Consider the following 72,089-nt stretch of genomic DNA (forward strand, 5'->3'; position numbering starts at 1 on the left):
TGAAGTTTAGCTCCACATAGACATGGTAGCCAAACAACAAATCATACAAAGAAACATAAAAATTACTAAGTTTAGTGAGAGAAAGATGGAACTTGATGAATTCCGGTCTCCACGGCGGCTTTGTGCTTGTGTTTTCCTCTCAAAAACGTCCTCCCTTTCAAAAATAGGTTTAGGTTGGCTTTTATATGAGTTGGGGGCGTCTAGGGGTCGAAATAACCGAGTCCTAGTCGAAAAAGGACACTTTCCCGTCTTGAGCGTCCAGGTGAGCGTGGGGCGCTGGCCCTGGCGCTCAAATATTTTGGCTGCTGTAAATTGCGCCACAGCGCTGGCTGTGGCCCTCAAATCTCACTTTTTGCGTTTTTGTCTCAATTTCGCTCCAATTCGCGCCCTTTCATACCATATTGCATCCGAATGATCCCTACATATAGAAATACCAAAATTTAGCATAAATAATTATATTAAACATCTCAAATCGTCGAGACATGAGCAAAATGTGAGGCGATATATATCAAAATATGCATACATTAAGCCGATTATGAGGAGCTTCTCCTAATCTTCCGTCAGGGTCTGAGCCAATTACATTGAAATACCTGATTATTTTCATTTGAGACCATAAGGTACTTGTTTCGAATATGCAGTCAAAACTTCAGATCACCAAACTTAACAACTTTATCAAGCTTAAAATTTTGGAAATTAATGGATTTTTTTCCTTAAGATACCGACACTCCTGGAAAATTATCAGCAATCATTAGCAAGTATAGTAGGCAGTGGCGGAGCCACCTTATCCAAAGCGGTGCCAATTGATACCCCTTCGTCCGGAAAATTACACTGTGTAGTTCGGTAATTTTTATTTTATATGTATATATTACTATATGTTGACTTTCTTTGATTCCTTCTTATGTTTACTTCTTTATATTTTGATATCCCTTAGTGAAAATTCTGGCTCCGCCACTTATAGTAGGTGCGTATATATCTTCTCTATAGGGGCAAAAAATATACTACTACGATTCAGCAGTGGAAAGTATTCAGCCTTCTTATGCAAGGGTAATTCCTTTACTAAGAATCAGGTGATCATTCCTCTTCAAAGTATTGAAGTAAAGCACAAACCTTAATATCATGATAGCTACATCAGAAGTTTTTGAGAAGTCCAGTATGATATCTTCGGCCATTTTCTTTGCTTTGCCGTATAAATTTATCGGTGCCTGATTGTTCAAAGTTGCATTAGTGCTCTCGAAAAACTAGAATCATCAACTATAATTACGATAGCCGAACAAGTATTCCACGCATCAACACCAGCAAAATTGTCAAATGACATAAACTGCTGGTTCCAATTTAACATAAGGGAACTTTATAACTTCTCTCCCTGCACCAAGAGAGAGAAGGTAAATCAATCTCTATGCAAGGATAAATATGGAGAATTATACATATAATTGAGTAATTTTACAAAAACTATATATTCATACTAAACTCGAACTCCCTCTTACGAATTACTAACTCGTTGATTTGAAATTCTGAATCTGCATATAAGAATGAATATATGACAAAATAATGTGACAAATTAGACCAACTAGTTTGAGATCGAGATTAGTTGATTGTTACGGTCAGACCTCTATCTCTATATAACAGTCATTCACTATAAAAATTAATTTTTTTTTGGAACCGGCTTTTATGTTATGTTATGATATATGTCCACTAAACAGCACCTCAATATAGCAGCAAAAATATATCGGAACAAACGAGATTGTTATAAAGAGGTTTGACTGTAATAGGTTAAATATTAAATTTATATCCCCAGAAATAATACCAAAACAAAGTATGACCTTTGTAGAAATGCCATGCAAAAAGAGAAGTTGACAATCAACGAAAACTATGTTGGGCACATGCCCATGTTGTCCGGCCAAAGGCCCAATGGCCTAATCCTACTCTCTTTTGATTTTCATTCCTATTTGGAATTGGATTCGGTTTTTATTCTTATTTAGAGTTAGTTTTGCTTTAAGAGAAAGCACCACTCATTATCTATAAATAGGACAACCTTGGAGAATTATTCCATGCTCATTGGTACAAGCCTTTGAAAGACTTAAGCACATAAAAGTGGTTTTTGAGAGTCTTCATAAAGAGAGAAGAGAAAAGAAAAGTATTTGTTTTGCTGCAGATTTTAATTCTGACCAGCAAATTTCAAATCACGTTTTCCAATTCGTTAACCGTTGGATCGGGCTGAAATTTTGATTGAGTGTTCTTAACATCTTGATCTTTGATTAGAACGGTGAAGATCGAATTTGGAGGCCCGTAACATCTGATTTTGAGCCTCGAACAACGTTTCATTTTTGTGGATTCTCCTCTTTTTTCAATTGATTTGTTGTTGCTCTTGTTACTATTGTTGCTCCGTGTTTGACACTTGTTATGTAGCCAATTTGAAGAATTTTTGTAACCCTTTTATTATTATAGTAGAGCTTTTTGGATCTTTGTGACCCCATGGTTTTTCCCTTCGATTTGAAGGGTTTTTCACGTTAAAATTTGGTGTTCTTTATTTTCGGGTTTGCCTCTTCCTCGACGTAACAAACTATTACATAATCAACCAAAACAATACAAAAAATGAAAGAATGCTAAATGATCAATAATAAAGAGAACAAAGAACTATTTTTTTTTTACCTAAGTAGGAGATGAAAGGAAGAATCTTTGGTCTGTAAAGCAAACTGAAATGCAAAGAGAGCAAGAAAAACGAGGGGATAATAATTATTTTAGAGGGGATAAAAATGGAGAAAAAAGATAAACAAGAAAAGAAAAACGAAAAGGGGTGATTTAATAAAATTATAAGTATAAAGAGAGCAAGAAAAGATAAAGTAAGAGTAAAAGAAATTAGTTAAATAAAAGAGAAAGATTCCGAAATATGAGTATATAGTGCAAAAGCAGATCTAAGCTTCAAAATGAGGGGATAATAATTATTTTAGAACCTAATTAAACTGCCTAAACGAAGTCCTGGTCTTCTGGGGAAATGTCATGTTACCTTCCTTTTGGACTTGTGTAACTAACTTTTTATCTTTGTTACAGTTATCAGAAAAACAATGGAATTTATTGTAAAAATCTTGGCTACTTAACTTATTGGGGATGTTTTTTATTTATTGTTCACTTCTATATTTATTCATTTATTTATTATTAATATTTCGGGTCAATTTGTGTGCACCACGCCTATTTCTTCCATTATCGGTTAACTTTCACCGTTCAGAAAACAGTGTTAGGCTTGAAATCGCTCCAATGCTCAAATCAATATGGAATGAAGTGAGTTCAAGTTGAGCGAATTAGAAGATGAGAATTCACATAGCAGATCACAACTACAATTAAATCTCTCTATAACAACCTCGTTTATTCCGAATATTTTTGGATGTTATAACGAAGTGCTGTTATAAAGAACATATATTATAACATAACATGAAAATTAGTTCCGGAAAAAGCTTGACTTTTATAGTGAAATATTGTTATAGAGAGGTCTGACTGTAGTTTGAAATGAGAGTATAGGTACTGGCTAAGATTAAGTATGTGAGGAGTCGTAGCAACTGATGCAGACAATACTTCAGCTAAAATAAATTCAGAAAAAAGCTCCTCAATTAAGAAGCAAGGGAACTTGCAAGCTAATTCAGTAAAACTCTTTTAGCCATCATATGCTGTTTGCTCATCTGAACTTTGCTCACCCGTACAGTGTTGTTGATATTCAAAGCAACCCCCCGCCCCCGGTTCCACCGACTTTTTACAAGAGTAGAAATTAAGTGCTGTAAAGCAAGCATTAAGAGCTTAGCATAGTGCTTTTATCAATCTACAGAAACTATGCTGTAAAATAACTACTTTGATTGCCTGAACAAAATTCAGCACTTTCATCAAGGAAACATGCTGCTATATCCCAGCCTTGCCACTGAACTAGCACTGGTATTGAAATCCAGTCGCTTACAGTGGGAGGCGATTATAACAAATAATCCACAGCCCTTTTCATACTGCGACAAATTGAAGACGATATAGCATCTACAGTACATCCAGTGTGCCAACACTGGTAAAAAGCTATAATGCCATTGGCGTACCTGAACCATCGACGGGACAGCAAAATATCAAATCAACTTTGTAAACAATACGGGGGAACATTATTCAGTAGAATAATAGTCAATGAACAAGAGCATGTAATTATTACACTTTTCATCCATAAAAGTTTCAAGTCTATAACAAATATCTCCTACTGAAACTGCAGAGTTGAGCCATCATGTCCTATGAGCCAGCAACGTCAACGCCTCTTCTTCCTGAAAAAAAAGAGAGAAGATGGCCAAGTGGAAGAGCTCCTAAAACTCCCCATAAATCATCTTTACATCCTACCTTTCCAGCTTTTATCCAAGTTTACAGAAAGAGCATTAGAAAAACAAGCTCTTTGGATGAAAAACACTAAAAGGGACCAATAAGCCCCTCACTTTCTGACATTATACACAGCTACGAAAAATGAGACTTGTCACAAAAGAGAAAGAACCAAACCTTTCCTTCAAAAAAAGGATGACGAAAAGTTGAAAAGAGGGCAAAGAAACATGGAAAGATAAGGTTGGCAGAAAGGAAAAAGTTGGAAAAAAATAGAAAAAGACAGTTGGAGGAGGAAGAGGAGCTTTAGGCATTAAAACGGCGTCCAACATATATGCATACCCCTGATTCTAGCCTTCGACATTTTTTCTGGCATGGAGGCATAGCAGAAGATTATGTTCTGAAAAGGCCAGCCAGATGATGATCTCGAGAACTATTTGCAATTATGACATCTTAGCATCTCCACTAGCAGCTTACAGATTCAGGACTTATTTGTCCAGTGCTTCCACCGTGAGCATTGGATCCAGTCACAGGCATGGACCTCTGAGCAAAATTCAACAACAGCTTCCTCTGCTGCTCATTTGTGTGCGGGAGACTAGCACGTAAAAGTTCGACCGGCATCTCTCTGCTTACAGCTCTTGCAGCTTCTGCATCAAACGTTTCTGTGTTTGACAGAGTCTGTGGAAGGATCGATTGCATTATTGAGTCGTACTTACTCAAGCAGTACTTAGTAAGTAAACCAAAAAAGGCATCAAATGATGCCTGCCAAAGAGCAGGATTAGGCATGCTGAAGCTGTTAACAGCCTGAGGATCAGTCAAGAGATGAGTTGCCTTTTCAAGAACAGATTTAAGAATAATAGAGGCTCCATCTCCAGCAGGGCTTCCAAGAGGACGAAGAGGCGGCTGCTCTGAGGAACAAACAACAGCAGCTAGACAAGCACTAAGCAAATTAAGGTCCATGCCACGGGTACATGCAGAGACTGTTTTTGCAAAATTAGTAATCGTCTCAGTGGCTCCTGGATTAGGTGGATGACCGCCAAACAAAAACCTTAAATGCCGAAAAATTGCCATGCAAACTATTCTTGCAAGCTCGCCACCGGGTGCCAGAAGTTGAAGATACCTTGAAATGAGTTTCCGGCCTTTTGGAAGAGACACCAGCCATAAGAACACAATGTCATCTTTAGGGGTAAGCCCAACTGAACTCCCACTTTTTCCAAGCGGGTCAACAAGCTGAAGTGAGGCAGCCATGCCTTCCAACAGGATCTGCCGCTTCCGCCTCAGCTGAGCACCTCCATCTTGCGGCTGACTAAACTGAAGTAGCCTGTCGATGTCATCAACCTCAAGGAGAAGATAGAAACCATCCTCTATTGTAATTCTAGCTGCAAGCATTGGTTCCTGCTCTAAAGGTTTCTCAGACATGTCATGTTCACCACTGCCATTACATACAAATCCGGGTGGATCATATTCAAGAAGAGGACGAGGCCTGCGAATGGAGGAAAATGAAATCTGCCCCTTAGCATCAACATGGAGATGAGGTTGTGACTCTGTGCTATTACGTGACCGTGAAGGTTGCTCCTTGTTTGGACAAAAACGATATTTTGACCTCGACTCAGCTGCTTTCTTTGCAAGCCGAGCTTGGTGATAATAATCGTCCACATATGGATCATTGCCATGTGTTGCGGGATGCTGCATTTTCAGGATGCTCTCTATTTCATCACCAGTCATGTACTTAGATCTGAACTTGGAAACATTACTCTCACTTTTTTGGCTACCAGCTTCAGAGGCTTGTTGAGAAAAGCGCACATTCTGTCTACCTTTATTTGATGACTTAGATCTTGAATCTCTCGAATCAGCCGATCCATACTTACCCAGATGGGAAGGTGAAGGAAAGGAATTAAATTGGGAACGCAGTGCAGAAAAATGAGCTAAAGATGGTTGAGCTGAAGGATGCAATCTCTGCTGCTGTAGCTGCCGGGGGGACATTAACTGAGGGGACAATAACCCATTCTGAGGAAATTGATGTGGAGATATACTATTTAAGAGGCTAGAATGATCCCCATGGATGAGACCGGCATGACTAATCCAGTGGTTTTGCAGCCGGGTATTGAGAGAAAGACCCGTAGGGGTCCACTGTGGCATGTTTCCACCGTAATGGAGCCCATGAGACAAGCCTGCTAAATGGATATTAGGATTTGACAAAGTGGGGAGATTGGCAGTTGACTAGGGAGACTGAGGTCCGGCAGCAAGAGATGGCATACTTTGATGATGCAATAGGCTGTGTGGTGAGGCTTGTTGAGATCTGCCACCAGGAGGAGGGAGAGAAGTGTAAGATGCCTTTGGCACTAAAATGGGTTCGCTTGAGAAGCGTTGAAGTTGTTGGGGTTGCTCAGGGTAGGAGGATGTTCTATACAACGGTTTTGACTCTGCATGATGCACAGGAGAGAAATGTGTCTGTGAAGACCATCTTTTGCTATCCTGGTAACATTCAGTGTCAGACAAATGCTGATCAAACCAATCAGTAAAATCAGTTTCCTTTGCCCATTCAGCTGCCGACGAACCTGCAAACAACTTCTGTCAATCAAAGAGACCTACATGGCAAGGTCATCATAAGAATGGCAATAATGAATTATAGATCTAATATGGCATATATTACAATGGCAAATCAAATTTTCCTTAGATACAAGAGTCTCCTACAGATTTCCTGTAATAGTTGAACATGCAAAATTGAAAAGATGCTTGCCTGACCCCAAAAAGAAGAAGAAAGATGGTAGGGAAATAGTGAAGGATTTAAAGGACTTTAGATTTACAGTTAGCACCAAAAAGACTAAAACTGAAAAGAAAGGGCGAACTCTCTGCCATGTGCAGTGCAACCAATTTTAGTTTCCAAAGGTATGAGTCAAGCGCCTATGTATGATATCTCAGAATTTACAGAACTTGGACTATGACCAAATTTACAGGGGCAGATAGAGCGATTAGGGGAATAAAATTTCTTTTACAGAGTACAACAGATATATTAACAAGGAAAATCGTAGTGAATATCACTCAGCCAATAGTCGAAGAGATCTCTTTAAAATAAAACAGCAACATCAGATGCTGACACAAAGATGAATCAACATGTGCACTTACTTTCCCTAGAAAAAGATCCTGATCCACGATCTCCAATAACTCCAGGATGCCTAGGTCCTGTGACGTTTCTGTTCAACTGGAGAAAGAAAGACAATCATGTAAACCTCAAGAAAGATTATGTAAGGACACACCATCAAGATCATTATTCATTATAACATATTTAACTGTGCAATGTGCAAGAAAGATCGGAAGGTAAATCCCAAAAACTAAGTGAAGCAAAATTTTAAAGTATTACGCATCAAACTTAAGTATTATTTCAGGAATAGCATATCACACTAATGCCAATCAGAGACATGAAAACTAAGTAGAGAAGGAAAAGAAAATTATTAGCTGCAACTCCTATTAATGTGTGAAAGGCTCTGTTTCCTTCACCTCTCTCTTAAGTTCAACTGGTTGCAACATTACATCAATTCATTAGCCCCTATAAAGTCACGAAACTAATCAGATTCATCAGGCAGAAGATCTTCACTGCTCTACAGAGCAGATGCTGATAAAAAATTCACAAGCCTCCTTTAATAAATCACATGACCATACACTTGAGAAGGTTACCCACTTGATCTGTAGTGAGGATTTGGGCCATAATAATATTACAAAATCTTTGGGCCCAGATATTTTAGCCCAATGCATCTCAGAATCTATTAATGAGATCTCTGCAGAGTCCAAGATAGATATTTTAAATGAGTAGATTAAGGCTAATGAATCTCTTCCACCACAGGAGACCCAAACACCGATACTTCTTAAAGCAATAACACCGAAAGAAACAGAGAGAGAAGCAGAAGAGAGAGACAATGGGGAATTTCAAAGTGATTTATCAAATGATGAAGAGCCTATGTCCATTATTTCAGCGGATTGTTTTACAGCAACAGAGAATCAAGAAGAGGGCAACATGCAGATGAGAGAGATGGGCGAAGTGAATGGCCTGACAATTGAAGAGGCAGTACCATTGAGCACACATGTTCATGTAGAAGAAACAGACCCTGATTTTGACACTCCAATTTGGGTACATCAAAATATCATCAGATTAAGCAAGTGGATTTCAAAGGATGTGAGAAGGAAGCACTTGAATTATTTATGAAAATTGATAAGAGAAAGGCAAATAAACGGAGAGGGATCTAGCTCATTGTTACCAGACACGCCTAAGAAGAAAATTTCAAAAGAATTGAAGAGTCTGGACATTGGTAGCAATTTTAAAAGCAATGGCACACGAAGCAAGGGAGGTATCACACTTATCCAGAATTGATGAAGGTAAACATTGTCTCATGGACCGTGAGGGGGTTGAACCGTAAGAAAAAGAGAAATATGTTCAAGAGCTTGATTCAAAGTTGGAGAGCAGACGTTTTTTGCTTTCAAGAATCCAAATCAGAAGGGGACGTAAGGAATGTAGTTAAAGAGCTATGGGCAAACAGACGGGTGAAGTTTGCACAGTTAGAAGCTAGTGGGACTAGGGGCATAATCATGTTGTGGGACAACAGAATTTGGGAGGGGGAGATCAGTAGCTTGGGATCTCATTGTATTACTTGCAAATTCACCGGTAAAAAACAGGATTTTACATGGCACTTATCTAGTGTCTATGCTCCAAATGATAGGAAGGATATGGAAGAAGTTTGCTGGGAATTTGGGGCAGCCAAGGATCTTTTTACTGGGCCATGGGTGTTATGTGGGGATTTCAACACTGTGAGATTCCCTTCTGAGAAGAATTGTAACAGATTCACCAGAGGAATGTCTGATTTCTCTGAGCTTATTGAGGATATGGAATTGGAAGATCTTCAACTTTCAGGAGGAAGGTTCACATGGAAGAAGGGGGAAAGACATGATATAGCAGCTAGAATTGACAAATTTCTTATCTCTGAAGAGTGGGTAGCAACTTTCAAGAACATAAAACAATTTATTCTCCATAGAGTCACTTCTGATCGCTCACCATTGTTACTAGAGTGTGGGAACTGGGAGCCAGCGAAGTCTTATTTTAAGTTTGAAAATTGGTGGTTGCAAACAGAGGGTTTCAAAGAAAGGGTTAAAGATTGGTGGGACTCTTTTTCTTGTGAAGGACGACCCGATTATATCCTTGCTTTTAAATTGAAAGCCATGAAGGAGAAACTTAAAGAGTGGAGCAGATCTTTGCAGGGTAATTTGGAACTACAGAGACAACATCCTTACACAACTAGCTGAATTGGAAGAGATACAAGAGCAAAGAATATTGAATGATGAAGAAGTACACCTAAGGGTTGTCCTATCTGTGGAGTTTGAGGAAAATGCTAAACATGAGGAGGTGGATTGGAGGCAAAGATCCAGGGCACTATGGCTCAAGGAAGGAGATAGCAATACTAAGTTCTTTCATAGAACTGCAAATGCTCATAAAAGATACAACCATATTGATCAAATTGCAGCAGAAGGGGTTACTTTAAAAGATCCAGCTGACATTAAAAGGGATATAGTTTCCTTTTATCAAAAACTTTATGCAGAATCAGAGGAATGGAGACCACAGGCTAGTTTTAGAGAATGTCCTATGATTAGTGCAGAGGAAAATCAGATGATGCAAAATTCTTTTGAAGAACAGGAAATATAGAAAGTGTGAAGGCTTGTGCAGGGGATAAGGCCCCTGGTCCAGATGGATATTCTATGGCTTTCTTTATACATTGTTGGGAGGTGGTGAGGGTGGAAGTGGTTGCTACCATCCAGAATTTCCATGAACAAGGTTTCTTTGAAAAAAGTTTTAATACTACTTTCATAGCATTAATTCCAAAGAAGATGGGTGCCAAGGAGTTGAAGGATTTTAGACCTATTAGCCTGATAGGTAGTGTTTACAAAATCATTTCAAAACTTTTAACAGAGAGACTTTAAAAAGTGGTACATAAGGTGGTGGATGCCCAACAAATGGCCTTCATAAAAGGAAGACAGATAATGGATGCCATTCTTGTAGCAAATGAATGTGTAGATGCAAGGATAAAGAGTAAGAAACCTGGCATATTATGCAAATTAGACATTGAAAAGGCTTACGACCATCTCAACTGAAAATTCCTTTGGGGGATAAAGAGTAAGAAACCTGGTATATTATGCAAATTAGACATTGAAAAGGCTTACGACCATCTCAACTGGAAATTCCTTTGGGGGTGCTTGAGAAAGTGGGGTTTGGTGGCAGATGGATTAATTGGATCAGGTTTTGTACTAGCACAGTTAAATTTTCAATCTTGATAAATGGCTCACCGACTGGATTCCTTGCATCTGAGAGAGGTCTTAGACAGGGGGATCCCCTATCACCTTTCCTATTCATCCTAGCCATGGAGGGTTTAAATGATTTGATAAAAACAACACAGACCAACGTTGGATTAGGGGTTTATTGTGAATCCCCGGGTTGCCTACAATTTGGAGATCTCTCATTTACAATATGCTGAAGATACTTTAGTTTTTTGCGATGCTGATAGAGATAACCTGAAAGTACTGAGAGTAACTTTCATTCTCTTTGAAGCCACTTCAGGATTACACATTAATTGGAGTAAAAGTTACATTTATCCGGTTAATAAAGTTATTGAGATCCACCATCTGGCTGCAATTTTAAGGGGTAAAGTAGGAGTATTGCCAACAATCTACTTGGGTATGCCACTGGGGGCGAGGAGTAAATCAAATGGGATTTGGAATGGAGTGATTAACAAGTGTGAAAAAAAGCTAGTCAATTAGAAGAACCAATATCTCTCTCTAGGTGGAAGATTGATTTTGATAAATAGTATTCTTGATGCTTTGCCTACCTATATGATGTCTATTTCCGATTCCTGTCGGTGTTGTGAAGAAGTTGGATGCTATAAGAAGAAATTTCCTTTGGCAAAGGAATAGTGACACAAAGAAAATGCACTTGGCAAAATGGAGTACTCTTACAACCAGTAAGAAGGAAGGTGCTCTGGGAATCAAGAATTTGAGAATCCAAAACCAAAGCCTGATGATGAAATGGCTATGGAGATTTACGTCTGAAGAACAGTCTTTGTGGAGGGATACTATCAAGATAAAATATGGGATGGATGGTAAATGGACTACTAAAGCTGTGAATAGCACCTATGGAGTCAGTTTGTGGAAATCCATAAGAAACTTATGGCCCATGCTCATCAACAAGTCCAGTTTCAAAGTAGGAGATGGTATGAAAACATCCTTTTGGGATGACAAATGGCTAGGTCAAAGGCCATTGAAGCAACTTTTTCCAGATATTTACAATCTGAATCAGCAACAGAGAGCATGCGTGAGAGAAGTATGGGGCAATCCAGGATGGAATCTTAGCTTCCGAAGACTATTGATGACTGGGAGGTGGACAGGGTAACAGAGTTCTATAATACCCTAGAACAATTCAGGGGGCTTTCAACCATAGTGGATAGATGTCTTAGAATAGGAACGCACAAGGAAAATTTTTTGTGAACTTAGCATATAAGGAGTTTAACCTTTCAAACAATCAGATTGATTGTTGGCCTTGGAAGATGATATGGAAAGTTAAAATCTCATCCAAGGTAACATGCTTCACATGGTTATTGGCAAAAGAGGCAGTTTTGACTCAAGACAATCTCATTAAAAGGGGTTTTCAGTTATGTTCCGGATGTTATTTATGTGGTGAAGAGGCCGAGACAATCAATCATCTCTTTTTACACTGTAGAATGACATATCAATTATGGAAGATATTCATTAATTTGAGGGGAATCAAGTGGACCATGCCAAGGAGAATCCAGGAAGTCCTAGCTTGTTGGAACAGAGATTGTAACCTTTCAGGACACAAAGACAGATGGAAGATTGTCCCAGCTTGCATTTGGTGGACAATCTAGAAAGAGAGAAACCAGAGATGTTTTGAAGATAACAGAAGTTCCATTGAGAAGCTGAAGATGAATTGTTTAGTCCTATTTTATTTTTGATGTAAACAGGAGTACTTACAAGAAGCTGAATTTATTTATGAGATTTTAGATTACTTATGATAGGTTAAGACTTAGGAACTCAGGCTTCAACTCTCCTTGTAACTATATAGTACTACACTGCTTTGTAATCTAAATTTAATATATATACTAATATGTTACCTTCTCAAAAAAAATTGATAATGGCAAAGCTCCCGTATACGAGGGGTACACCAAAAAATAGAGAACCACCATGCATGACACCTATCTTCTTTACAAGCTATGTTGCGCGGGCTCTCTAAAATGTTGCCGCACCCGTGTCGGATCCTCCAAAAATACACTACTTTTGGAGGATCCGACACGCATCCGGCCACATTTTGCGGAGAGTCCGAGCAACATAGTTTACAAGTAGGAACCTCATGTATGCACCAAAAAGACATTAAAAACAGGGGTTATTATTCTCCAGATGTACAAAATTAAGCTTTGTCCTTCAAAAGCTCTCCTATTTCTTTTTTTCCATACTATCCACATAAGTGCTAATGAGCAACAACCCACACCTGGTGTATTCTCTTCTTTCCTTTAAAGGCCTAACTAGATAATGCATCCTTCACAATACCCGGCATGGTCCATTGAGTCTGAACCATCTAAAGCTCCCACCACAGACATGATGCTACCGACCAATTTAGTACGAGATGATCCATGTCCTCTCCTGAGTGTCTACACATGAATGAAGCACTAACTAGCATATGTGATCCTCCTCTTCCTCAAATTTTTGGCTATTAGAACCGCTCCACTAGCATGCAGCCAAATGAAAAAACATACCTTTATTGGCACCATAGAATCCAAACCAGTGGATAGGAAAACCTGACTTCTCTCTAACTCACAGTAGTAACTCTATATGTCCACTACTTCCTAGCACCCATCTTTAAGAATTATGACTCTATACCAGTAATGTTTGTATATGGCCATGGCCATGCCCTGCCACGCCCTGCGTCGGGCCATGTCCACGGCCTGCCATGCCCTGCGTCGTTTCAAGCAAAATCCGTATCCTGATTCCTCCTTAAGTATGAGATCCCGAATTACACCCCCACTCATGTAATCTCCCAACTTGTTGGACAGTTATCTCTTTTTCAAGAAATACTTAGATATTTGTGAAAGTAATCCTCAACATGTTGTTCCCCCAAAAACTAACCTTGTACGTTCCATAACCTGAATGAGATACAACCACTACACTCTTCTCCATCTCTTTATAATATCTCACCAGAGCCTCCTTATCAAAATATCTCTCTCCAGAGGCTCCTTATCAAGAAGTATCTCTCCAGAGGCTGCACCAAAAAGGAACATTGGTGTTTTTGGTCATCCACCCCCTTCCATGGTGCCACATTTTTCCGCTATCACATCTCCTCTGTTCCAAATTTCCACAACCACTTCCCTAACATGGCCATGTTAATGACGCAAGAGTTTTTACCCCTAGTGCTCCCCCACCTTTTGGAGGTCGTACCAACTTCCCAACTAAGTGAAATTCTCTTGCCCCGTAGACGGAGTCCCGCAGGATGTTCCTCTGTAGTCTTTCAGTTTCTCTGTCACGCTAGCAAGTACTAGTGGGGACACGAAATAAGTAGGAATGTTCGATATAGTGCTTTTAGTTAATACTTCCTGTCCCTTTTGAGAATATCTTTTCTCCATCCTGCAAGTCTTTTCTCTACCTTTTTACTACCAGATTCCACATTGTTGTGTCTTTGTTTAATGAACTAAAAGACAGACCAAGATAAGTGGTTAGGAGGGCTCCAATCCTACAGTTGATCACCTGTTATAGACTATCAGAATTATCCACTTCACCAACTAGATGATGATTTCTCAAGGCTTCCGGTGGTTCTTGTTGGCATCGCAAAATATTAGTCTCATCTGCAAATAAGCAGTGTGTAACTCTGACAATGCCTTGACCCCCGCTGTTGAGAAACCCCTCAATTATCCACTTAGCACAACTCTATCCATCATTTTACTCAACGGTTTCATAACCATTATAAATAGTATGGGCAATAATACATCTCCCTATCTCAGGCCTATCGAGCTACCAAAAATCCCACATAGGCAACCATTCACCAGGACCGAGTATCTGACCATAGCTATGCAGCATCTAATCCACTTCCTCCGCATGTCATCGAATCTCTTTCTCAATATAAAGAAATCAAGAAATCCCAATTGATATAATCGTACGGGATACGCTTTCTTAAGGTCCAGCTAGCAAAATATACCAAGTTCTTCCAGCTTCCCTATGGATCTACTACTTCATTTGCCACCTACGTAGCGTCTAAAATCTGTCTTCCTTCCACAAAAGCATTCCGCGAGGTAGACGCTGTCTCATCCAGCACATTGTTTAGTCCATCAGAGAGTACCCCGGGGATTATCTTATAGATGTTTCCCACTAGACTAATAGGTCTTTAGTTTTGATGCACGTGGTTATCTCCTTCGGATATTAATCGATTACATTAGACCAAAGTAACTCGCATTTCTATCCGGAATCAAGAAGAGATAATGTTAAAATAGCATGACCAGGTATTATAATGAAAACCACCAATTAGGGCTGACCTTTGAAAATGTAGTTGCCAGATCATCTATGTCGGATAAAGACCCCAAAGCTGATCCCTGAAGATAAAGCAGTAAATTATTAGTTTAATAAAGCAGACTACTCTACAGTATATCAGCAACTCATCAAAGTAATAAATAAATACAGCATACACACACCACCAAGGACACAAATACACAAGGGATGGTACCAACATTATCTAGAGATCACACAAACTGAATGCAAGAAAAATGAGAGTTAGAAGAAAATATCAAATTCCTGAGCCAGAAGAACAAAAAGTGGGGAAAACATATATTCTAACAGTTAATTGACAATGACATCACCTAACTCTCCAGGCAAGCACACACTGATAAAATTCACAAACCAAATCAATAAAAGGGAAACATGCAGTTATTTTCCTCAAGTTAGAGCTAAACACCAATCTTAAAACATCTACTATCGCACTCAGCATATTTAGCCTACATTTTTAATAAAACGAAAATTTAGTTCCGTAAGGGTAGTGTCCACAAACCTAATCAGAATGAAGCTAAAAGACCCACATGCCTTCTACCACCCTTTGCCACTTTCCTAGCTACCACTTCCCTAAACGAGCAGCCTTAATTGCAGCTCGGAAGCTTGGACAAACACCTGCAAACCACCAACCTAACCCTCCCATTGACCTCTTAGATCAATGGTGAAAGGACGGACTGCAGTACACTCGTGATTGTAGAGTACTAGGGGAGGGTCTTAGGACCCTTAGGTGAGAAAGCAAAGAAAAGAAGGCAATATCTGTTGCCTATTTGGCCAATTCCATAAGCTACATATCTAGGACAAGCAAAAGCAAACAATATGAATGTGTCGCTACCATATATGATATGACGCACTTTCATGATCTAACAAGCATGAGAACCTGTAGTTAATAACAAAACACTAAAGAAGAAAAAAAGAGTATCTTTAGTATTTTCCTTAATAGAAGGAGCAGATGCCCAGTTCATTTATTTCCTCTTTTTCTCTTCATTCTAGATAAAGATACAGAACAAATGTCCCCAAGCAAGAAACAATTAATACATCATGTTTCCTTCAAAAAATGTAAAGCTTAAAAATAAAAATCATGTACGTCCTCATTTTTTTCAAACAAAGAATGTAAAGCTTAAAAATAAAAATAATGTACCTCATCTTTTTCAAACAAATGGTACTCCTGTACATCCTCGTCACCAAATCCACCATCCACCGAGGGAACACAACTGTTTCCTTCTTCGTCTAGGCCCCCCAATTCGACTTCCTCTCCTATATCTCGTCCAAAGAATGCATATTGTGATGCATCGAAAAGCGCACTATCTGCATCAAAACACAACAAGAAACGTCAGAATTTATACACCCTTTTCACATTAAAAAATAAACAAGTTTTTTCTTCTACCAAACTAATCACTCCCACTCTCCTCTTTAGTAGTATATCACATAAAGAATGATACATTTCTATATTTAATAATTTAACTTTAAACATTCCAGTTTACCCTTACGAGATTAGTTCATAGCCACACAATATCTATAACTTGTTTTAGACCATAAGTTTTACCAACCTTTCTTTCTTTCTTAAACTCCGTGCAAAGACGGATCCAGAATTTGAAGCTTATTAATTCCTAAAGTGACTTCAAGTTAATACTACCATAATAACTGGATTCACGGTTAAATATTTATAATTATTTAGTAAGATTTTTTAATACATACACAGGGTGGGGGCAAAAGCTTACTGGGTTCACGCAAACACATCTATTACATGCTCAGTCAAACACCATCAGATAAAACAGGACGGAAGGAGTACAAAAGTAAAACAGGGAAACCCAAATAGAATCAAACAGTAATTTCAATGAAAATCACACAATTTAAAAATAAATAAATAAATAAATAAATAAATAAAAAGCCTATTTCAGAAGAAAAAAGAATGCAGTGAGCTGACCTGAGATGGAGCTAGAGGAGTGGGACAAGTTGTTAAAATCTTTGCCATCAGATCTCTCCATAATTTACGAAATTACCACAAAAGAAATAGAAACCCTAACAAAACTAAACATATGGAAACCCTAACAAAACTAAACATGTAATTCGACTGAATTAAAAAGTTCAGCTGGTTATACAAAAGCTTGAGGTTTTTTTAGGGCTTTTGAAGGAATAGAAGAGATTGAGAGAGGAAAAGATGAGGAGAAGAAGAGAGACACATAGCGTGAAATATGAATACTACGTGTTTGGTTTAATGTGTGTGTGTGTGTAAGGTGAAGAAATAGACGGGAGACTTCTTCTTTTGTTTCCCCGAAGGTGAGAAGTGAATGCAAAGAGAGTGAGAGAGCGAGGACCGAGGGAGGACTTATGGGAAGCTAAAATTATGTTTTTTAAACTACGAATATACTTTTTTTTTTAAACAAAGGAACTCGTTTATGCTTCCGCCGAACTCAACAAACTTTCACTAAATCACACCGATACTTACCTTTTGCTTTTGAAAACAATGCAGAAATGTAATAAAGTTAGTGGAGAGTATGCTGATTTTCGGTGGCTGAAAAGTAAGGCAAAAATTCTGAATTTATAGTCAAACAGTTTGGGTTGAATAAGTGTGAAGGTACATATTCACATGAGGTACCATTTCGGCAGAAAACATTTCTGTTTGATCGCGAATTTTAAATTCAAACCGATGGTCCAAAAAATTATCAATCAATCAATTGAAGCTGACCGAGCAACGACGACGACGGCGCGAGGCACCACTTCTTCTCAACGCTTTAAGAGCTAGAAGATGTGCTTTTCTATATAAGCACAAAGATTTTTTCTTTTCATTTTTCGATGAAGTTGAAACGCAACTAAACAAAAAGATCAAAATGATAAGAAGTGATAGGGGTGGCAAATATGAATATCCTTTTGAAGAAATATGTTTGGAATAAGGCATTATTCACCAAACAATTGTCCTTTACTCACCAATCTAATGGAATTGCGGAAAAAATTGCGAAAAGAAGTAATAGAATATTAAAGGAGATAATGAATGCCTTGTTGATAAGGGGCAGTTGTTTTCAACCATGTTTGCTTAACTCTTCTTCTTGTCCCTCTTCGGTGCACGACAGTCCACAACCTTATGTCCAACCTTTCCACAATTGTGGCAGTTACCGTTGAACTTCTTCTTGCTCAAATAATTCTTTGGTTTAGACTGCTTCTTTCTCTTTTTATTGCTCGTAGACGCTTCCTCAATAATACTTGCTTCCATTATTGTTGAGTTTCCACGGGACTTCTTTATAGCAGCTTTGGTGTCCTCTTCAATCCGTAGACAAACAATAAGGTCTTCAAGTGTCATCTCCTTGCGCTTATGCTTTCAAGTAATTCTTAAAGTCCTTCCACAATGGAGGCAACTTTTCAATGAATGCCTCAACTTAAAACGTTTCATTTATGACCATACCTTCAATCATATGTTTATAATTAGTAAAATAATTAATATTTTGAATAAAAATATTGACTCAATTTATACCTTCTGCAAGGAGGTCATGAACAATAACTTGCAGTTCTTGAACTTGCGTTATGACAAATTTGCAGTCAACCATTTTCTGTCGGTGCAAGCGTTGTGCGACTTGAAGATGCAGTAGCCATTGCAGCAGCAGTAGTCCCAACATAACCATTATGTTATTCTGTATATGTTGTCATTTTTCTATAAAAGAAATTGACACAACCAAAAATTAGTAAACCGGTGAAGTTTTTATATCTTCAAACCAAATATAAAAATGAAGTAGATAATCCGAAGATTTTAATCTCCAAACAATGGAAGTAGAAAATCACTAGGATTTTAATCTTCCAAAACAAAATATAAAATGAACACAAAATAAAAATAAATTCATTAAGCTTGTAATTAAATGTGTTCGAAAAATAATTTCTGCAAAATAAAACGAAACTAGAAACAAAACAGAAATAAAATCAAAAGAATAAAAGTTCCGGGCCCAATAGAAAACTGTGTTTCCTTAAGAAATTTAACCCACTCATTGTTACTCAAGGCTATAGGATTAATTCCTCCAAGGATAGAGCGGAACAACTATTCTGTAATACATGCAATGGAAATTACAGAATTTCGTCGAACTCAACAAACGACAGTAAACCACACTGATGCTTATGTTTTGCGTTGGAAAACAATACAGAAATGCAGAAGAGAGGGGGGAGAGTATGCAAATTGTTGGTGGTCGAAAAGGAGGCAAAACTTCTGAATTTATAGCCAAACAGTCTGGGTTGAATATGTGCAAAGGTACATGTTCACATGAGGTACTAATTCGGCAGAAAATATTTTGTTTGGTCGTGAATTTTAAATTCAAACTGATGGTCCAAAACATTATCATTCAATCAATTGAAGTCGAGTGAGCGACGATGACGATGGCACGAGGCACCACTTCTTCTCAACTCTTTAAGAGCTAGAATATGTGCTTCTCTATATAAGCATAAAGATTTTCTTTTCATTTTTTGACGAGGGACAAAATATTTTAGTAAAAAGAACACTTCAAATTTTTTCGTTTCCCTCCATTTCCTATTTACACCTCTTTAATTAATAAAAAAAACCCAACAGGAATAACATATGAAGAGATTAATAATAAAATGCCATTTCAAATGAGATTTTACTAATCGAAGATGATATATTACTGAAATATTTGTGATTCATAAAAATAACAAAAACGTGTATTGTGTTTCACAAATTTAAAGCTTCAAGTTCAAGTTGCTTTTAAAATTTTCAATCTATTAGCTCATAACAATTGCTGATGGCGAAAGGTGCTTAATGAAAGTCGGTCCACAATAATGAAAGTACAACTTGAAGCAAAAAAAGAAAGTACAACTGATCATTGTTTATGGATCAAAAATCACTTCTTGTTTTTTAAATTCTTTGGCTATATGCAATTCAAGATTTTTACAATCTTTCACTTGAAGACTATTCTAATAAACATATCAAATTAACAAAGGCGGTTCGTGTAGGTCAGAATTTATAAAAAAATTATTATACCTGCTATAGTTATTTATCGTATTATATATATATATATATATATATATATATATATATATATATATATATATATATATACACATTATGTAGGTTATGTACAAATATTATACAAAATTTATACACTTTCGACTACCGGATATAAATAATTTCTGGCGCAGGCTAAAAGTGATAATACCCCAACTCTAAAAATGATAAACCTTTTTATAGAAACTGTTTCCTTGTACAATCAAACATCTCTATAATATCCTCATTTGTTCCGATAGTTTATGGCTGCTATAGTGAAGTGTTGCTATAGAAGAAAAAGTATCAATTATTAATGATAATTCTGCAACTGTTCGTGCACGTTGTGTGTAGTCCTTACAGTTACAGTAAGCAAGGTAAATAATTTCATAAATTAGTAATAAAACGTTGTTTAATAACTTCAAATTGCTAATAAAACGTTGTTTAAGTTGGAGGTTCATATTGAAGTGCAAAGCCTATATATCATTGAAACTCGAGGAAAAAATATGAAGGTGAATCAAAATAATAACAACAAATTCAGTATATCAAATTCGGTAAAATTGGAGTGAAGAAACATATATTGTGAGATCCAAGGAAAAGATTTAACGAGTGTATAACAATTATAAACCTAAAATGATAAGTGATAAACTAATTAGATGGTTTATCAACTAGTAGTAAAAACGAGTAAGAAACATATTCAAGGTTAGTTTATATATACTTTATAGGCATATGATTATGTAATTTACTATAATTTGGTTCCCGACAGGGGCGGATGTACAACATGAGCTACGAGTTTGGCTGATCAAGAAGCAGGATATAATACTACAAAGAACTTTAAATTAAAATATATATATATATATATATATATATATATATATATATATATATATATATATATATATATATATATATATATATATATATATATATATATTTCAAACGTAGTAACTCAAAGGGGTCATAGCGGTTAGTCGTTAGACTCAGATTAACGCCGAGTTCCCGGTATATATACTTTGTGTAATCAGTATTTTGAATCAGTTAATGTATAAAATTGGAGTGCGGAAACATATATAGTGAGATCGAAGCAAAAGATTTACGAGTGTATCACAATTATAAACCTGAAAATTGTTAGGATCGAAATAATCACGTGTCATACAGAATCTAGTAAAGTAAAATTTGAACGACGATAAATCAAACAACAAAAGAGCAATATACTAAAGAGACACAAACATTTAACGTGATTCAGTCAATTGATCTACGTCAACAGGCAGAGATGAGCAATCCATTATATATAAGAGAGTACAAAATATCGAGAGCAGAACATCACAAAGAGACAAACACAAGTGGCAGCCTAACACTTGTCCCGAAATTTTCCCCCTAAACAAGACTCTAAACCTCCATATGGCTAAATTGCAGGTGCTGCTGAATGGGAAGAGATGATCCTTAATTTATAAAAGTCAAAACTTTTTCCTCCAAGAAAAGGACTAGCCAAATATGAAAGAAATATTTTTCTTTTTATAAAAGGTAAAATCAATTATGGCAAATATGTTGTCCTTACTTCAAGGAATAGGAAAACCAAGTATAATAAAAAAAATCAGAACAAACACCTAACAAAAATGATACATGATAAAACTAATTAGTGGTTTTATCAACTAATAGTAAAAATGAGTAAGAAACATATTCAATGTTAGTTTATATATACTTTATAGGCATAGGATTATGTAATTTACTATAATTTGGTTCCCAACTGAAGCGGATGTATAATATGAACTACGAGTTTGATCAAATTTATTAACTTTAGTTCAAACTCTATATTACTATGCATTAAAATTTTTACAAAATATATATAAATATTAAATTTCAAACTCAATAATTCAAACGGGTCATAGCGTTACCACTACACATAATTCCTTTGCTCCGCACATCACGGACAAAATCACAGAGCAATATTCGGTGGCAGATGGGAAGCACATGATGCATTAATTTTGAGAGCAAATAGTTAGGGGTACTATATATTATCAAACATCACAGGAACCTTTGCTGTGTTTCTATTAATGGACAAATTAAATTATGCATTTGAGGGAATACATTAATATACTATAGTTATCTTAGCTAGTTGACTAACTTAGTTCATCCTATTACATTGTTGTTGTTATTATTTGTTGCTTTATTTTTGCTGTTTCTTGAACCGAAAACCTATCAGAAACAACATCTTTACCGTCACAAGATAGAGATAAAGTTTACGTACACATTATCCTCCACAAACTCCACACGTGAAATTGCACTGAATTTGCTATCGTTATTGTTGTAGTTGACTGACTTCGCTCAGTTTTGTTGCTTTGTTTGAGCTCAAAGCTCAATGGAACAACGCAATGTAAACATTGGTGTCCACATACTTTTAATATTTTATATATTTATCGGTCTATTATCATAACTAAACTTGCAAATGAGTCTAAATATTGATTTGTAAAGGTTTTAACATTTTATTACTTTCTATCTATAAATTAAAACTTGATGGGTCCATCCCATGTGTAAGGAAGACATCTTCCTTTTGGCTTTGAATTGCCAAGCCAACTAAAAGAATAGTAAGAAAGATTTTGTGGCAAATATTTCTTTGTTTTCAAATTGAATATTTAATTCTTGCCAAACTCATGAGATCATTGATGACATCAATGAAGCAATGCTAAACACTATAAATAGGTGTCTTGCTCTCATTGTAATACATACCAACAAAGAGAGAAAGAAAGAGTGAGGTTTCACAGACAAGGTATAAGAAAATAGTCTGTGAGAAAAATAGAGGGCGAGCAATATTGTAGTGAGGCGAAAATATCAAAAGAGAGTTATTTCTTTTGAGTGTTGTAGTGGTCTTTGGAGTATTTTACTCGGACCTACAAAGTATAAAATTCCTTGCTATAGTGATAGCAGTTGCTCGTCTCGGGGTCGTGATTTTTTTCCTTATTCAAAGGGTTTTTCACGTAAAAATCTTGATGTCATTATCACTCTTTTTCTTGCTAATTACCGTATCTCGGTGCTACGTGATTATTCCGCTTTTATTACTGTGAATATTATTTCTGTAGAGGATTTATTCTCAACAACTGGTATCAGAGCACAAGTTCTGCTCGTTCACAGAAATACTATTCACTGTCGGTAGTACTATACTCGGTGAAAAATAAAAATGTCCGGAGTAAAGTACGAGGTAGCAAAATTTAATGGAGATAGTGGTTTCTCAACATGGCAAAGAAGGATGAGAGATCTGCTCATCCAACATGGATTACATAAGGTACTAGATGTTGATGCCAAAATGCCTGATACCATGAAAGCTGAGGATTGGGCTGACTTGGATGAAAGGGCTGCTAGTGCAATCAGGTTGCACTTATCAGAAGATATGGTAAATAATATCATTGATGAAGACACTACACGTGGCATTTGGGCAAGGTTGGAAAGCCTATACATGTCCAAAAAGCTAACAAATAAATTGTACCTGAAGAAGCAGCAATACGCCTTACACATGGGTGAAGGTACGAATTTTTTGTCACATTTAAATGTGTTTAACGGACTAATCACACAGCTTGCCAATCTCGGAGTGAAAATCGAGGAAGAAGATAAAGCCATCTTGTTGTTGAACTCGTTGCCATTTTCGTACGATAATCTGGCAACAACCATCCTGCACGGTATGACTACCATTGAGATGAAAGATATCACATCAGCTCTTTTACTCAATGAGAAGATGAGAAAGAAGCCTGAAAATCAAGGACATGCTCTCATCACAGAAGGTAGAGGCATGAATTATCAAAGGAGTTCGAGCAACTATGGTAGATCCGGAGCTCGTGGGAAGTCTAAGAACCGATCCAAATCAAGAGCTAGAAATTGCTATAATTGTGATCAACCAGGTCACTTCAAAAGAGATTGTCCAAATCCAAGGAAGGGCAAAGGTGAAACTAATGGCCAGAAGAATAACGACAACGCAGCCGCCATGGTGCAAAACAATGATAATGTTGTCCTCTGTATAAACGAGGAAGAGGAATGCATGTACTTATCAAGTCCAGAGTCGGAATGGATGGTTGATACAGTAGCATCTTACCATGCCACACCGGTAAGATATCTTTTTTGCAGATATGTAGCAGGTGATTTCGGCCTTGTGAGAATGAGTAACACAAGTTACTCAAAGATTGCGGGGATTAGTGACATTTGTATCAAGACAAATGTCGGATGCACATTGGTTATGAAGGACGTGCGACATGTACCTGATTTGCGGATGAACTTGATCTCTGGAATTGCTTTAGACCGAGATGGATACGAGAACTATTTTGCAAATCAAAAGTGGAGACTCACCAAGGGATCATTGGTGATTGCAAAGGGAGTTGCTTGTGGCACGTTGTACAAGACAAATGCAGAAATATGCCAAGGTGAATTGAACGCGGTACAAGATGAGATTTCTACAGATTTGTGGCACAAAAGGATGGGTCATATGAGCGAGAAGGGATTGCAGATTCTTGCCAAGAAATCACTCATTTCTTATGCCAAAGGTACAACGGTAAAACCATATGACTACTGTTTATTTGGTAAGCAGCATAGAGTCTCATTTCAGACATAGTATGAAAGAAAATTGAATATACTTGATTTGGTATATTCTGATATTTGTGGTCCAATGAAATTGAATCAATGGGCTGTAATAAATATTTTGTTACTTTTATCGATGATGCTTCACGAAAATTATGGGTTTATATTTTGAAAACCAAAGATCAGGTGTTTCAAGTTTTCCAAAAGTTTCATGCTATGGTGGAAAGGGAGACAAGCCAAAAGCTAAAGTGTCTCCGAAGTGACAATGGAAGTGAGTACAATTCAAGGGAATTTGAAGAGTATTGTTCGAACCATGGGATCAGACATGAAAATACAGTTCCTGGAACCCCACAACATAATGGCGTAGCCGAAAGGATGAACCGCACCATTGTGGAGAAAGTGAGAAGCATGCTCAGAATGGCTAAACTGCCTTAGTCATTATGGGGTGAAGTAGTTCAGACAGCATGTTACCTAATCAATAGGAGTCCATCAGTTCTGTTGGCGTTTGACATCCCAGAGAGAGTTTGGACCAACAAGGAGGTGTCCTACTCGCATGTGAAGGTGTTCGGTTGCAAAGCTTTTGCACATATACCAAAGGAGCATAGAACAAAGCTGGATGATAAATATGTTCCTTGCATATTCATCGGATATGGAGATGAAGAATTCGAATACAGATTATGGGATCCCGTAAAGAAGAAGGTCATCATAAGCAGAGATGTAGTCTTTCGAGAAAATGAAGTTGGAACTGCTGATGATATGTCAGAGAAGGCCAATAATGATATTATTCCTAACCTTGTTATTATTCCTTCTACTTCTAACAATCCCACAAATACAGAAAGTACGACCGACGAGGTTGCCGAGCAGGGGGAGCAACCTGGTGAGGTTATTGACTAGGGGGAGCAACTTGATGATGATGTCGATCAAGTGGATCACCCTACTCTGGGAGAAGAACAACCTCAACCTCTGAGGAGATTAGAAAGGCCAAGGGTAGAGTCATGCAGGTACCCTTCCACGGAGTATGTCCTCATCAGTGATGAGGGGGAGCTAGAAAGTCTTAAGGAGATGATGTCCCATCCAGAAAAGAACCAGTGGATAAAAGTCATGCAAGAGGAGATAGAATCTCTACAGAAAAATGGCACGTACAAGCTGGTTGAACTTCCAAAGGGAAAAAGACCACTCAAATGCAAATGGGTCTTTAAACTCAAGAAAGATGGAAATGACAAGCTTGTCAGATACAAAGCTCGATTGGTGGTAAAAGGCTTCGAACAGAAGAAAGGTATTGATTTTGATGAAAGTTTCTCACATATTGTCAAAATGACTTCTATTCGAACAATTTTGAGCGTAGCAGCTAGCCTAGATCTTGAAGTGGAGCAGTTGGATGTGAAAACTGCATTTCTTCATGGAGATTTGGAAGAGGAGATCTATGTGGAGCAGCCAGAAGGATTTGAAGTAGCTGAAAGGAAACACATGGTGTGCAAACTGATTAAGAATCTTCATGGGTTGAAGCAGGCACCAAGGCAGTGGTACAAGAAGTTTGACTCATTCATGAAAAGTCAAACTTACACAAAGACATATTATGATCCATGTGTATACTTCAAAAGGTTTTCTGACAACAACTTTATTATTTTGTTGTTATATGTGGATGACATGTTAATTGTAGGAAAAAATAAGGAGTTGATCGCAAAGTTGAAGGGAGATCTGTCCAAGTCATTTGATATGAAGGATTTGGGCCCAACACAACAAATTTTAGGCATGAGGATAGTTCGAGAGCGAACAAGCAGAAAGTTATGGTTGTCTCAGGAGAAGTACATTGAACGTATACTGGAACGCTTCAACATGAAGAATGCTAAGCCAGTCAGTACACCTCTTGCTAGTCATCTAAAGTTTAGCAAGAAGATGTGTCCTACAACATTTGAGGATAAAGGGAACATGGCTAGAGTTCCTTATTTTTCTGCGGTCGGAAGCTTGATGTATGCAACGGTATGCACTAGACATGATATTGCTCACGCAGTTGGTGTTGTCCGCAGGTTTCTTGAAAATCCTAGAAAAGAACACTGGGAGGCAGTCAAGTGGATACTCAGGTACCTGAGAGGTACCATGGGAGATTGTTTGAGCTTTGGAAGATCTGATCCAATCTTGAAGGGCTATACAAATGCTGATATGGCATGTGACATTGATAACAGAAAATTCACTACTGGATATTTGTTCATATTTTCAGGGGGAGTTATATCATGGCAGTCGAAGTTGTAGAAGTGTATCGCACTCTCTACAACTGAAGCGGAGTATATTGCCGCTACTGAAGCTGGCAAGGAGATGATATGGTTGAAACGGTTCCTTCAAGAGCTTGGCTTGCATCAAAAGGAGTATGTCATCTATTGTGACTGTCAAAGTGCAATAAACCTTAGCAAGAACTCCATGTACCATGCAAGGACCAAACGCATCAATGTGAGATATCACTGGATTCGAAAAATAGTAGAGAATGAATCTTTAAAAGTCTTGAAGATTTCTACAAGTGAGAATCCCGCAGATATGCTAACCAAGATGGTACCAAGAGACAAGTTCGAATTGTGCAAGGAACTTGTCGGTATGAACTCTATATGAAAAACTGGAGTTACCTCCTTCAGGTGCATGAGACTGGAGGGGGAGATTTGATGGGTCCATCCCATGTGTAAGGAAGACATCTTCCTTTTGGCTTTGAATTGCCAAGCCAACTAAAGGAATAGTAAGGAAGATTTTATGATAAATATTTCTTTGTTTTCAAATTGAATATTTGACTCTTGCCAAACTCATGAGATCATTGGTGACATCAATGAAGCAATGCCAAATACTACAAATAGATGTCTTGCTCTCATTGTAATACACACCAACAAAGAGAGAAAGAAAGAGTAAAGTTTCACAGACAAGGTATAAGAAAATAGTCTGTGAGAAAAATAGAGGGTGAGCGATATTATAGTGAGGCGAAAATATCAAAAGAGGGTTAATTCTTTTGAGTGTTGTAGTGGTCTTTGGAGTATTTTACTCGGACATACAAAGTGTAAAATTCTTTGCTATAGTGATATCAATTGCTCGTCTCGGGGCCGTATTTTTTTCCCTTATTCAAAGAGTTTTCCACGTAAAAATCTTGGTGTCATTGTCACTTCTTTTCTTGCTAATTACCGTATCTCGATGCTACGTGATTATTCCGCTTTTATTACCGTAAATATTATTTCTGTAGGGGGTTTATTCCCAACACTATTATCATAACTAAACTTGCAAGTGAGTCTAAATATTGATTTGTAATGGTTTTAACATTTTATTACTTTCTATCTACAAATTAAAATTTATTTTGTCTTATTTTCAATTCGTAACATATCATTTACACACACAAGGAAAACTTTTGCAAAAGGTAATTCAACTTTTTGTATAAATTTGGTATTGGGTTCATTCTAGACAGTTGCTTTAATGTGTTATCTTGACTTGGAGAATTTCATTGTAAACTTTTGCCTTTTCTTTTCTTCCCCCTCATTATACTGTATCAATTTGATCTCATCTCCAATCTATTCAAAGTCTCATGAAATCAACACGTACATTTGTTCTTTACAAGGTTATTCAAAAACTAAGCCAACAAGCTGAATATTTTGATCAAGTTTCGACAAGTATGAATGATGTCGGAGCAATATCGGATTCAGGATTTCAAGAAGATGAATTCATCACTACCTTAATGATAAACGTCAGTATGATAATACAAAATTATACGGCAACAATAACTTAGCGAGCAAATAATAATTAATATCATTATCACAAAAAATATTATTTAATTTACAATTATACTTAACGAGTTTTTATACTTTGAAAACGATCCATAATAGTTTCATTATATACGCGTTTTCATGTGGTTGGAACTCTACCAAATTAAAATTCAAGTACTCAAGCACATGTATATCCACCCAGGGACGGAGCTAGCATAGATCGTGCGGGTTCGGTTGAACCAAGTAACTTTTGTCCAAACCCTATATTTGCCTTAAGATATCTACTGAATATGTATAAATTATTAATTTAGAACCCAATAACATAAACGGGCTAAAATCCTGAACCCATAAAATTCAAATCATGACTTCGCATGTGTATCAACCATGAAGCATATATGTTCATATCGTAACATCAGAAATGAATGTTGTCAAGTTAGCCATTGCTTTAGATCTAGCCACCTTGCCCATTGCCATATCATTTAATTTAGCAATTCTTTCACTCATTTCGTCATCCTCCATGACCTTTTCCAATCCTTCTCTTAAATCTTTCACTCCAAAACCATCAATCCTGTCCCCGATTTTCCATTTTTTAACAATATAAGCACAATTAACAAATTGATCACCTGCAATTGGATAGCACAAAAGGCGTTTCTTGGATTGTGTCGCTTCTATTGTAGAGTTCCAACCACAATGGGTAAGAAAATATCCCACAGCTTCATGTTGTAGAACATCAATTTGTGGTGCCCATGGTACAATTTTCCCTTTTTTGAAATTTTTTCCAAATATCCCTTTTCTAAACCTTGTCTCCACAAAGGGCCTAACACCCAAATAAAAGGTTTTTCTAAGGCTTCAAGTGCCAATGCCAAACTATTCACTTTTGCTTCTCCAATTGGACTGACCCAACTCCCAAAAGAAATGTACATAATTGAATTAGCAGTTTGCATATCTAGCCAATCCAAGCAACTTGAATCTTTCTCCCAGAAGCTAGCATTCTTGATTGTTACATGAGTCCCAATTGGGATAATTTGGGGATGATCTTGGGAATCATCAATGTGGGTGTTCAAAATAGTAGTATTTCGCACCTCGTGACATGCACCTGGAGATGTGTTTACAAGGAGCCACTTAAGGGTTCTTGTTCTTTCCATTGTCCTAGTCCAAAACTTGAATCTTGAAATTCTTGCAGTTGAATTTCCAATAAGCCATGGCAAATCTTCTGAGCTAAATGTAGGATGAGCATGTGAAAGGCATATAGGCCCATTGTGCAATGGACAGCCTGCAAATTATCAATCATAAATGTATCATTGTAGGGAAGTAATTACGCGTTTGTGCATAAAGTTAGTGAGAAATAAAATGATTTTCGAACATGTTTTAACTCCTTACCTTGTTTTCTCATAAAAAATTATTGTTTATAAACAAAAAGTAATAAAAACAAGTGGAATAATGGTTGTTATTGTGCGCGGACAGGCGCCTTTTGGGTAAAAGTCGAAGGAGCAAAATTGTAAGGCTTTGAGCCTTGAGGTGGCTCAAAAGGGCGGGCCAAATCAAATAATACTTTGACAGTTGGGCCTAGTCGTGACAAGTGGTATAACCTATACTTGCCCTAATATGATAGTGAGGCGAACCTTAGCGAGAATACTAGGTCCTTAGGAGAGGGCTAGTGTAATAGCCACGAATATTAGTGGTTGTACTAAAAGCGAATTCGATGTGAATCTTGCCTTTGACAAACGCCACATCACAACGAAAATTAAAAGTTAGTAGGCCATATAACGGTGAGTTCATGATTTAATTGTTAAGACGCCTTTTGGGTTAAACCCCAAGGAGACAAACCGTGAAGGGCAAGAGTCTTGAGATGACTCTATATTGTCGGACTCAAAGCTGAGAATACCTTGACAATTGAACATGACTGTGATAGAGCACATGGAATCATAACGACTTGTCATTTACTCATGCCAATTATCAAGTTAAATAAATTAAAGTACTTAAAAATATTTTGGAAAGAAAGCTTTGTAAATTAAGTTAATCTCCGATAGGATCATTTGATCATGTGCTTATAGCTTACATTTTCATTAAAAAAATGAACCTCGTATAGTTGACTTTAATATGACATCATGTTAGAGCTGTACATTTAACTAATTGCACGCTAAGCAGATGATTTTTTTTCTTAATTCCCTTTATACAAAGAAAGAATCATAAAGGAGCATGCCTACTTGAACATTTTTTAGAAGGTGTTTGGATTAGCTTTTAAGCTGGTTAAATCAGTTTTTAAGATTTTTTAGCGGAATGATTTGGTACCGTTAATTGTGAGTGCATGTTTCAAAGAATCCGAGCAAACCCCCACGTTGAAATGCACAACAGTACAAGCTAATTCTTTTGAGTCTATAATAAACCAATTTGTGAGTGCATGCCTGATTGTTGTTGCTAATGAATTTATATAGACATGTATGGGTAATACAAAAGGTATCAGAAAGTTACACATTAAATAATATTTGGGAGTTATGAACATAACTAATAGAGGATTTGTAAGGGGAGGGGAAAAGTTTGAAAGAGACAATAATTAGCTATTAAGATATGTAATAAGGAAACGGTTATATATAGTCTTATAGAGGTTTTTGGGCTACTAAAAATAAGATACATGCAAAAATGGGGGAAACAAATCAAAAAAATGAGAAAAAGATAAGTGAGTTTCTTGGCCAAACAGAGTTGCCACATCACACTTTTATTTCCCACAATTAAATATATAGATAGATTCTAAAGCCGGAAAAGAAATACATAAAAATGTAAACTGGACTATCTATTTTACCGGTACTCTGCAAATTTAAATAATAGGTAATAAAGTTTTTTTTATCTGAAGTAATAAAGTTACATTTGACGGAACTTAATGCTTCTTTTTTTTTCTTTTCTTTAAATGACCCGTATATATTATTCCATTGGGTAACTGTTATCTTTCACCAATATAAGTATCAAATAACTCTACATATCAATTAATTAGAACATATATTATTCCATTGGATATCTGCTATCCGCACAAAGTATCATATTCTAATATCACAAATGAATGTTGTCAAGTTAGCCATTGCTCTTGAACTAACCACCTTGCCCATTGTCATCTCATTTAGTCTACCAATTCTTTCACTCATTTCATCATCCTCCATGATCCTTTTCAATCCTTCTTCCAAATCTTTTAACCCAAAACCATCCATTCTAACGCCGATTCGCCACTTTTGAACAATATAAGCACAATTAACAAATTGATCACCCGCAATTGGATAACACAAAAGGCGTTTCTTGGATTGTATCGCTTCCACTGTAGAGTTCCAACCACAATGTGTAAGATAACACCCTACTGTTTCATGTTGTAGAACATCAATTTGTGGTGCCCATGACACAATTTTTCCTTGTTTTGAAATTCTCTCCAAATAGCCCTTTGGTAAACCTTCTCTCCATGTAGGACCTAACACCCAAATAAATGGTCTTTTTAACAATTCAAGAGCAAATGCTAAGTCATTTACTTTTGCTTCTCCAATTGGACTAACCCAACTCCCAAAAGAAATGTACAAAACTGAATTAACAACTTGTTTGTCTAGCCAATCCAAGCAACTTGAGTCTTCCTCCCACAAGCTAACATTCTTGATTGTTACATGAGTATTCAAAGGTCCAATTGGGAGAATTTGTGGACAATCTTGGGACTGATCAATTTTTGTATTCAAAATAGTAGTATTTCTCACCTTGTGACATTCGTCTGGAAATGTATTTACGAGGAGCCACTTTAGGGTTCTTGATCTTTCCATCGTCTTAGTCCAGAACTTGAATCTTGAAATTCTTGCAGTTGTATTTCCAATAAGCCATGGTAAATCATCTGACCTAAGTGTAGGTTGGCCAAGTGAAATGGATATAGGACCATTGTGCAATGGACAACCTGCGAGATCATTATTGTTAAACATAGGTTTCTCAATTGGAAGAGATTCTAAGCATATTGTATGTTTAAATTGACAATATTTGACTAGGAAAAAGATTCAAATTTGCTCATTTACTATCTAAATCACTCAATTTTGTCATTGGTTAAACTTTTGGATAGTTCATATCCTTGCCGTGAGCAAATAGTCTTCACCCTTCCTGTTAACAAAGCTTCAACGTAAAATGAGTGTATTGCGTGTGTCCAAATTCTCCGAGGAGGGGAATGTGAACATAACGACTTGCTATTTACTCATGTCAATTAACTTCAAAATTAGATTCGGAATGGAAGCTTTATGGTTAAATAATCTTCAACAATAACAACAAATCCAGTAAATTTCCATAAGTGGGATCTGTGGATAATAAGATATACGCATAGAGTTAAGTAATCTTCAAAAGGAAAAAAATAACTAATCTTCCGAAAGCTTCATTTGATCATGTTCTTATCCCATACATCTTCATTTTAAAATAATAAAACCTCTTATGGTCAACTTTAATATGACATAATAATATTAGAATGTGAGAAGTTGACTATGACCATTAATTAGTGCTAGTATTTAACTAACTAATTGCGCGCGCTAAGCAAACGGCCTTTCTTAGTCCCTTTAAACCAGTAAACAAACGTTACGTACCTCGCAGTTTACTCGATCCATACCAAATTTCTGATTAGACATTTGTGTTTTCTCAACTCAAAACACAAATTAAATGATAAAAATAAAGATAGAATCATGCAAATAAATAAAGTCTAGTTTAAGAACACTTACCCAATCGATTTGCTTGAAAAACCCATAAGGAAGCTCCCAAAACCGAAGTCTAAAACTCAAAATATGAAGAAAATGGCCAAACCCTCGACTTAATGTTTCTGCCAGGATTTCCGCATCTGCGGACTAGGAGACGCACCTGCGCACTCGCATTTGCGAGAAAGAGTCCGCATTTGCAAACTCAGCTGGCCAGGCCTGGAACTGCATCTGCGAATTTACAGCCGCACCGCAAAAGCGAAAGGGGGGAACGCAGAAGCGAGCTTCTTCGCAGATGCGATCGAGGGACCGCAGAAGCGGCCTTCGCACCTGCGTGCAAGCTTCTGCATAAGCGAGCAAGCTCCTAGGCCTCAAGGATCGCAGAAGCGACCAGGCTTACGCAGAAGCGGAGCCGCACCTGTGCTGCAAGCGTCGCAGGTGCGAAAATACCAGAACCAAACCTGTTCAAAACCATGAAAAGCATCTGAAACTCGTCCGAAATACACCCGAGGCCCCCGGGACCTCGTCCAAGCATACCGACAAGTTCCATACCCTAATACGGACTCGCTCGAGGTCTCAAATCACATCAAACAATGTCGAAACTATGAATCGCACCATGAATCGAACTTATAAATTTTCAAATCTTCCCACTTCTAAAACCTGTGCCGAAACCTATCAAATCAACCCGGAATGATGTCAAATTTTGTAGGCAAGTCCCAAATAACATAACGGAGCTGTTCCAACTCTCGGAATCGCATTCCGACCCCAATATCAAAAAGTCCACTTTCGGTCCAAATCTCCAAAAATTCGACTTTCGCCATTTTAAGCCTAAATCAGCTACAGACCTCGGATTTACAGTCCGGACACGCTTCTCAGTCCAAAATACCCAACGATGCTAATGGAACAAATAGAACTCCATTTCGGAGTCGTCTTCACATAGTTCCGACTACAGTCTAGGGGTGGCAAGTGGGCCGGGCCCGGTCCTAAGTGGGCTTCGCGGGCCCGGTCCTAAGTGGGCCGGTCCTATGCGGTCCGGTCCTAAACGGTCCTGGGCCTCACGGGCTTATTGCTGGAATCGGCTCGGGACCGGGACCACGAACTAACGGGCCCGGGTTTAGTGGGCCGGTCTCGGTCCGGTCCCGGGCCCAAACGGGCCTAAACGGGCCCAACAGAAATAGAAGTTAGAGAAAAAAATAGTAATAAAGATATATAAGCTATATTCGATTTATATACTATATATACATCTTAAAATATATATATACTATATTATATATACATAGTATACATCTTAAAATATACTATATATACATCTTAAGATATACTATATATATATAGTATAGTATATAAGTCATATTCGATAGTATACATCTTAAGATATATATAATATATATAGTAAGATGTATATATATTATAGTATAGTATAGTATATACTATATATACAACTTAAGATATATAAGCTATATTCGATATATTCGATATACATATATATATATATATATATATTTATGAGATGTATATATAGTATAGACTATAGTATAGTATATATATAAGCTTATATGTATACTAAACTATACTATAATATATATACATCTTACTATATATAAGCTATATTCGATTTATATACTATATATACATCTTAAGATATACTATATATACATGTATATCTACTATATATATCTAGTATATCTAGTATACTATGTATATATAGTATATCTTAAGATGTATATGTAGTATAGTATATATAGTATATCTTAAGATGTATATATAGTATAGTATATATAGTATATCTTAAGATGTATATATAGTATATCGAATATAGTTTATATATCTTATGAGATGTATATATAGTATAGACTATAGTATAGTATATATATAAGCTTATATGTATACTAAACTATACTATAATATATATACATCTTACTATATATAAGCTATATTCGATTTATATACTATATATACATCTTAAGATATACTATATATAGTATATCTTAATATATATCTACTATATATATCTAGTATACTATGTATATATAGTATATCTTAAGATGTATATGTAGTATAGTATATATAGTATATCTTAAGATGTATATATAGTATAGTATATATAATATATCTTAAGATGTATATATAGTATAGTATATATAGTATATCTTAAGATGTATATATAGTATATCGAATATAGTTTATATATCTTATGAGATGTATATATAGTATAGACTATAGTATAGTATAAATATAAGCTTATATGTATACTATACTATACTATAATATATATACATCTTACTATATATAAGCTATATTCGATTTATATACTATATATACATCTTAAGATATACTATATATACATGTATATCTACTATATATATCTAGTATATCTAGTATACTATGTATATATAGTATATCTTAAGATGTATATATAGTATAGTATATATAGTATATCTTAAGATGTATATATAGTATATCGAATATAGTTTATATATCTTATGAGATGTATATATAGTATAGACTATAGTATAGTATAAATATAAGCTTATATGTATACTATACTATACTATAATATATATACATCTTACTATATATAAGCTATATTCGATTTATATACTATATATACATCTTAAGATATACTATATATACATGTATATCTACTATATATATCTAGTATATCTAGTATACTATGTATATATAGTATATCTTAAGATGTATATATAGTATAGTATATAAAAAAAAAATTTTAAAAAAATAGCCGTTGGGCCCGCTAGGCCCGTTAAGGGATCCGGTCCGGTTCCGGTCCCGTCCCGGGCCCTGGCGGGACAAACGGTCCCGGGTCTGGCGGGCCCAATCATAGGACCGGCCCACGAGACCAGACCAGGCCCGCTAAAACCGGACCAAACGGTCCTGGCCCGTTTAGCCGTTTGGCCCGTCTGGCCCGCGGTCCTGGGCCGGTCCCGGGCCTGGACCGGCCCACTTGCCAGGCCTACTACGGTCAAAATCCTAAGACTTAAGCTTCCGTTTTAGGGGCTAAGTGTCCCAAATCACCCTGAAACATCAGGTAATCGAATTGAACCACGCATGCAAGTCAATATACATAATATGAAGCTGCTCAGGGTCTTATGCCGCCGGACGGGACTTAAATTCTCAAAACGACCGGCCGGATCGTTACATCCTTCCCCTCTTAAACAAACGTTCGTCCTCGAACGTGCTAAGAATCGCCTCAAAGTCTTCGAATCACTGAAAGTACATATCCAACATACACCCGCGGGCAACTCCACGTCACCCCAATCCACATAAGCCTGACGACACCATCCCAATTGTTATTCATCCTTTCTGCCAACACCGATAAGCTTTAGAGTAAAAAATTCTCACCTTACATTTATCTTCAAAAGACCCAATTCTAAATCCATAACCGGTATCAGTCTCAACTAGCTGTAACAACTCATGCCTATACCCACAAGGTACGACCACACAACAAGACACACCACACATAGGCCCATAATAACATTTCTGATCACAATAGCTGCCCGTAATCAAAACCATCACCGGCAATTAGTCTCATATCCATTAGAACCCTGTTCAAACCTCCACCACACTGACAACGATGCAAGAAACACGAAGACGTCTTAACTATACACCTGAATCAACAAGTCACAACTAACACCACCGGGCACACACCCCACAAGCTAAAACTCAAGAAGCACATAACGAGAATGGCTGACTACGTAAAGAGAAACACATAAGAGAAATATCAAACAAGCCCGACATGCACAACTCTCTAACAATACCATACTATGAATCAATTTAAATAGGAAAAATTAAAGTATATGAACAAATCACAAGAATCTTATCCTAATATAACTTCCACCGCGGCACGCAGTCCGACTCAAACATATCAAATCATATGGAATCGCGAGGGTCTCACCCTCAACTCTGAATCACAAGTCGCATACACATCATACCAATGGAAATCTTCCACTAATTCAATTCTGCCAATAAAATCACAACACTTACTAAACCCTCACCCCGGTAGAGTATCAAATTACAAAATTGTAACCAATTTACTCAGGAATCACATCAAACCTGCCATAATGGACAACATGAATTCACTTCTAGTCTCGTAACTTTCAAAAATGAATAGAAACAAACGATAGACACGGGCTACCACTCATAGAGTCTCCCAACAGGGGTAAACACCTAAACATAATACTAAGTCATGAACTCACCCATAGGCGGGACAACAAAAAGGGAACCCGCCCCGATAAGCAGAACCGAATCAAAATACGAATGGTGCCCCTCTGTAACAAATAAAAAGCATACCTGTATGACATCATTTGGCACAGTGGCCTCAAGCCTACTATATGAAACACATCAACGGGTCGGGCCTTCCCCGGTTGGGTGCCCTCTACTCGCCTGAATACTCCGATGCGACACACCTGTCCGAAGTCTAGGACAATCTCTTACCTTATGGCTGGTATCTCCACACTCGAAGCAACCTCTCTGCTGACATGGCTGGGAGAACTGTGTGGTACGGGTACTCTGAGACCCATGAGCACCTGAAACACTATGCAAAGCGTGAAGTGCAAACTGAACTGGCTGACCCATAAAACCTCTACCATGTCGTACCCTGCCTCCAAAATAGGACCAGTAGATCTCTCTGGTCTATGAGGCCTCCTCACCTCTCTATCCCCTCTCTCCTGATCTCGCCTGTACTCTCTCTTATGGCCTCGCCTGTCTTCTCTCTCCTGGTTCCATATGCCCTCTACTCGGCGAGCGATCCCTACCACCTGCTGAAACAAAACATCTGACTCTAACTCTCGAGCCATGCTGAACCGAATATCATGCCTGATTCCCTCAATAAATCTACAGACACACTCTCTAACTGTGGCGACCAAAGCAGGTATATGCCTGGCCAAATCACTGAATCTCACGGCATACTCTGACACTGACATAGTGCCCTGGCGCAGCTGCTCAAACTCCACACGCCATACATCTCGAAGGGACTGAGGTACAAACTCTCTCAGGAACATCTCTAAAAACTGAACCCATGTAAGTGAAGCTAACTCGGCTGGGCTACCCAACTCATATGCCCGCCACCACTGGTAAGCCGCTCCCCTGAGCTGGAACGTAGTAAAAGCAACCCCGCTCGTCTCCACAATACCCATAGTACGGAGAATGCGGTGACACTCTTCTAGAAAACCCTGTGCACTCTCTGAAGCCAAACCACTGAATGTAGGAGGGTCTTATTTCTTGAACCTTGCAAGTCTAAGCTACTCTTCCTCAGATGCTGCTGCCCTGACCACGAGCTGAACTTGAACCATAGGCTATGTCGCCATGACACCTGGAACCTGACCAACATGAACTCGCTACACTGGAGTGTGGGCGGTGGGAGTCTGGCTTTCTCCCCCTATTTGTGAAGTAGCTGGTGCAACCAGAATCAACCCCGCCTGAGCCAATGTACGAAACATGCTCAGGAACTATGCTAAGGTCTCCTGAAGTCCGGGGGATAATAACAGGCGCCTCCGGTACCTGCTCCCTAACTGGAACTACTGGCAGCTCCTCAACTGCTGCTCTGGTAGATGCTCTGGCTGCGACACTTACTCCTCGTCAGCCTCTGCCTCTAGCGATACTTGTTCTGGGAGCAGCGTCGTCTATAACTATAGCTCGTGTCCTCGCCATCTATGAGAGAATGGAATGATAAAAGTTCAACCTCCAAGATCAATAAGCTTGCACGATAAGAATGAAAGAAGTGAGATTGTCCTAATAGTTCTGTAGCCTCTGGAAGATAAGTATAGACATCTCCGTACCAATCCGCAAGACTCTACTAAACTCGCTTATGACTCGTAGCACCTATGAACCTAGAGCTCTGATACCAACTTGTCACGACCCAATTTTCTCTCCGTTTGGTATCGTGATGGCACCTAGTCTTAGGGACTAGGTAAGCCTAACATTAATTGAAGCAACATTATTTAAATAACATCTAACAGGTTAAATAGAAATCTCTTATAATTTCCAAAATCGGTAGTACAAGTCATAAGCTCTACAGAGTATTTGCTAGAAAACTTCTAAATACAACTGTCCAGAAATAAGAATAACAGTGCAAAACGAAAAGTTGAAGGTGACTCCAAAGCCTGCGAACGCAGCGGCAGGCTTACCTTGAGTCTCCGCAGCAAAAGTCCACACAGCTAGCTAACGAACACTTTCTTGGATCTGCACAAAAATATGTGCAGAAGAGTAGCATGAGCACACCACAGCGATGCCCAGTAAGTATCAAGACTAACCTCGGTGGAGTAGTGACGAGGAACAGTCAAGACACTCACTGGTCTAATAAACTAAACAGGTACAAGTATATGAGCAGCAGAAGTATGATGTCTACATAAAGACTATGCAATATGGCTCACAGTACAGTAATGGCAATAAGTAAGGAACAACCAGCGTCAACGAAATATCATGAAAATGACACAGAAAAATGAATGGAACCCAACCTAAATTCGAAATCACAAATACAGCAAGGACAAGTAATAACTCAGCAACAAAAACCGCTTTTACATCAAGATTTAGTCAACAACTCCGCAAGGTACCAAACCTCAGACAATTCACAACTCACGGGTCTCAATACCTGAACCCTAACACTTGGCATCCTGTGCTCTCATAACACCTCATAACCGCACTGACGACTCACGTGCCAATTGAGCCATTCTCACATAGAAGGCAAGTAAACAAGGGTGAGCATCTATGCTCAACAATATCAAGAACACCTCTTATCCGATAAGAGTGCTTAACTACGTGTATGCTTGTGCAAGTGTCCTACCATAGTCCATATCAGCAAATAAGCATAAGGAAAAAGAACGGACAGCACGTAGAATATTTTCTCACAACTTTCACAAGATAATGCTCACACAGGTATGTATACCACTTCACAAATATCAACAACAAGAATGCCCCCAGGCCACAAATCATCACAAATATATTCCTCACACAACCCACCTTGTCTCGCCACGTGTGCAATAGTAACATAAATGCCCGCCTTGTCTCGCCACACGTGCATAATAATGTTTCCACCTTGTCTTGCCACATGCGCAACCCACACACACACACACACACACACACACACACACACACACACACACACACACACACACACACATATATATATATATATATATATATATATATATATATATATATATATATATATATATATATATATATATATATATATATATATATATATACACATACATATCTCGCCTTGTCACGCCGCATGTGCAAATATCAATGGTAACAATAGCACGACAGAAACCTCGTGCAACCCCATAGTAACAACCGCACGACAGAAACCTCGTGCATCACAATAATAACAACCGCACGGTTGAGATCTCGTGCATCACCATAACAAGTACAATAGCAACAATGATAATAATACAAAGTACGACAAGTAAATCAACTCAAGAACTTTAATTCACAAAGAAACAGTAGAACCATTTCACAAGGAATAACCACAGTAAAGAATGCTGGGCGTAAAGAGAACAACTCAACAAAGGGAAAACAAATGTGTAACAACAATCCCACAATATATACTTCAACAACAGGGAAGCTAACACGAATCAAATAATGCCAAATAAAACAAGTCGACTAAGATATAGGATATCTAAACTTCTTTTAAGGATATTCAACAATTCAATTAAGGATAAGCAGCGAAAAAATAATCATAACCTCAATTAAGACTGAACAATTATAAGATGAAATAATATAAATTCCAAATAAAGATAAGCAATTATGAAAAGATAGCATGGCTACAAAAGAGATAACAGTTTCAATTAAGGCACATATGAATCAAGTAACAATAATAGTAGATCATGAAGCAATTGATTCTAATTAAGCAAGTAGATGTGAATTTAGTAATTAAGATATATAATCATATCAAGAACAACTGCATATTCAATGAATACAAGGACCTAAGAACCCTAAAAGGCCAACTTTCCATAAATAAGTCCGTGCACACACTCGTCACCTCATGTACACGGACTACAATCAACATAGAAGACTCAAATCCTAAGGGAAAGTCCACCACACAAGGTTAGGCAAGATACTTACCTCGAACCAAGCTCAATCAGTCCGTAAGAATGCCATTTTCTCGATTATCAGACTCCGAATGACCCAAATCTAGCCAAACGCAAATTGCATATCATGAATACAACCATAATAGACTCATCTAATTAGTGAAATCAATATTTTAACAAAAATTTCGAAATTCGCCCTAAAAAGTCGATCCGGGCCCACGTCTCGAAATCGGGTAAAAATTACAAAATATGAACAGCCATTCACTCACGAGTATAACCATACTAAAATCATCAAATTCCGATACCATTTCGTCCCTCAAATCGTGATTTTTTTTATTTTGAAAAATTTCTTCAAAAACCACCCTTTTCCTCAACTCAAAACACAAATTGAATGATAAAAATAAAGATAGAATCATGAAAATAAATAAATTATAGTTTAAGAACACTTACCCAATCAATTTGCTTGAAAAACCCATAAGGAAGCTCCCAAAACCGAAGTCTAAAACTCAAAATATGAAGAAAATGGCCAAACCCTCGACTTAATGTTTCTGCCAGGATTTTCGCATCTGCGGACTAGGAGACGCACCTGCGCACTCGCATTTGCGAGAAAGAGTCCGCATATGCGAACTCAGCTGGCCAGGCCTGGAACCACATCTGCGGATTTACAGCCGCACCGGCGGCACCGCAGAAGCGAAAGGGGGGAACGCAGAAGCGAGCTTCTTCGCAAATGCGATCGAGGGACCGCATAAGCGGCTTTCGCACCTGCGTGCAAGCTTCCGCAGAAGCGAGCAAGCTCCCAGGCCTCAAGGATCGCAGAAGCGACCAGGCTCATGCAGAAGCGGAGCCGCACCTGCGCTCCAAGCATCGTAGATGCGAAAACACAAGAAACAGACATGTTCAAAACCATGAGAAACATTCGAAACTCGTCCGAAACACCCCCGAGGCCCCCGGGACCTCGTCCAAGCATACCAACAAGTTTCATACTCTAATACGGACTCACTCGAGATCTCAAATCACATCAAACAATGTCAAAACTATGAATCGCACCATGAATCGAACTTATAAATTTTTAAATCTTCCCACTTCTAAAACCCGTGCCAAAACCTATCAAATCAACCCGGAATGACGTCAAATTTTACAGGCAAGTCCCAAATAACATAACAGAGCTGTTCCAACTCTCAGATTCGCATTCCGACCCCGATATCAAAAAGTTAACGTCCGGTCCAAATCTCCAAAAATTCGACTTTCGCCATTTTAAGCCTAAATTAGCTACAGATCTCGGATTTACAGTCCGGACACGCTCCTAAGTCCAAAATCACCCAACGGAGTTAATGGAACTGACATAACTCCATTCCGGAGTCGTCTTCACATAGTTCCGACTACGGTCAAAATCCTAAGACTTAAGCTTCCATTTTAGGGACTAAGTGTCCCAAATCACTTTGAAACATCCGGTAACCGAATTTAACCACGCACGCAAGTCAATACATATAATATGAAGTTGCTCAAGGTCTTATACTATCGGACGAGACTTAAAGGAGACAAACCGTGAAGGGCAAGAGTCTTGAGATGACTCTATATTGTCGGACTCAAAGCTGAGAATACCTTGACAATTGAACATGACTGTGATAGAGCACATGGAATCATAACGACTTGTCATTTACTCATGCCAATTATCAAGTTAAATAAATTAAAGTACTTCAAAATATTTTGGAAAGAAAGTTTTGTAAATTAAGTTAATCTCCAATAGGATCATTTGATCATGTGCTTATAGCTTACATTTTCATTAAAAAAATGAACCTCGTATAGTTGACTTTAATATGACATCATGTTAGAGCTGTACATTTAACTAATTGCACGCTAAGCAGATGATTTTTTTTCTTAATTCCCTTTATACAAAGAAAGAATCATAAAGGAGCATGCCTACTTGCTTGGACATTCTTTAGAAGGTGTTTGGATTAGCTTTTAAGCTAGTCAAATCAGTTTTTAAGATCTTTTAGCGGAATGATTTGGTACCGTTAATTGTGAGTGCATGTTTCAAAGAATCCGAGCAAACCCCCACGTTGAAATGCACAACAGTGCAAGCTAATTCTTTTGAGTCTATACCTGGTTGTTGTTGCTAATGAATTTATATAGACATGTATGGGGTAATACAAAAGGTATCAGAAAGTTACACATTCAATAATATTTGGGAGTTATGAACATAATTAATAGAGGATTTATAAGGGGAGGGGAAAAGTTTGAAAGTGACAATAATTAGCTATTAAGATATGTAATAAGGAAACGGTTATATATAGTTTTATAGAGTTTTTTGGGCTACTAAAAATAAGATACATGCAAAAATGGGGGAAACAAATAAAAAAAAAATGAGAAAAAAGATAAGTGAGTTTCTTGGCCAAAGAGAGTTGACACCTCACACTTTTATTTCCCACAATTATATATATAGATAGATTCTAAAGCCGGAAAAGAAATACATAAAAATGTAAACTGGACTATCTATTTTACCGGTACTTTGCAAATTTAAATAATAGGCAATAAAGTTTTTTTTTTATTTGAAGTAATAAAGTTACATTTGAAGGAACTTAATGCTTCTTTTTCTTTTCTTTTCTTTAAATGACACGTATATACTGTTTCATTGGGTAACTGTTATCTTTCTGTTCCATTCTAAGTAACAAATAACTCTACATATCAATTAATTAGAACATATATTATTCCATTGAATACCACAAAGTATCATATTCTAATATCACAAATGAATGTTGTCAAGTTTGCCATTGCTCTTGAACTAACCACCTTGCCCATTGTCATCTCGTTTAGTCTACCAATTCTTTCACTCATTTCATCATCCTCCATGACCCTTTTCAATCCTTCTTCCAAATCTTTTAACCCAAAACCATCCATTCTAACGCCGATTCGCCACTTTTGAACAATATAAGCACAATTAACAAATTGATCACCCGCAATTGGATAACACAAAAGGCGTTTCTTGGATTGTATCGCTTCCACTGTAGAGTTCCAACCACAATGTGTAAGATAACACCCTACTGTTTCATGTTGTAGAACATCAATTTGTGGTGCCCATGACACAATTTTTCCTTGTTTTGAAATTCTCTCCAAATAGCCCTTTGGTAAACCTTCTCTCCATGTAGGACCTAACACCCAAATAAATGGTCTTTTTAACAATTCAAGAGCAAATGCTAAGTCATTTACTTTTGCTTCTCCAATTGGACTAACCCAACTCCCAAAAGAAATGTACAAAACTGAATTAACAACTTGTTTGTCTAGCCAATCCAAGCAACTTGAGTCTTCCTCCCACAAGCTAACATTCTTGATTGTTACATGAGTATTCAAAGGTCCAATTGGGAGAATTTGTGGACAATCTTGGGACTGATCAATTTTTGTATTCAAAATAGTAGTATTTCTCACCTTGTGACATTCGTCTGGAAATGTATTTACGAGGAGCCACTTTAGGGTTCTTGATCTTTCCATCGTCTTAGTCCAGAACTTGAATCTTGAAATTCTTGCAGTTGTATTTCCAATAAGCCATGGTAAATTATCTGACCTAAGTGTAGGTTGGCCAAGTGAGATGGATATAGGACCATTGTGCAATGGACAACCTGCGAGATCATTATTGTTAAACATAGGTTTCTCAATTGGAAGAGATTCTAAGCATATTGTATGTTTAAATTGACAATATTTGACTAGGAAAAAGATTCAAATTTGCTCATTTACTATCTAAATCACTCAATTTTGTCATTGGTTAAACTTTTGGATAGTTCATATCCTTGCCGTGAGCAAATAGTCTTCACCCTTTCTGTTAACAAAGCTTCAACGTAAAATGAGTGTATTGAGTGTGTCCAAATTCTCCGAGGGGAATGTGAACATAACGACTTGCTATTTACTCATGTCAATTAACTTCAAAATTAGATTCGGAATGGAAGCTTTATGGTTAAATAATCTTCAACAATAACAACAAATCCAGTAAATTTTCATAAGTGGGATCTGTGGATAATAAGATATACACATAGAGTTAAGTAATCTTCAAAAGGAAAAAAATAACTAATCTTCCGAAAGCTTCATTTGATCATGTTCTTATCCCATACATCTTCATTTTAAAATAATAAAATCTCTTATGGTCAACTTTAATATGACATAATAATGTTAGAATGTGAGAAGTTGACTATGACCTAGTCATTAATTAGTGCTAGTATTTAACTAACTAATTGCGCGCGCTAAGCAAACGGCCTTTCTTAGTCCCTTTAAACCAGTAAACAAACGTCACGTACCTCGCAGTTTACTCGATCCATACCAAATTTCTGATTAGACATTTATGATAAATAATGATCAATTTAATTTATATTCATTGATATTGTAGTCCAATACAACATGCTTCCGAGAAAAGGCAAGTCTTGTCTATAATATAAGCTTATAGGTTTCCACCCATACTTATCATATAAAATTCCCTGTTTACCCAACTCTAAAACTAAGTATAGTTTCTATAATAAATTTTCATGCTATATTATAATATATGTTTTTTATATCAGCACTTCGCTATAACAATAAAAAATATAAAAATAAATGATATTATTATAGAGAGACTTGACTGTATCTTATTAATACATATCATAATTAATTAATGTTTTATCACATTACTTACTATATTTTCCAAGTTACCAATTTAAGTTGACTATAATTAGTTCTGGTGACCGATTTAAAGTAATTAACGGAATAGTTTACATATTTTTTAAGCTTTAGGTTCTGCGATTAAGAGTAGAACAGAAGATAAAAGCTTACTTTAATGCTCTACAGAAATCAAGAAAGTAACAGAAAAAAGGGTAAATCATTTATTAAAAAAAAGGTAGGCCGGGGCGCACAAGACACGCGTACAGGGTCCGGGGAAGGATCGCACCCCAAGTGGTATGATATAGATAACTTATTCTAATGCAAGCATTAGTTACCACTTCTACGGCCTTTAACCCGACTTATAGGTCACACAGAGACAACTTTACCGTTGCTCCAAAGCTAAAGAAAAAAGTGGATATATCTCGGTTTAAGTAATAAACTGAATATTATTACCTGTTTCTGAGATGATTCCATTTGTGAGCATGTCTGGAATTGAATCAAACAATCTATAAGTAGCTAACATGGCTGGCCAAAATCCAGCAACTTGAATACCAAGCTTGTTAGCAACTTTAACAGCCCAAGAAGCAAGCAAATCAACAATCACACACACAACTCCATCTTCTTCTTTTCCACTAAACTCATATTCTTGAACAAGTTTTTCAAAATGGTATGGCATGTAATTCTCCATTGCATTTTCTATCGCGAAGAAATCGCGAGGGGTTCCATCTTCTAATCCATCTGGTATGGAAATGATAGAAATACCATCTTCTTTAGAGTTAATTTGGATGAAATTTGGTGTGATGACTATTGGATTAAGGCCATGGTTAAGTAGCAAAGAAGCTAGTTTAAGCATTGGTGTGACATGACCTTGTGCTGGATATGGAACTAGAAGTACTTTGCTCTTTTTTCTAAACTTCATGTTTTTCTCTCTAAGTTTTTTAGTTGTTCAATCTTCAAGGGACTCACTATATATATAATCAAGTCGTAATATATGGAGAGGAATGGACCGTCTCTTAAGCTTTCCTTTTTTGGTGTGTGTGTGGGTGGGCGGTGGGGCGTGGGGGAACTGAAGAGAAATGGACGGTCTAATATAAGAGGAATAGGTAGCTAGCTTTATAATCACAAGAAATAAGTTATCTTAAAATATTTAGAATATCTCGGAATTTAGTACCTCATTATCCTTTCTTTGATTACTAATCTTGGAATAAGTTATCTTAGAATTAAAATAGTATTGAGATAACTTATACAAAAATAAAATAGTAAAATTGACAATCTCAAAATTAATACAACATAAACAATCGATAAAAAATAATATCAGAATAACTAATCTCAGTATAACTAATTTCAACATAAATTATCTTCAAACAAACAATCGCTTAAGGATCGTTTGGTGCGATGGATAAGCAAAAACAATCATGGAATAAAGATTTAATACAGCCATATTCCTCGATGTTTGGTTGGGCGAGGCGGGGGCGGGGGAAGTTTGCATGTGGCTTATGCAAGTAGGATTTGGGCTCAATCATGGCAAATTCTTTTGGCAACTTCTTTTCAAAAGGAAAACTTAAACTATATATTAGATTATAATTATTGATGAATTATGTAATTATTTTAGAAAAGGTTATATAGGATTAGGCGCAAAGGCATTAAAACGGGTTAGTTACTTAGTTATGATATTAACAAGTACAAGCCTGGTTGGCCTATAAAAGGCTCTAATCTTTTGAGTGTGACACGCTTCTATTAAAGCCAGAAAAGAAAGACTGGACCATCTAATTTGAGTGTACTTTTCAAAGTAGGTAAGAAAATTACATATTAGAAGGAACTTAAAGCTTTTTTTTTTTCTCTTTCTCATCTGCGGTAGTGTTCGAACCACCTCGCGTATACATTATTCATTTTATCGGATACTTTTATCTCTCATCAATATATGTACAGGGCCGACTGGAGTATAATGGCACTACGACAATGGTCGTGGGCTCCCAAATTACTTAGGGCCCAAAATCTATGAATTATATATATATATATATATATATATATATATATATATATATATATATACACACACTATACTATATATATATTAAATTATTTAGTTAAAATAGTTATAGCTAAAAGTTTTACACATTTTAAATTGTAGTTACTAATTATTTCATGTCTTTAATTCGTCCCGACTTAAATCGATCTTCTTACAATGTTAGTTTAGAGTAATTTTTCTTCATTCTTTGAGTGCCTTTGTAGATATTTTTCAAGCTACATTGATAAGTAACTATTAAAATTCATCCTTAACATTGAATGACTCTTGAAACATAATAGTTACTATAATATTATTTGTTTCAACTTATATTTAGAATTAAAAGTGTGAAGAGAAACTGTATAAGTAGAAGAATGCTCTAATTGGCAAACTCAATCAGGTAAAAAGTGTTAATTCAATTACCGTGATCAATTTCTATGTCAGTTGCCTCAGTTGAAAAAAAAAATTTCAAAACTAAATCAATAAAGTTCAACATGATAACACAAGAGAGATTAAACAAATTGGTTAGACATCGGCAATAGTTAAAACTATATATTAGATCACTCTTTCAGCAGAGGCAGCCTCACGTTCGGTTGCAGCAAGAACGACATTATGGACTTTAACCCACTTGGCCTTGGCATCGTCAAATCTGACCTCATCGGGCCAATTTCTTGGCTAAGGGTTACCACTTCTTACTCGCTTTGCTGCAAACGAGCCTCCAATACAATAGCCTCAGCAGTTTTGGCTTCCAGTTCGGAAAGACGAGCGACATGTTGCTCCTGCTCTGCCAAAAGCTGATCCCGTGCGGAGGTAATCTCTTCCTTTTCATGAATCAACATCTGAAGGTCCTCGAAAACAAGAAAGTTGGCCTACAAAGTAAGAAGGGTAAAATTCAGGATATGTTCATACCCAAAAATAGAAGGAGTAATAAAGGAAGAAAGGAACATACTGCTGCGATGTTGTGCATGGCGTTGTTCAACAAACACTCTCCCGAGAGTGCATGAATCTTTTTTCAGTCTTTATCTGAAGCCAAAGGCTTCAGATAATTATCAAGCTCCACCGGCCGGGATATCAAGTTGTATCCGGTAGAGACTGAAAGAGTAACATTCCTCCTCCTTTGCGGATCTTCAAAAGGGGCAGTATAATTTTGCCCCAAATTCCCATGAACTAGGGACTGTAGAAGAAGAACACCTTCTTCATGGTCAGGTACGGCCGGTGAAGATGATGTAGCAATTGCTGGCGGAAGAGTGGATAAAGTTGGAAGTGATGTAGCATTTACTGGTGTTGGTAAAGATAGAGATGAAGGTAATGGAGTTGAAGAGTGAGAAGCAACTGAATCAAATGCGGTGCTGGTTGTTGGATGCTTGCCAACCAAAGACGGCAGGGATTCGGTACTCAGCCCCACAGTACCGGACACAATAATTAGGCCGAAAACGGGAGTTGACATTATTTACCAAATCAAACTCTCCCCAAAGTGTCGAGGCATCGTCCTCGGTTGGTGTAACTATCTCAACAGGTCGAGCATCCCGTTGAGATGATGAGGATCGTCGTCTTCTATCTAGAGAAGCTCCCCCATCACTAGCTTCTTCATCATCGTCGATCGTCACAGTGTCTATGACCGGCGCGGAAAGAGGGCCAGTCACCATTACTACCGGATATGACTCGGTGGCATCGGTCCTTGCCCTCATATTCATTTCCCCAGCTACGGAGGAGCATCTTCTCTTTTGTTATTTATTTTCCGATCGGGGATTCTGTAAAGAAACATTTGCTCCCGAAGCAGGCCCGGAGACACCTGTTCGAATAAGCGCCTCCTGAAGCAGCCTCGCTGCATCAGCAGGATCAGCCAAGACATCCTCCTCGGGAACAGCAACAGAGCCCGCGGCTAGACCTAATTTCATAGACAGGTTAGAAGGGATCAATCAAGTTCTTCACATGAAAAATTGAAATTAGGTGAGTTTGAATGACCATGATTCTTGGCCTTCCACCCGTATTGAGGGGTCAGTTCTTTCCACAAGCGAGTCTCGGGCGTCGTAACATCCAAGATATTTTGTACCCACCGATCCAAACCTTCAACCACCAGTGGGATCCATCGAGTTGCTGAACCAGGCGAATAATGGAGGATCAATATGACTATAGAAAAATATTTAAGTAAAATGAAATACTAAATAAAGAGCTTACGAGTGCGGTTCTAAGTGGCCGGAAAGGATGGAGCCGTTGCCGGAATGATATCATTGGTGATAGCTGCAACGAACCATTCCATCCACCCACGGTCGTTGTCATCATCCATGCTAGACAACAAAGCATGGTGGCCATGTTTGTAGAGGTTTATCATTCTCCCGCGAAAGATTTTGGGAGAATAGAGATTCATCATATGAGCTAAGGTTAGCTCCTCTCCAGTCTCCTGGCACAAACGTCGAAAGCAAACAACCGTCCTCCACACAGAAGGACATATTTGGGCCAAACACACTTGGTAGCGGAGGCAAAACTCCGCAGTTATGGAGTCAAGCTCTCCACTCAAAGAGAACACACCCAAAGTAAAGGATAAGTGTAAAAATATGTAAAACCCTCCTTAGGTAGGGTGACTCGCTCTGATAGATCAGGAGCAATAATATCCAAGTCATGACAGTGACAGTCTTCCTTCACAGCAGGAATGCTAGAACGTATGGAAGAAGGGTACCTATTGATGGCCCATGTACGAGAGTTAGCAGTCACTTTTGCTTAAACATTGTATTTATACTAAAAAATTTATTAAATATATATAAATATCTAATTATGAACTTATAAATAAGATGAACTATCGGTTCCGCGACAAATTCAAAATTCATAAACTTTAAACTACTCTATATGTGTTAAAGATCTAAGCTAGTAAGCAGGATATTAATCCTACTCTTGTATTATCAACTTTTTGGACAAGACAGCTACAAAAAGGAAAGACTCCAAACGCATATCTTCAATTAATGCAAAAGACGAAAAGAAGAACAGAAACAGAAAATTAGAAAAAGACGGAGGAACCGGTTCCTCCACACACAAACCAAGATTGAGAAATTTCAGCAGCTTTACTTAACTTATAAATGTAAAAACAAGCACGTGTTTCTTTCTTTTGAATCCGTAAAATTGCAGGTTCCAGTGATTTTCATGCATTTTAGTGCTGTATTTGACGGGCTACGTACTAGCTGTGTCGGCAAAAACGAAAAAGTAGATATAGAGGAAGAACACTGGTCCGAAACCAAAATGTGATATTTTTTGACTCAAACGATCGAAATACGTAGAAAAAAAATTTAGTGACCAAAATACATATAGCGCCCTTTAAAAGGGCACTATATGTATAACACCTTTTATAAATGCGCTATGGTACAAGACTGCCAGGTATAACGCCTTTATAAACGGCGCTATACCCCTTCAAATACCGTCCCTTCCCTTTCCCCCGTTACAGAAGCAGAACCCCCCCCCTCCCCCCCCCCAATTTTAAAATCCTAAGCGGCGGTTCCCCCAGTAACGACCCAAAAAAACTTGAGTGGACTCCACCCGTCCCACAAAAAATAAAGATTATTGGTCCCACATCCTAGCTAAGCCTTCTCTCGTTGTGGGTTGCTCGTTTCAGATTCAAATCTTCAACTTTCCAAAAAACATAAATCGAGGTATTCTGATTTAGTTTTTGTCGAAACTCGTATAAAAAATGCATATTAGTTGTTTTAAATGTGTTCTATGTTGTTTTGTATTTTTTTTTGCGATTAAACTGGTATGCTATTTTTATCCGGACTAAGATATTAGTGTGCTAAACAAATATGTAAAAATTGAGAAATTATTATTATTTGTTCAAAATAATGTTAATAAGTTGCTTTTTACTATTGTATATGTATTTTCGTGAATGTTTTGTGATTAAATGTATTTGTTATTTTTATCTGATTTAGATTATTTATTTGCTTAAAGACTAGTAATATAGTGCCCTTTTAGCGTAGTACAATGTAGTACCTTTTAGCGTAGTATCCTTGTAGTTATTGAAATTAATCATTGAAGTGTATCTCTTATACCCAAAAATACGTCAAAATAGCTGATAGATCAAACATAAACTCTGTCCAATTCTAGTCAACGATCGTAAGAAAATAACATGAGAAAATAACAATATTTTTCGGATATCTTGGTGCTACTGGGCCTCAAATATCGAGCATGGAACCCATAAGTGAATACTTAATAATTAAATCTTGTATAATTATAAAAATTAATTATTTAATTTACAAACAAACATATAAAATTATAAAACTAACATGTAAAATAATAAAACTAACATATACAAGAATTTCGGATATCTTGGTGCTACTGGGCCTCAAATATCGAGCCTGGACCCCATATGTGAATACTTAATAATTAAATCTTGTATAATTATAAAAATTAATTATTTAATTTACAAACAAACATATAAAATTATAAAACTAACATGTAAAATAATAAAACTAACACATACAAGAATTGCAAATATCTTGGTACTACTGGGCCTCAAATATTGAGCTTGAAACCCATATGTGAATACTTAATAATTAAATCTTGTATAATTATAAAAATTAATTATTTAATTTACAAACAAACATATAAAATTATAAAACTAACATGTAAAATAATAAAACTAACACATACAAGAATTTCGGATATCTTGGTGCTACTGGGCCTCAAATATCGAGCATGGAACCTATATATGAATACTTAATAATTAAATCTTGTATAATTATAAAAATTAATTATTTAATTTACAAACAAACATATAAAATTATAAAACTAACATGTAAAATAATAAAACTAACACATACAAGAATTTCGGATATCTTGGTGCTACTGGGCCTCAAATATCGAGCCTGAAACTCATATGTGAATATTTAATAATTAAATCTTGTATAATTATAAAAATTAATTATTTAATTTACAAACAAACATATAAAATTATAAAACTAACATGTAATTAATGTTGTTTAATTTACAGTAGACGACATGGAGGTTCCGCCTATGCATCCCGGACCTTCTAGCGATGAGCTACTGTCGTTATAAGGCGATCATAGGTCCTCCCACATATGGGAGGGACAGTTACTGGTCCAGACTCTCCGCGTCAGGAGAGTGGACGACATGTGAGACTTTCTGAAGGGCAAAGTTCTCCATCCCTGTGTAGTCAGATGCCTGCACGATACGGGCTTCTATATGATTTTGGAGATCGGGCGGCTGCAGCTCGATTGTTCTTTGATCACGGCCCTGATAAAGCGGTGGCGACCGGATACTCACACATTCCACTTGCCCATTGGCAAGGCCACCATCACATTGCAGGACGTGAAGGTTATATATGGGTTGCCCGTTGATGGACACCTCATTGCTCTGCCTCAGGCCATGAGAGAGATAACAGGTGGGCAGTACCTGGACATGCTGCAAAAACTCACTGGTTTTCGGCCACAGGAGGAGACTGCACTGGCTGGGGCCAGTCGTCTGAAGCTGACGACTATCCGAGTCCATTTGGAGGTATTGCATCCTGATATCACAGGAGATACATCGGAGCTGCATTTCCATTGGTACACGAGATTGCTGCTGCTCCTTATGTTTGGAGGGGTCTTGTTCCCGAACACTTCGGGGAACCTAGTCAACTTGAGATTTCTTCATCATCATGAGCGACTAGATGATTTACCCAGTACAGCTGGGGTGCTGCTGTTCTCGCATAGTTGTACAGGCAGATGTGTCGGGCGACCATGGGCACCTAGCGTGACGTTGCTGGATTTTTGCCGCTGCTACAGGTGAAAACATATTTGAATACTCTATTCATTATAACATACCCAGTAAAAATATATCTTAAATTTTACGTCCACTTTGTATGTTAGTTTTGGGCCTGGGAGCAGTTCATGCAGTTGCAACTACCTCTACCACCATTAGCTCCGGGTGTACCACCTCCGTTTCTCCCTCTAGCTAGGAGGTGGGTTCTCCGGCGGGGATATGGACGAGAGTACGAGGCTCGACATAATCTCCCCTTGTGCAGAGATTTGTTGGATTTGTTGGAGGGCGCACAGGTAAATGTATACCTAAGTTTACTTGGCCTGGCTTCACATGTGTAGCGTATACTCACGTTTTCTGTTATTACTTTATAGTTCATCTGGACGCCATAAAGCGACGCGCTGATAGCCGGCTTGCTCGATTATTGCTCGGCCGACCGACTTATTTGGATCTCTTTCGTCCCGTTGATGTGCCTTGATATTGTAGAGCATTATGCCACCTAGCGGGTACTTTGCCAGTTTGGCCGTCCGCAGCTTGTGCCGCCACCGCCCACCTGGCAGACCACACATTTCCAGCGGGATGATCGTTCTAGGGTGGACCAGGCATATGTGGCATGGTTAGAGGCGCAGATCGATACTTGGGACCGACGACTTGACCTGATTCCAGCTCCCCTTCACCGCACCGGACGGATATTGAGCATGATTATATGGGCTGATAACGCGGCGGTACCCGACTTTTCGTCGGGAATCCCATTCATCGCGCTGGCGGTTGGTACGTTCCATACACCGGGAGGCACGAGGCACTGGTATGTTATTTGGTATTCTTACTTATAACTGTAACCCATCGTTCCGTTATTTATATTTTACATGTTATGTAGGCTATTAGCCTACATTTGTTCCACCAGTTGGGACTGCAGATGCAGCAACATGCCGGCGAGGGAGCGACCACTTTGCACGAGTATGGCCGACAGGTTACAGAGTTGGCTGCCCGGACACTGCGGCGAGCCCGAGAGGATAGGTGCTTAGGACACGACCCTGCTTATGTGGCGCCAGAGCATTACCATCGAGGTAGGGCTGTCCCATGAGGTAGGGTTATCCCACGAGGTAGGGTTGTCCCAAGAGGCAGAGTTGTCCCACGAGGAGGTGGTCCCCAGCAAGGGGACGTTGAGGCACCTATTCAGCCGGGTGACCTCCATGAGCCAGACTACCATCACAACAGCATGCCGTCATACAACCTTCAACTTCAGCTCACCCCAGGGTCTTTGCAGGTGACCCTGTCAGTTCCATTGTTGATCACATGCACAAGCATTACACAGGATGATAAGGATCAGTACTTTCCAAGCCCATCGACCGCTGTTGATGATAGGCCGACTCGAGATGTGGATAGTGGGCGCCGACTTAGTTATGGCTCCTCATCGAGGAGTGCTAGGGATCTTTCACAGGCGTAAATGTGTTTATATTACTATTAAATTTAAATTTGTTTTTATCTCATTGATTAGCCATAAATATCTTAATGTTTTTCTTATTAAGGCTTTATTCTCTCCCATCACGGAGGCCACTTTGTGCGATGCTGACCTGGCTGTGACAGATGATTATATTCAGGAGCCTGATGAGACCATGGTAAGACAATTTAAATTTTTGTGACTTAACACGTATATTACTAATATATATTTTCATATACTGAGCTAACTTATTCTTCTGTAGGTTACTGCTGGACCGACGACCCTTTCTACAGAGCCTGCCAGCACTACTGATGATCATGCTGCAACGCATCCGGCAATAAATAGGTGACGTGATGAGGATGATCCTGATAGCGTAGCCGGGCGGGATGGGATGCGCCTCAGGCCAGTGACTGCATTAAAGCACACAGGCTGTGGGATGCATTGATTTTTTTTTTTTTTTTGTATTTTATGTAAATATTAATTTATGTAAATAATATCAACAGTTTTTATTGTTTACATTATATGCACATTATATTTTTATTTTTTCGGTTCTTTGTTATTTTAATACTACAACACAAACACAAACATAGCAACTTAACATAATTTAAATTTAGTACAACTAATAAAAATACATGACATGGAAAGCATAAAGATAAAATACTACACTCAACACATACATGTCATTGTTTAGTCACTACCGCCTAGTATTCTCTGCCCCAACCACTTTAATTTCTCTTCCAACCTATTTTTTTCTTCTTCCGCCTCTTTTAGTTTCTCCTGCAATGCCTCAATTTCTCGTTTCCTTTCAGACTCACGACATTGGTATTCACAGTTCATATCCCAAATATACTGCAAAGTTCGTTTGTAGCATTCCTGCTTAATGGGTTGATCAAGTTATACCTCAAAATTGCAATAATTTCCGTGATTGCCTCCAAACATGTTTACACACATCCAGTATCTGCGCCCAACATGACCATCAGACCAACAATCCTTCACCATACATCGTTTTCCACAATAGCATATTGGTACATAATTGCGTCCAGACATTTGTTAATGCAAAAACAAACATGCTTTTATGAAAAGTTTTGCCTTTTGTTTTGGTTAAGCGCATATAATAACTAAAATGCGCTAGTTATTTAAAGGCAAGGCAGCACACATAACGTAGTATTTAACCGCGCTATACTTCGCGTGTTAAAGATTCTTTCGGGTACAATACAACTTTTGCAGGCGGTCAGCTTTTCAGGTCGACAAGACAACACACATAACATAGTATTTAGCCGCGCTATGCTTCGTGTGTTAAAAGGTTCTTTCGGGTACAATACAACTTTTGCAGGCGGGCAACTTTTCAGGTCGACAAGACAACACACATAACGTAGTATTTAACCGCGCTATCCTATTACATACGGGACGACTAGTTTTATATATATATATATATATATATTCACATAATTATCAAACATCTTCCTTCTCCGACAGTGTAGTTTTGTAATAATTTTAGATTGAAATTCGAAACTCAACGTAATAAGTTTAGTTTTTTAATCCAATGCTATTTTTGATAACATGAACGGGAGGGAGAAATTCATTAATTTACTCCACTGATAATGTTAAATATCAACAAGATTTAACAACAATGGAAACATAATTTTATTTGATACATTTTGCAACATAAACAAGTACATACACTTATTACAATCACATTACGGAAATAAAACACTACGTGTATCCTTGATAGTTGGGCACATTAGATGAACTTCCACCAGGAGCTGGATTACCACCGCCACCAAAACCAGCTGAAGGACATTTTCGATGGTCGTGTCCTGTTTGCGAGCATATACCATATTTGCGCGCATAAACGGTATCATCAACATCCATTTGGTTCCGTATACGCGTTCTTTTTTGCACCTGTCACTGACGCAAAAAGTCCTTATTACACACCATTTTAAATGGTTCCAGCGGTCAATAATGCTCAGTACCCACTGGCTGCAACTGCCTACTATAGATGTTTAAGTATGCAACAACACTATATTATTTATCAACATAGTTGGTTGGCCCTAAACCTGTATATTGAAAGCACTTGATGGCATGTGAGCACGGCATGTGGTAGATGGACCATTTCCCACAAGAGCATAACCTTCTAGATTCATTTATGGTGTGTGCACTATTCCCCCGGTTTTGATGGATAGCAGTGCGAACTTCAAAAATATTTCGATCGTGATCATACTGTAAATATGAATGCCAATGTGCTCGTCGATTGTATTTCTCAAAGTTTTTCATCGGTTGTGGCATAAATTCAACACCCCTTTCCATCAATGACGTTGCAGCTGCATCCTTTTCAACATACCTCTCCGCTATCTGCTTGAATGACATTCGCACCATGGCAGTGACAAGCAATCCTCGTGCAGACTTTAATAACCCGTTGAAAGACTCTGACACATTTGTAGTCAGAATTCCCCATCTTCTGTCACCATCCGTATGCAAAGTCCACTTTTCAGGCTTATGTCGCATAAACCAACAATAGGCTACCTCATCTTCCTGCTTGATAGATTCCATGTGCCTCCGAATTTATGCTCTTAGTGATCTATTGCAGCCATCCACATTAAATCATACAAATCCTTATTGGGATGTGCCTTCTGGAAATTGGCCTTTAGGTGCCTCACACAGTAAGGGTGTTAGGCATACGGTTCTTGCCATGTAGGTAAATTCTCTACAGAACTTATAATACCACCATGCCGATCAGATATTAGACAAATACCTGAACGCTGTTTGACAACGTGCTCTTTTAAGTGGTTCAAAAATAGTGTCCACGTCTCTTGGCTTTCATTGGCACAAATAGCAAAAGCTAAAGGAAATATACCTCCTTTAGCATCTACTGCAGCGGCGATCAACAACTTAATCTCATACTTTCTATAGACATTAGTGCCGTCTATGGATATTACCGTCCGGCAATGCAGAAAACCATCAGTTGCTGGTTTAAATGCCCAGAACACGTATTTGAATATATATATATATATATATATTCTGGTATTCCCGGACTCCGCTCAACTTTCCATTCAACAACGATCCCGGGGTTATAGTGTTGCAATGCGGCCATGTATTTGGGTAGAGCTGCAAATGACTTATCCCAGTTATCATAAACAATTTCAAATGCACGTTTGCGCCCTAGAAATGCCTTTCTTTTGGTAATGGTACAACCATATTTCTGGTGGACGGATGTAATGCACTCTTTGATCTTGTACATTATGGACGCTTCAGTGAGTGGAATCAGGACAAGAGAAATCAAGTCAACATCCAAGTTGAAATGATTCCCACTGAATGTGTCCATTTCACAAGTGTGGGTGCCAATGTATTTACCCACTTTCTACATATCTATTTTCTTCTTGCTCGCATGCAACATCCAATGACAACCCGTAAACCATCTACGACAAACAACCTTGTATACATCTGGTGTTAACTCCCATACCGTCATCTCACGACACTCTTTTACGCTGTACATTTTCGCTGCCCTGCTTAGGCGCGTTTTATCAGGAAAAAGCATGCCCTTTTCTAGACCCGTTGGTCTAGACTCATCCCACATTGCTGTCCGAATTTCGTTAGTATCCCTTGTGAGGCACATCCAGCATTCTTGGAAAATGATCAAGGTAGGGAATCTTCCTTGAATGAAATGACACATGGGACTCGTACACTCTTGGTCTAATGGGGGTGGAGCATGCTCCCTCGTCAAATCAGGTCCAACATTCTCTTCCTCCTCATCACCACCCTCATCAGGGAAGGGTGTATCATCTTCGGACTCATCGACATTATTATCATAATCACGGTTCTCTTCCTAACTCTATGCATCTGCCAGATCCCGATTAAATATGCCGTCTTTGGGCAATTGAGTCAGGACAAGAGGTTCAACTTACTCGTTTTCACTGCACAAATAATAAAATAATGAGCTACTCAAATTGATAAATATTTTACATATAGCTATATCACTTCACTTACAAGTCGTAATGTGTTGACATCCCATAATTGACATTATCCTATTGGTGATGACTCCAGTATGGACCACCGTGATCTAACACACTAGAACTACGCATATTCCAACTGGGCGTGGGTTCATAACTTGTTAAATTCATATCTGGCCGGTACCCTATGTGGAATATATGAGTATGAATACAAATTCAATACAATAAAAATAAATATCGTAATACAAAGAAAAATCGAAGTTTACCACTCGTCTTGTAGATTATGTAAAGTAGGAGAGAAATTATTTTCTCGCTCCTCATTCGCCCGTGGAGATAAGTTTAAATCAGGCCAAACTCTTTTAGCCAGAACCTGTTCGGAAAAAATGCTCCAGAATAACCACCCGATGACTGAGGGTTATCCCTGCTTTGCGAAACCTTATTATTGCGAACATCTTCAACCTTCACGTACATTTCCAACATTTTTATCAAAAGAAATTCCCGGTATTCATCCGGAGTCCTCAAAAAATCACTCAAAGTTTCATCATCCTCGATGTTAAATTTAACGTAACAAGCAATCCTTTGCGGAGTGACAGAATACGGATATCTTTCGATTACTTTAAGATTCACCGAACGTTTGTTCACACTCATTTTTTTACACAACAACGATACTAGTCTATCGTACTCCATTGTAAGTGGTAACTTAACTTGACACTGTGGAGATAAACTATAGCTCACTGAGTTATTCGCCACCACAACCTCACCCCCCAAAATATTGAAACTCTTACTTTTTGCTCTTCAGACATTATGACAAAATGCTTGAGAATTTAACAAGAAGAAAAATTTAACAGGAGTTGAGAATATTTCTGAATGGATTTTTGCAAAATCGTTAATGCCTTTAAATAAGGGAATCGTTAAGGTATAGCGCCCTTTAAAGGGGCATTATATGTATTTTGGTCACTAAGTTTTTTTCCATGCATTTTGGTCGTTTGAGTAAAAAATGATCACATTTTGATTCCGGACTCGGAAGAACACAAGTCACAATTCGATTTTGGGTTATAACAATAATAACAATTACAACAATAACAACTTACTCAGTAATTTCACAAGTAGGGTTTGGAAAGGGTAGAGTACACGTAGACCTTACCCCTATGTTATGTGAGGTAGATAAATTATTTCCGATAAACTTTTAGCTAAAAAAAAATATTATAAAAGCAGGTTCGAAAAATAGAATAAAAACTTTATGATGAAAATACCGAAGAAAAAGGAAATATTAGCAAAGGAGTTTGCATATGATCGAAAATTGGAATTGAATTGGTGTTGGAATAATTAGGTAACTAATAATGAAGTTAAAACTCCTATCTTTATTTTGATATGTATCTCTAATATAAATAATGGTTTTATATGTGACAATGTTGATTAAGGAGTATAAAGATTAAGGATTTATGTATCACATATCAACTGAATGCAGGGGAAAAAGGTACTAGTACTTTTTATGTTTATAAATTACATTTTGTTTCCAACAAAAATATCATATCATAAATTTGATTAGTAATTGATTATGAGTATTCTTTACAAATATTGTATTAAATTATTTTTAATTATTTTTAATAGTTCTTAAATAAAGATATTAACGTACATTGAGATGTAAGAAAACAAGATGTTAAATTTTAATGTTCAGATTTAGAATTTTTTTTAATAATCAAATATTCATTCAGAATTAGGCATTTTATTTTAAAAACAATCAGTTGGTTCTTAATCACCTAGATTGGAGCACACACATATATATACACACGCTACCAAAAAAAATGAAATTAATTATGAATTTCGTCGCTAATTAATTTATCGGTAAATCGCTTGTAGTTAACAAAATCTTTTAATAATATATCGCTAATCCGTCGCCGAGTAGGATTAGCAATGAATTTGATGTTTAACTATAAAATGTGTCTATCGTTAATTCCTGTATTTTAGTGTACAAAAGCAAAGATTAAAATTAACATTATTAGAGTATTAAAATATGGATGATTTGTCATGTCCCAAACTACCCCCTAGATGTGACTGCCCCCCAACTAACACTACATGCCAGGCGAACTCATTTCTCATACGTTTAACCATTTATACAAACACCGAGAGAACAATAAGCTCATGTCTAAGAGCATTTTTAATTATTAAAAACGAAATGGTTACCAACTAGTACCTTAGTCAATTGATAGAAAGACCAATAGTCACTCAAATAAAAATAGTCTAACTCAAATATCACACTAAGTCCGTGGAGCATTTAACAGAGTGACATGGATTTAACTAACGTGTATGCAAACCCCAATGAGAAGGAAATAACTAACACAAACTAGATAAAGATGCAGCGACAACCTCCATGAACGATGCAGTGGCTCACCTCAGCAACAAAATCGGCCAGAACGAACTCTTCAGCCACTAGCTCTATCGTCCGCGATAATATCTATATAGAGATGCAGGTAAGGAGTGAGTTATAAATAAATATAACCCAATAAGATCCTCGACCTACCACTTTGAATACCTCTGGAACAAGTGTTAGAAAATACAAACACACCTCAACAAGAACGATATAATAATTAATACAATAATTATACAATAACTCTAAATATATGTATCAACAAAGTTAATAAGAATTAACCAACAAGAGTACACATATCTCAACACAGTACACACTAAGGACTTTTCATGACTGCGGTGAAAGAAATTACCCAACACCTTTACGAATCCAAAATGGCACCGCAATACCTCAAATATGTAACGGAGCATACACAATGCTCACTGAATCATACATATATATATATATATATATATATATATATATATATATATATATTCAGTGAACATTGTGTATGCTCCGTTACATATTTGAGGCATACCCAATGCTCAGGTGATGTACAAAGGCATACACAGTTCCCCAACATTATGGCTCACAGCCCTATCAAACTCAAAATCATGGCTCACAGCCGTATAAAACTACCAAACTCAACATTATGGCTCACAGCCGTAACACGCCATCAAACAACTTATAAAGTAATTTTTTTGTATTCTTCAAAAAATAATGTATTTGTGGCTAGTCTAAGACCACCGATTTTGTCAAGCGTACACTTGTCCCAACACATGGACCAGACAGAGAAAACATATTTTCAAACGAGTTTTAGAAAAGAAAGCATCAAAACTTAAAGTCTCACTTACCTCGCTAACAGGAAATTCCCCAACCTTGCAACGTCTAGAACACTAACCAAACGAATGTCTAGTACACCAACCAAACGACCTCTAATGGCCTCAATCTGAAAGCTTACACGATGATAGTCTTTATCGCCGCCGCCAAATAATCCTCTATGAGTATTTTGCTTCTTTTTGCTTTGTTTCTTTACGCTATATTGTTTCTTTCTTTTCTTTCCTTTTTGTTTTAAATCCTTAGGTTACTAAAATATGGAAACCACAAAAGAATGGGCTTGGCCTACTCCTGATTTAATAATTAACCAAAGTCAACTATATAAGTAAAGTTAAAAATTTATCACTAGCCACTTATTTAATACACTATTTTATATATATATATTGTTATAACCAATTCCCTTTCACCTGCTTAATATTCAACCCGATAGCTAAAATTAAATTAATTCTCCAATCTCCTAATTAATAAGTGTATAAATATTTTGGATTATTACATTCTCCTCCACTTAAACAAGCGTTCGTCCTCGAACGAGTTAGAAAGTGTACCGCATATCTCAAACAACAAAGGGTACTTGCTCCGCATGTCTTCTTCGGACTCCCATGTAGCTTCCTCTGTTGAATGGTTGCGCCATAATACTTTCCCCGAAGCAACCTTTTTCGACCTCAATTGTCACACTTGCCTATCAAGATTAGTTATTGGACCTTCTTCATAAGTTAAGTTTTTATTAAGCTCCACATTCTCGGGCTGAATCTTATGACTATCATCACAAATATATCGTCTAAGCATAGACACACGAAACACTGATGAACCACAGATAACCACTGAGGCAAAGCAAGTCTATATGCTACCAACCCGATTCGATCTAAAATCTCATACGGACCAATATACCTAGGACTTAGCTTGCCTCTGCGCCCGAATCTCATGACTCCTTTCATATGGGACACCTTGAAAAAGACTTTTTCTCCTTTCAAGAATTCCAAATCACGAACTCTCTTATCTGCATAGGATTTTTGTCTACTTTGAGTTGTCCGAAGTCGTTCTCGTACTAATGGAACTTTCTCCAAAGCTTGCTAAACCAAATCCGGACTCAATAGTTGTGCTTCACCAAGTTCAAACCATCCAACTTCTGAACGTCACTTACGAGTTGCGACCATATAGGACTTCAAACGCTGCCATCTGTATACTCGACTGATAACTGTTATTATAAGAAAACTGTGCTAACAGTAACTGATCGTCCCAATGACCACCAAAATCAATCGCACAAGCTCTAAGCATGTCCTCCAAGATCTGAATAACCCGTTCGGATTGTCCGTCCATCTGTGGATGAAAAGTTATGCTCAACTCAACCTGAGAACCCAATGACTTCTGAAAAGACTTCCAAAACTCAGCAGTAAACTGTGAACCCGGATATGATATTATAGAGATAGGCACACTATGAAGCCAAACTATCTCACGAAGGTAAATATCTGCTAACTGTTTTGCAGTGTGAGTAACTTGAATCGGTATGAAATGTGTGGACTTCGTGAGTCTGTCCACGATCACCCACATTGAATCATGTTTCTTTAAAGTACGTGGCAACCCAACTACAAAGTCCATAGTAATCCTTTCCCACTTTCACTTAGGGATAATTAAATTCTGCATCACACCGCCTGGTTTTTGGTGCTCATATTTCACCTGCTGATAATTTAAGCAACTAGTCACATGTTTCAAAATATCATACTTCATACCTTTCCCCCAATACAATCCACGCAAGTCTTGATATATTTTTCGCAGCACCTGGATGGATAGAGTATCGAGAGCTATGAGCCTTTTCAAGAATCAACTGCTTTACATCACCTACCATGGGGATACAAAATCTACCATGTATACGTAACACACCTTCACTATCAATAGCAAATGACTTAACACCACCATTCTGCACTCGATCTCGGAGTCTAGAAAGACGAGAATCTTCAAATTGACGAGCCTTAACCTTTCTAACCAAGGATGATTGTGCTACCAAGCCCGCAAGTAACCTACCCGGTGTCACGACCCAAAATCCAAACCGTCGTGATGGCACCTTACCCAATCCGCTAGGTAAGACAATTAACAAAATAACATAATATAATAATGCGGATGTGAATCAAAGATGAGATAGATAAATTTTATACAACTTTCCAAGGATTGATAGTACCAATCATGAGCTTCTAAGATTTAGAATTTACAAAGATGGTATGAATTTAAATACATCATCTGTTGAACTATACATGAATAGATTAAAACTCTAAAGCTACCAAGATCAAGAGGCAGCTATGACCGGGATGCAGGTGCGTCTTCAGATCCAGCTCTCGCGGTGCACATCAACATCAGCATCCAACATCTGCACACAAGGTGCAGAAGTGTAATATGGGTACCCCCGAACTCATGTACTCAATAAGTAACAAACTTAACCTTAGGTTGAAAGTAGTGACAAGATGGGACAAGGGTCAGAGTCCTACTCCAATAACCAGCAACAGTTATGACAATAATAATAAAATGGTACGTGAAAATAACTGAGAGGTAAGATGCTCAACTCGTTCACAGTTACGGAAATATAGGCATGCTTTTTCAAGTATAACAGTAAATCCCAAATCTTCCACCGAAAGAACCAAAAGCATATTAATAAGTTAGAAAATCATGATTTTTCCCGAAAACCTTTCAACAATAAATAAGATGTTTCATTTTCAGATAGCATGAAGAAAATACATCTCCATGCCTATATGTCAATATACAGGTGAAATCATGAATGTCATCAAAGCCGTGTAGCAGAAGGAAATGCATCTCTATGCATGTATCTCAAGCACTCATGTCAAATGCAATGCATTTTAATGATGAATTCATGTACTTACCCTCTCAGAGTACTCCATCTCATGTCTCGTATTCTAACTCATCATGCTCAATACTCATCATACTCAGTCACTCAGTACTGTACATGGCAGATCCAGCCCACATGCAAATAAACCAAAGCAGATCCAGCCCAAAGATGCAAATAAACTAGGGCAGATCCAGCCCAATACAAATGAACCAGGGCAGATCCAGCCCAATGCAAATGATTACTAGCAATTGCGCCCACTGTGTGTGTACAGACTTCGGAGGGGCCGATCCAGCCCAAGCGCTATAATAAGCCAAATCCTGGCATGAATCAATAAATCTTGCTGCGGCGTGCTGCCCGACCCCATAAATATCACTCACAACAGGCTCTCGGCTTCACTCAGTCATCAATCTCTCCAGTCTCTCAGGGTGACAACACTCATGCTAAGCAACCCAAATCAATGATATGAGATGTGACAATATACAATAACAGAAACTGATATATGATACGTAATGATGAATATGACTGAGTACATAACTGCAATTAAGCAAATAACTTATCAGCAAAGAACGACCACTGTGGGTCTTAATAGTTCCAACTTATAGCCTAAACATTATTTCTAGCATAAATTATAGCTCAAGTGATCTAACACATAGAGTACCGTAAAACTGCACAGAAAAAATAGCTAGATAGTACCATGGAATCGACTAAATCACAATTTACACTGTGCACGCCCACACGCCCGTCACTAGCATGCGTGTCACCTCAACATCAATCACATAAAACTTAATTCGGGGTTTCATACCTTCAGCACTAAGTTTAGAAGTGTTACTTACCTCGAACGAGCCAAATCCAAAACCGAGAAAGCCATGCGATGCTCCAAAAATGCCATCCCGCGCGTACCGACCACCGAACAGCTCAAAACTGCCCAAAATCAACTCAAATACATCAAATAATGGCAAAGGAAACAAACTCAATCGATAAAAGTTGAATCTTTAATCAAAAGCACAAAATCAACTCAAAAGTCCAACTCGGGCCCGCACCTCAGAACTCGACGAAACTTGTAAAATCCGATAACCCATTAAATTACGAGTCCAACCATACTAGTTTCATTCAAGTTCTCTTATAATTCATAATCCAAATACCAAAAAGAAGATAGAATCGTGAAATATAAGCAAAACTGAGTATAAAATACTTACCCCAATCCTTGTGATGAAAATCGCCCCAATGATCGCTTCAATCCGAGCACCATAGCTCCAAATATGCTAAAATGACCAAACCCTCGAACTTAAAGCTTCTGCCCAGTCCTTTTCGCTTTTGCGGATAGTAGGTCGCACCTATGACCTTCCCTTCTGCGGAACAAAGTCACGCACCTGCGAGACAACCTTGGCCACCACTGGCCGCTTCTGCGATGACCAGGGTCGCATCTGCGATCGCGCTTCTGCGGCTGTAGAACCTCTTCTGCGAAGCCTCCCCAACCAGCTTTCCCCAGGTCACTTCTGCGACCAGCTTCACGCTTCTGCGAGCACGCACCTGCGGTCCTTCATGCGCAGGTGCAAAGACATCAGTAGCCAAAATTTTCTGCAGCATCAACAAGGCTCCAAACGATCCGAACCCCGTCGGAAACTCACCCGAGCCCCTCGGGACCCCGTCCAAATATACCAACAAGACCATAAGATAACACGGACCTAATCGAGGCCTCAAATCATACATAACAACATTGAAACGACGAATTGCACCTTAAATCAAACTTAAATGAACTTTTAACTTTCAATTTCCAAAACTCGCACTGAAACATATCAAATCAACTCGGAATGAACTCAAATTTTACACACAAGTCCCAAATGATATAACGAAGCTATTCCAATTCCCGAACCCACAATCCGAACTCGATTTCATCAAAGTCAACTCCCAGTCAAACTTATGAACTATCCAAACCTTCAAATTTCCAACTTTCGCCAATTAGCATCGAATTCTTTTAGAAATATTCAAATGCAAATACGGGCATACATCCAAGTCCAAAATCACCATACGGACCTAACGGAGCCCTCAAAACTTCGTTCCGCGGTCAATTCCACAAAAGTCAAACTTGGTCAACTCTTTCAACTTAAAGCTTAAATCATGAAATTCATTCTTCCAAATCGACTCCGATTAACTTGAGAACCAAAACCGATGATTCACACAAGTCATAATACATCATATGGAGTTACACATGCCCTCAAACTACCGAGCAAAGTGCAATTGCTCGAAACGACCGGTCGGGTCGTAACATCCTCCCCCACTTAAATATACGTTCGTCCTCGAACGTGCCAATAGTCGTTCCAAAGCCATCAAACCACCGTGTAACCTTACAACGCACATACGCAAGGGTGATCTTGCGTCACCCTATTCCATATAGGCCTGACAACACAATTAAATAAAGGCCATTACTTTAACCTTAGCCCGTAAACCACAAAATCAAGTTTCCAACATCCGGAATTTCCTATAAGATCTGAATCTCACATTTATACACCGTATAAGTCTGAACAAGCTATATCAAGCGATAATCGTAACCTAAGATGTAATCACATGATATATCGTATAACTCACGTAATTGTAGCAATAACTTCTGACCACAATAACTGCTCAAAACAAACCCGGTACCGGTAATAAACCTCATATCGAACAAAACCTCGTTCTAAAACCTTCGTACAGTTCCAATGATGAAATAAACATGCAAAAACCCATAACCGCTTATCAGGTCAACAAGTCATGGAGCCCCCTCTCATTCAACAAGAATTATAGCCAATTTCAATGTCGGTCAGCGACATCATCCCTTCAAATGTACCGCAAACAATTCCGATAGCACACGTTCTAGGTCCAATGACCTTACTTTATTAAGCCTATCTATCCTATTGACATGCCGCACCAATGCTAGCTAGAATCACAACCCGTGCAATCCGTGCACCAATAAGCAACAACTCCATTGTACCCAAAATGGAAAATGACTCAAATGAGGGAACTGCCCCACAAACTCAACAAGTACCACCACTACCGCAATGCTATGAACCCATCATACGTGGTAGAACCAAGACTCACGAATCTAACACAAAGGATCATATCCCAACATAACTTCGCTGCAATGCGTGACCCTGTCCAAACGCTGGTCCGTATGAAATACCTCAAGCCACCATGCTCAAAATCAACAACTACAAGTAATTCGACATCAATTACATGAATGGTATGACCATAACCTCGGAGAAGCATCTTGCACAATATAACACAGTCCGGAGAGAACATAACCAAGGCACAATCAACCATTCAACACCCTAATATCAATCTTGCTCAAATTCCGCAATAAAGCCCAAATAGGACTGCACCATGTGTGCCTATAACCAACAGATCCCAACCCCTCGTAGCATAGAAAGGTAACTCATAGAACATCTTCAAACACGAATAAGCTCAACTCTAACTAAATGGCATCTATACTATTGACATGCCACACCAATGCTACCTAGAATCACAAACCGTGCAGTCCGTGCACCAATAAACAACAACTCTAATGTACCCAAAATGAAAAATGACTCAAATGAGGGAACTGCCCCGCAAACTCAACAAGTACCACCACAACCGCAATGCTATGAACCAATCATGCATGGTAGAACCAAGACTCACGAATCTAACACAAAGGATCATATCCCAACATAACTTCGTTGCAATGCGTGACCCCATCCAAACGATGGTCCGTATGAAATATCTCAAGCCACCATGCTTAAAATCAACAACTACACGTAATTCGACATCAATTACATAAAGTGTAAGACCATAACCATGGAGAATCATCTTGAAAAATATACCACAGTCCGGAGAGAACATAACCAAGGAGCAATCAACCATTCAACACCCTAATATCCATCTTGCTCAAATTCCGCTATTAGGGCCAAATAGGACCGCACCATGTGTGTCTATAACCAACGGATCCCAACCCCTTGTAGCATAGAAAGTTAACTCATAGAACATCTTCGAACACGAATAAGCTCAACTCTAATCGAATGGCATATACCTCAACAACAGCAGTGCGAAGTCAACCAATTAGACCCGGTGTAGAGTACGCATCCTCATTGGGCCTGCCAATGAATCCCAAATTAACTCTGGTCATCCACAAATAGATAAATAACTCTCTGAAAGTCCACAATGACCTAATCATAACACATACCATCATCTGGCTATCATGGTCACAGCTTCACATTCCACGACTACGAAACAATCTATTTCTGACAACTCATGGTCTCCAAGTTCATAGAACACATGAATCACTATATCTGATCCCAACTCCATCGCCGGAATGTCTAACACATCTCTCATACACGATCATCCCATGAGAAATACTTTGATTATTCTACCGTGCCATATAGAAAAATTTGAATATCGGCAGTGGATCAACCGAGCGAGTACCGCAATACCAATGAAGCATCTGTAAGTTCACATACAGTGCACCTTCTGAAGTGCGCACCCTTCTCAGGAATTACCAAGTAGTTATAACATCCATCTAAACATCGGAAACCATCCATGTCATTTAAGAATTTATGATCTTTCCTTCAAAACTTAATGTGACCTTGCATAGGCAAACTTCAATCCCACACAACATACCACAACTATCATGCCATCATATGAAAGTACGAGAATCGCATAATCAACTCTGAGTCTAGTAGAAATACATACTCAATTAGCCATGAACCTTCCATTTGATCTCATCCAGGAGAAAATCATAACACACAACATGCCCCTTATGTTAACAGGAAATATACACCTTAAACCGCAGTAGAAACCATTGAGAACACTTTGAAATCCATTTGCACATAACCCAACTATCATAACTGAATCCCTCTAACTCAACCAAGTCACGCGGGTCGCCAAACCCAAGAGTATTGACACCACAACACCTATAGAGCCTCACCATATCATAAGTACCCAAAGAACCGATCATACATATTACTTTATTGATCCAACCTACTACCAAGCTATACTATTTCTCTGAGTTCCGTCCGAATTATCCTCAAGTTGACACTTCTCCTCTCCATAATACCATAATCCTCAAACAAAACTCACCCCACGAGATCCTAGAATAAAACCAGACCGTCGTAAGGCCCATAAGACGATGTATTCCTTCTCAAGAACCCCTAAAGTACCACAATCGAGACACCCACTCCGAAGAGTCATGTGAACCTGAAACTATTTCCTTTACCTTCTTGATACTGAAATGTATAATTCATAGAGATACAGAAATACCGTGAGTCCCGACACCATCCGATGTAAATCTCAGAGTCTATCCATATACAAATCCGAAAAATTCTCAATTGCTATATATAATTCTTGAATCCATTAGATTCTTTTCGAGAGTCATCCATTCTTCTTAAATCTCAACTACGTCGCCTAAACGGGCCAAACGATATGTGCCCCAATAGCTCAACAACACCCAAAGAAGTAATCCACACCTTTAATCAACCGAAAAATTTCCTACTCCATGCGTACTACATCTTTCATGAATAATATCTTAATCATCCCATGATTCCCATATACCCATAGAGTGTGACATAACCCGTATCCAGAAATTTCCTTGCTAAAGTCATCCTCAAAACCAGCCTCTGCAAGTCATAACTACTTTAAGCATACCTCAAACCAAAACTGACACAACACATAACCATGCAATCGAAGCGTCGATAGTAGACTCCCCCACTTGGCTCGAAGCCATAGATCAAAGCACTCGATAACTCATAATGCCCATACTCTATTACTTCTATATTCTCGCACCAAAATGCAACTCAATCTTTCATAAGATCATGTAACACAAACCATCTAATACCTCAAATCATCTGCAAATCTCGCATCCATCCTCGTGATGGTCAGGTCAACTATTACAATCGATAAAAACTTAAATCGCACGACTATAACCCATTGGTAGAAAAGAAATCCTCCACACAACATCATAAGGATCACACATCCGTAGATTACCCCTTAGGTTATAACCCACATTCTTAACCTGAAACTAGTATCTCTCTATACTCTTTCACAGTCACAACTACTACGCAATCACTTAATCTTCCTCAGTCTGAACTCACAATAAGACATGAAAAATCCACTTCGTTCCACAATTATACTTCATGAAAGATCTTCCAAAACACTCATCACTCGAGACTATACGTCACATCAAAATAGCAATCTAGCACCTAATAGTCCTTTTGCATCTCAAGCAAACTATTCTCGTCACAATCAAACCGTCTGAACATATTCTGCAGTCACATCACACTTCATCACATAGCCATCCAACCACTCATTGAGCCACAAATTCCACTCATAGGGACACTATCAGACATATAAGTCCGAATGCACATGCTCACACCACGAAAATCATCGTTCTTAAGCTACAATCAAAACCCGGCCTCAAATACTCCAGACTGGCCTATCATTAGCACACCGAAATCACATCTCGCACCTTATCCATGGAATCGCAAGCTGTCGATGCATAGCTGATACTGAGTACCCACATGCGCATACAAATACATGGATGGAATTCAAAGAGTTATGTCTCAAGCTGAATCAATTCCGCACGATAAGGAAAGAAAGATGGGAAATTATCCTAAATGCCCTATAACCTCTCGAAGATAGGTATGGAAGTCATCATACCGATCCGCAAGACTCTACTAGACCCTTGCTCATGACTTGTAGAACCTATGAACCTAGAGCTCTGATTCCAACTTGTCACGATCCAAAATACAAACCGTCGTGATAGCACCTAACCCTATCCTCTAGGTGCCAATTAACAAAATAAAATAAAATAATAATGCTAATGTGAATCAAAGATGAGATAACTGAATTTTATACAACTTCCCAAGGACTGGTAGTACAAATCATGAGCTTCTAAGATTTAAAATTTACAAAGCTGGTATGAATTTAAAAACATCATTTGTTGAACTATATAGGAACAGATTAAAACTCTAATGCTACCAAGATCAAGAGGCAGTTATGTCCGGAACGCAGGTGCATCTTCAAATCAAGCTCTCGCCGTGCACAACACCATCAACATCCAACATCTGCATGCAAGGTGCAGAAGTATAGTATGGGTACCACCGAACTCATGTACTCAATAAGTAACAAACTTAACCTTAGGTTGAAAGTAGTAACGAGATGGGACAAGGGTCAGAGTCCTACTCCAATAACCAGCAACAGTTATAACAATAATAATAAAATGGTACGTGAAAATAACTGAGAGGTAAGATGCTCAACTCGTTCACAGTTACGGAAATATAGGCATGCTTTTCAAGTATAACAGTAAATCCCAAATCTTCCACTGAAAGCACAAAAAGCATATGAATAAGTTTGAAAATCGTGATTTTTCCCGAAAACCTTTCAATAATAAATAAGATGTTTCATT

General features: G+C 37.9%; 4 protein-coding genes and 1 pseudogene across 4 annotated transcripts; all 5 read right to left on the bottom strand.

Moving 5' to 3' along the window:
• Nucleotides 1-4,104: 4,104 nt before the first annotated feature.
• On the bottom strand, nucleotides 4,105-6,465 carry LOC142175091 (protein PAT1 homolog 2-like). The gene has a single exon (XM_075241569.1). The coding sequence runs from the start codon at nucleotides 6,463-6,465 to the stop codon at nucleotides 4,792-4,794; it is 1,674 nt and encodes a 557-aa protein (XP_075097670.1). The 3' UTR covers nucleotides 4,105-4,791.
• LOC107796298 (protein PAT1 homolog 2-like) lies at nucleotides 4,105-17,416 on the bottom strand. Its single transcript, XM_016619054.2, has 5 exons — nucleotides 16,832-17,416; nucleotides 16,046-16,212; nucleotides 14,898-14,954; nucleotides 7,453-7,528; nucleotides 4,105-6,884 (listed from the first exon to the last, which is right to left on the bottom strand). The coding sequence occupies exons 1-5, from the start codon at nucleotides 16,890-16,892 to the stop codon at nucleotides 6,547-6,549; spliced, it is 699 nt and encodes a 232-aa protein (XP_016474540.2). The 5' UTR covers nucleotides 16,893-17,416; the 3' UTR covers nucleotides 4,105-6,546.
• An 11,150-nt stretch (nucleotides 17,417-28,566) lies between these two features.
• LOC107796297 (UDP-glycosyltransferase 82A1-like) lies at nucleotides 28,567-30,107 on the bottom strand (annotated as a pseudogene).
• A 933-nt stretch (nucleotides 30,108-31,040) lies between these two features.
• LOC142175347 (UDP-glycosyltransferase 82A1-like) lies at nucleotides 31,041-32,108 on the bottom strand. Its single transcript, XM_075241930.1, has one exon. It carries the CDS (start codon nucleotides 32,106-32,108, stop codon nucleotides 31,200-31,202), a length of 909 nt encoding a protein of 302 aa, XP_075098031.1. The 3' UTR covers nucleotides 31,041-31,199.
• An 11,314-nt stretch (nucleotides 32,109-43,422) lies between these two features.
• Nucleotides 43,423-46,586, bottom strand: LOC107792019 (UDP-glycosyltransferase 82A1-like). Its single transcript, XM_016614191.2, has 2 exons — nucleotides 45,983-46,586; nucleotides 43,423-44,523 (listed from the first exon to the last, which is right to left on the bottom strand). The coding sequence occupies exons 1-2, from the start codon at nucleotides 46,446-46,448 to the stop codon at nucleotides 43,640-43,642; spliced, it is 1,350 nt and encodes a 449-aa protein (XP_016469677.2). The 5' UTR covers nucleotides 46,449-46,586; the 3' UTR covers nucleotides 43,423-43,639.
• Between the last annotated feature and the right edge of the window lie 25,503 nt (nucleotides 46,587-72,089).

This window comes from Nicotiana tabacum, chromosome 21, assembly GCF_000715075.1.
Source record: "Nicotiana tabacum cultivar K326 chromosome 21, ASM71507v2, whole genome shotgun sequence".
Taxonomy (NCBI): domain Eukaryota; kingdom Viridiplantae; phylum Streptophyta; class Magnoliopsida; order Solanales; family Solanaceae; genus Nicotiana; species Nicotiana tabacum.

What these genes read in the sequence shown, in the direction of transcription:
- LOC107796298 (XM_016619054.2), bottom strand. Translation starts at nt 16,892, where the DNA reads ATGGAGAGATCTGATGGCAAAGATTTTAACAACTTGTCCCACTCCTCT. An exon ending in CTCCTCTAGCTCCATCTCAG is followed by an intron (nt 16,213 to 16,831) that starts GTCAGCTCACTG and finishes GTTTTGATGCAG; the next exon opens with ATAGTGCGCTTTTCGATGCA. An exon ending in AGGATCTTTTTCTAGGGAAA is followed by an intron (nt 6,885 to 7,452) that starts GTAAGTGCACAT and finishes AGTTGTTTGCAG; the next exon opens with GTTCGTCGGCAGCTGAATGG.
- LOC142175347 (XM_075241930.1), bottom strand. Translation starts at nt 32,108, where the DNA reads ATGTTTAACAATAATGATCTCGCAGGTTGTCCATTGCACAATGGTCCT.
- LOC107792019 (XM_016614191.2), bottom strand. Translation starts at nt 46,448, where the DNA reads ATGAAGTTTAGAAAAAAGAGCAAAGTACTTCTAGTTCCATATCCAGCA. An exon ending in TGGAATCATCTCAGAAACAG is followed by an intron (nt 44,524 to 45,982) that starts GTAATAATATTC and finishes ATGATCTCGCAG; the next exon opens with GTTGTCCATTGCACAATGGT.
- LOC142175091 (XM_075241569.1), bottom strand. Translation starts at nt 6,465, where the DNA reads ATGCCACAGTGGACCCCTACGGGTCTTTCTCTCAATACCCGGCTGCAA.